The following is a 72089-nucleotide window of genomic DNA, read 5'->3' as shown; positions in this document are numbered from 1 at the left end:
GAGCATGTGTTTGAGCATGTGTCTCTGTGTGCAAATGCCAGACCTTATTTGTGCATCTGTGTGTATGAGCCTGTGTACAAGGGTGTATGTGTGTGTGTGTGTGTGTGTGTGTGTGTGTGTGTGTGTGTGTGTGTGTGTGTGTGTGTGTGTGTGTGTGTGTGTGTGTGTGTGTGTGTGTGTGTGTGTGTGACTAGTTACTTGTCACACACTAGACAAGTAAAAGAGAACATGGGCACTGTAAAGGGAACCTACAGTAGGTCCAGCTGTTATTCAGTCACCTAATTATTTCTTGTTATCAATAGTTTCTATTCATTTGAAAATAGCAGATCTACAAGCTCACAATACGACACTTTAATACATTTTTAACTGAAATGGGACATTCTGCACAATGAGTACTTTTTTTTTGGTACTTTAAGTACATTTTGATACCAATACTTTTGTCCTTTTACTCAAGTAGCCTACATTTTGAATTCCGGACTTTTACTTCTAACATTTCTACATTGCGGTATTGATACTTTTACTTAAGTAAAACATGTGAATACTTTTTATCACCACTGCCAACCATTTCATCCGTTGAACACGCGCTAACGTATACGACCACCGCCACGCGCATGCGGTGTAGGGAATGGCTATCCTATGCCCTCCGGAAAACCCTACAACACACCACCGCGTGTCCGCGTGTGAATGACATCCACAGACTCACATATCCATGTGTAAATATGAGCTGAGCCTGATCAATAATCCAGAGCAAAGAGAGGCTTAGAGCTTCAACACATTAACCCATTGAGACCGGGAACGCATCTTGAGTGTCATTTTCTGATTTATTTGGCTATTCAAAAAATAGCAGATCTACAAGTTCATAGCGCGGCACTACTTGTAGATCTGCTATTTTTTTTAGAAACAAATCGTGAAAATCTGTGCAAATCTTTGAATAAATATATAGATATTTAACTCAAGTCTTTGCTTCTATGGGGGTCCCTGGAACAACATATTTTGAGATGGGGGTCCGCAGCCAAATACATACAATTTTGGGGCTCCTTCACATGAAAAAAAGTTTGAGAACCACTGATACAGAAACATAAGTTTAAAAAAAAAACTGTTAGGATTTAGAAGACATTTGTAGAATCCCCCCAGAAGCAAATATTTGAGTTACAAATGTTCGCTTTAAAAAATATATATGCAAAGATTTGCACAAACTTTCACGATTTCAAAAACAAAAACAGCAGATCTACAAGCTCATAGCGCGGCACTCGGTGCCGCGCTATGAGCTTGTAGATCTGCCGTTTTTGAATAGCCCAAATAAATCTAAAAATGACACAGATGCTTCCACCAGTCTTAATGGGTTAACTCTCACCACACTGGATCCATGGTCCCATCAGCTCGTCCTCCAATGTCTGGCCGTACAGAATGAACTGTGTGTGTGTGTATATACTGTCAACACATTCTCACTCCCAACTAGTCACTTAATGAAGAACCGTCAGTAGCCCCTAAACGTCCGATTATGAAGGTCCTGGTTCCCCTAAAAGTCCGATTTTGCAGTCCTGGTTATTTCTCCCTAACGCCCTAAAAAGTCCAAACGGGACTATGTCGTTTGCGCATGCGCAAATGAACGTTCAACATATTGTGGTGGGTGTGGTGGATTGCTCCATTTACAACGCTAACGTCCAGGTCATAAACGATCAGATTTCAAATATGAAGTGCTTAACTAAAGGCCACGGATGTTATAATTGTGTACGTTCCAGCTTGAGTACCCATATCTTCCGTATTGTTCAATAAAAAGCCTTTTAATCCGATCGACGGCCATTTTCTCCGTCTTTTCATCAGCTTTCAACTATGCGATCCTATCGGTCGGGAGGTGTATTGCACATTATAACTCTATGCGAAAATGGCCGACGATCGGATTAAAATGCTTTTTATCCAACAATACGGAAGATATGGGTACTCATGCTGAAACGTCGGCATGTATAACATCCTGGGCATTTAGGTAAGCACTTCATATTTGAAATCTGAACGTTTGTGTAGACGTTACAGTTGTAAATTGAGCAATTCATCACACCAGGTTGAAGAATGTCCATGACTGTCATCTTTCAGGCCTACCGCTGATAACCATTAGCACATTGGTTCTCAAAGTGGGGTCCGGGGACCCCCAGGGGTACTTGAGGGGGTTCCAGGGGGTCCCCAGCTAAATGATGGACAGGGACCAAATGGACCCTTATGGGTCTGTAACTCTGAGAGTGTACAAATGTAACCAAATGGACCCTAACAGGTCCATTTGGTTCCATTTGTACACTCTCAGAGTTAAATTAACATTGATTTTACAATATGAATGTGGGTCCCAGAGACCTACATGCCATTAAATGGGGGTCCGTAGCCTAATGCATGTCAAACTGGGGGTCCTTGAAATTAAAATGGTTGAAATCACTGCTAGAGAGCCGTAAAAATCTTCTCTTATGGGGGTCCCTGGCTTATCTTTTGAAATGGGGGTCCGCGGTCTAATAAGTGTCTATTTGGGGGTCCTTGGCACGAAAAAGTTTGAGAACCATTGCATTAGCACATGAAGTCAATTCATTGTTTAATTTCAAATAAGTTTAATTTTCCTTATACCACTTCATTCTGTTGATGTTTCTATTTTACTGCTACAGCAATTCATCACAAGGCTTTTTCTTTACTATTTAGCATAAATATAGTCCTGGTTATTTCTCCCTGGTTATTTGCCCCCCCCCCCTCCCCCTTTTTTGTACATACTTTTTATTTTATTTTGATCATGTTTTGTTTTGTATATATTTCATTATTTTCTCATGACCTTTTTTGTACATAATGGTATATTTTTTTTTCCCCTCTGTATTCTTATGTTGATTTTTGAACTGTTTGGTTGCTACTATATATGTCTATGAAATTAATTCAAGGACCCCAATGGAAACAAGCCCGCAAGGACTTTTTTGGCCGGACCTTTTAGACAAAAGCATTATAAATGTAACTGTGTTGTTTTACATTCTTTTGCCTAATAAAAATTTCAATCAATCAATTCAATCAATCAATCCCTAACGCCCTAAAAAGTCCAAACGGGACTATGTGGTTTGCGCATGTGCAAAGGAACGTTCAACATGGTGTGGTGGGTGTGGTGGGGATTGCTCCATTTACAACGCTAACGTCCAGGTCATAAACGATCAGATTTCAAATATGAAGTGCTTAACTAAAGGCCATGGATGTTAAAATGGTGTGCGTTCCAGCTTGAGTACCCATATCTTCAGTATTGTTCAATAAAAAGCCTTTTAATCCGATCGACGGACATTTTCTCCGTCTTTTCATCAGCTTTCAACTATGCGATCCTATCGGTTGGGAGGTGTATTGCACATTATAACTCTATACGAAAATGGCAGCCAATCGGATTAAAATGCTTTTTATTGAACAACACGGAATATACGGGTATTTTTGAGGGATCGTACATAATTTTAACGTCCGTGGCCATGGGGTAAGCACTTTATAGTTGAAATCTAGACGTTTATGTAGATGTACGGGCCGTAAATGGAAAAAGTGCAAACATCAGGTTGAAGTGTCATGATATGAAATCTATCTATCTACATTGGACTGACACAACGTGAGCTAAGAGACGTGGTTTAAATGCAACATAACACACATCACCACCCAAACAAACCTGGAAATATTCTGTGCATTTTCATATTTTGTTGATCATTTTTCGATAAGTGTTTGTTGAGAACGAGAGATTTGTTTAACTTTTCCAACCCCGTGACGTCACGTCAGATTACTTCCGCATTCCGCGTGTTCGTACTCATGTCTCTGTCAGTGTCAATAAAGATCTGACAAAACAAATGTTTTATGATCTATCTAAACGTTCAAATGTTTTAAAAAGGTGCTGACCCTATGGCCACGGATGTTACAATTATGTGCGGGCCCTTAAAAGTACCCGTATCTTCCGTATTGTTTAATAAAAAGCATTTTAATCTGATTGGTGGCCATTTTATCAGAGAGTTGTAATGTTGCGTGAGTGCAGTACACCTTTCAACCCATAGGGTCAGGTGAAAACATATGGAGAAAATGGCCAGCAATTGGATTAAAAGGCTTTTTATTGAACATTACAAAAGATAGAGGTACTTTTGAGAACCCATACATGATTTTAACATCTGTGGCCATGAGTTGATAATTTTATATTTAAAGTGTGAAGATTTATGTTGATGTACAGGCTGTAAATGCAGAAGTGCAAACACCAGGTTAAAGTTTCGCCATGACTGCCATAATGTATTATGGTTTCCAAGTGCTATACTGCCACCGGACATAAACATTAAAACATTAAAACAGATCAAATAATTGCTGTTTGTGGTTCTATAGGGCGTTGGTGTAAAGTAACTAAGTACATTTACTCAAGTACTGTACTTAAGTACAATTTTGAGGTATTTTTACTTTACTGGAGTATTTCCCAATTCTCAGTACTTTAAACGAAATGATGCAACGCTGATATCGCTTTTGTAATTCATTTTATAATATTTAAGGCACCCCGTGTGTATTGTATTCCAATAATAATAATAATAATAATAAGGGTAATAATAATCATAATAATAATAATAATGTAATTATAGAGCAGTAACACACTGAAATAATAAGGGTAATAATAATAATAATAAGGGTAATAATTGAATGTAGAGCAGTAACACACTGAAATAATAATGTAATGTATAGAGCAGTAACACACTGGAATAATAATAATAATAATAATAATAAGGGTATTAATAATAATAAGGGTAATAATAATAATAATAATAATAATAATAATAACATGTGTGAGGAAAGTTATATTGGCGCGTTTGAGCTGAAGAGCTGATAAATAATCCATTGTCCGATTCGGCGCCCCCTAGTGGCCAAGTTATTCTAGAAGGACCGTAACCCTAATTTTCAGAACCACATGTCTGTGTGAGAGGAAATTTATATTGGCGCGTTCGTGCTGAAGAGCTGATAAATAATCCATTGTCCGATCGTGTTCTCGCCCCCTAGTGGCCAAGTTAATCAACAAAGCACGTAACCCTAGCTTTCGCAACCACATGTCCGTGTGAGAGGAAACTTATATTGGCGCGTTCGTGCTGAAGAGCTGATAAATAATCCATTGTCCGATCGTGTTCTCGCCCCCTAGTGGCCAAGTTAATCAACAAAGCACGTAACCCTAGCTTTCGCAACCACATGTCCGTGTGAGAGGAAACTTATATTGGCGCGTTCGCGCTGAAGAGCTGATAAATAATCCATTGTCCGATCGTGTTTTCGCCCCCTATTGGCCAAGTTAATCGAGAAAGCGCGTAACCCTAGCTTTCGCAACCACATGTCCTCGTGTGAGGAAACTTATATTGGCGCGTTTGGGCTGATTAGCAGATACGGAATCCGTTGTCCGATTGTGTTTTCGCCCCCTAGTGGCTGAGATAATAGCGAAAAACTGTTCAAAAATAGTAAAAACAAAATCGGACACCAGTATATGCATCAGCGCGCCACCCCGAACGTGCTCGTATAACTCCTCTCGCACACGGCCTTACCGTTCTCCTTAAATGGCTGGGGACTAATCTCAACTTATTTCGCAAAATAACACGACATATCTCCTTAACGATACGTTTTTAGAATCCGTCGTTCGGATATGTTGTACAGCTCGCCGAGACGCACGTATGGATGTCTTGTTTGTCCCGCTACGACACTTCTAACGTTTGCTTCTGACAATGACATAAGGTACATGGAGTCGTAGAACGTTCACCCATTCTGAGAGCCAAATTCAGAAATTGGTAAAAATGTCGGTTAGGGACAAACAAGATATCCATGCGTGCGTCTTGGCAAGTTGAACAACATGTCCAAACATTGGACTATAAGTCCTTATCGTATTTGAGATATTAAAACAAATGCAATTGTTTCGGCCGCGTCGACCTTTGCAGTCTTTTCGGTGAACTTTTGAACTTATCAGTGTCAGAAAAAATCAGGATTGGTTCCAATAAATCCGGCTTACTCTCAACATGGATGGAGAGAAGTTTCAGATTTTTAAAAAATATTTCCATTGATTTATCACAGATTAGGTGCTCGATACCGCACATACAAATCAATGTTTGACAAAACCACTTTCCCAAAGTTTACAAAAATCGAGACCTATCCCATTCGATTCAGCGTCCTTTTTTGAGTCTGAAATGGTGTTTTTTAATATTAAAAAAAAATATTTTAAAAAAAATGTGAAAAAAGCTAAACCTTGAACTATTTCAAAAATCGATAACTTCTTATTAAGGAATTCTAGACCATTGATGTAACCTACCATTCGACTCGAAATCATCTCAGTAAGCAGTTGGAAGGGTCGAAAAAATAAAAAAATAAAAAAAATATTTTTGTGAAAAAAGCCTCACGTTTATGACAATTTAACGCTTGTTTAAACCACTTTCCCAAAAGTTAAAAAAATCGAGACCTATCCCATTCAATTCAACGTCCTTTTCTGAGTCTGAAAATGTGTTTTTTAATTAAAAAAAAAATATTTTTGAAAAATGTGAGAAAAGCTTAACTTTATATTTCAAAAATCTATAACTTCTAATTGAAAAATTGTAGACTATTGATGTAACCCACGATTCGACTCAGCGTCATCCAATTAGTGAGGGAGGGTGTTAAAAAACAATAAAAAAAGATTTTAATTATTTGATCTGTTTTAATGTTTATGTCCGGTGGCAGTATAGCACTTGGAAACCATAATACATTATGGCAGTCATGGCGAAACTTTAACCTGGTGTTTGCACTTCTGCATTTACAGCCTGTACATCAACATAAATCTTCACACTTTAAATATAAAATTATCAACTCATGGCCACAGATGTTAAAATCATGTATGGGTTCTCAAAAGTACCTCTATCTTTTGTAATGTTCAATAAAAAGCCTTTTAATCCAATTGCTGGCCATTTTCTCCATATGTTTTCACCTGACCCTATGGGTTGAAAGGTGTACTGCACTCACGCAACATTACAACTCTCTGATAAAATGGCCACCAATCAGATTAAAATGCTTTTTATTAAACAATACGGAAGATACGGGTACTTTTAAGGGCCCGCACATAATTGTAACATCCGTGGCCATAGGGTCAGCACCTTTTTAAAACATTTGAACGTTTAGATAGATCATAAAACATTTGTTTTGTCAGATCTTTATTGACACTGACAGAGACATGAGTACGAACACGCGGAATGCGGAAGTAATCTGACGTGACGTCACGGGGTTGGAAAAGTTAAACAAATCTCTCGTTCTCAACAAACACTTATCGAAAAATGATCAACAAAATATGAAAATGCACAGAATATTTCCAGGTTTGTTTGGGTGGTGATGTGTGTTATGTTGCATTTAAACCACGTCTCTTAGCTCACGTTGTGTCAGTCCAATGTAGATAGATAGATTTCATATCATGACACTTCAACCTGATGTTTGCACTTTTTCCATTTACGGCCCGTACATCTACATAAACGTCTAGATTTCAACTATAAAGTGCTTACCCCATGGCCACGGACGTTAAAATTATGTACGATCCCTCAAAAATACCCGTATATTCCGTGTTGTTCAATAAAAAGCATTTTAATCCGATTGGCTGCCATTTTCGTATAGAGTTATAATGTGCAATACACCTCCCAACCGATAGGATCGCATAGTTGAAAGCTGATGAAAAGACGGAGAAAATGGCCGTCGATCGGATTAAAAGGCTTTTTATTGAACAATACTGAAGATATGGGTACTCAAGCTGGAATGCACACCCTTTTAACATCCATGGCCTTTAGTTAAGCACTTCATATTTGAAATCTGATCGTTTATGACCTGGACGTTAGCGTTGTAAATGGAGCAATCCCCACCACACCCACCACACCATGTTGAACGTTCCTTTGCACATGCGCAAACCACATAGTCCCGTTTGGACTTTTTAGGGCGTTAGGGATTGATTGATTGAAATTTTTATTAGGCAAAAGAATGTAAAACAACACAGTTACATGATTTGTCTAAAAGGTCCGGCCAAAAAAGTCCTTGCGGGCTTGTTTCCATTGGGGTCCTTGAATTAATTTCATAGACATATATAGTAGCAACCAAACAGTTCAAAAATCAACATAAGAATACAGAGGGGAAAAAAAATATATACCATTATGTACAAAAAAGGTCATGAGAAAATAATGAAATATATACAAAACAAAACATGATCGATCAAAATAAAATAAAAAGTATGTACAAAAAAGGGGGAGGGGGGGGGCAAATAACCAGGGAGAAATAACCAGGACTATATTAATGCTAAATAGTAAAGAAAAAGCCTTGTGATGAATTGCTGTAGCAGTAAAATAGAAACATCAACAGAATGAAGTGGTATAAGTGAAATTAAACTTATTTGAAATTAAACAATGAATTGACTTCATGTGCTAATGCAATGGTTCTCAAACTTTTTCGTGCCAAGGACCCCCAAATAGACACTTATTAGACCGCGGACCCCCATTTCAAAAGATAAGCCAGGGACCCCCATAAGAGAAGATTTTTACGGCTCTCTAGCAGTGATTTCAACCATTTTAATTTCAAGGACCCCCAGTTTGACATGCATTAGGCTACGGACCCCCATTTAATGGCATGTAGGTCTCTGGGACCCACATTCATATTGTAAAATCAATGTTAATTTAACTCTGAGAGTGTACAAATGGAACCAAATGGACCTGTTAGGGTCCATTTGGTTACATTTGTACACTCTCAGAGTTACAGACCCATAAGGGTCCATTTGGTCCCTGTCCATCATTTAGCTGGGGACCCCCTGGAACCCCCTCAAGTACCCCTGGGGGTCCCCGGACCCCACTTTGAGAACCAATGTGCTAATGGTTATCAGCGGTAGGCCTGAAAGATGACGGTCATGGACATTCTTCAACCTGGTGTGATGAATTGCTCAATTTACAACTGTAACGTCTACACAAACGTTCAGATTTCAAATATGAAGTGCTTACCTAAATGCCCAGGATGTTATACATGCCGACGTTTCAGCATGAGTACCCATATCTTCCGTATTGTTGGATAAAAAGCATTTTAATCCGATCGTCGGCCATTTTCGCATAGAGTTATAATGTGCAATACACCTCCCGACCGATAGGATCGCATAGTTGAAAGCTGATGAAAAGACGGAGAAAATGGCCGTCGATCGGATTAAAAGGCTTTTTATTGAACAATACGGAAGATATGGGTACTCAAGCTGGAACGTACACAATTATAACATCCGTGGCCTTTAGTTAAGCACTTCATATTTGAAATCTGATCGTTTATGACCTGGACGTTAGCGTTGTAAATGGAGCAATCCACCACACCCACCACAATATGTTGAACGTTCATTTGCGCATGCGCAAACGACATAGTCCCGTTTGGACTTTTTAGGGCGTTAGGGAGAAATAACCAGGACTGCAAAATCTGACTTTTAGGGGAACCAGGACCTTCATAATCGGACGTTTAGGGGCTACTGACGGTTCTTCATTAAGTGACTAGTTGGGAGTGAGAATGTGTTGATACTGTACAAGTTAGAGCCATATATCGGTCCTTTATTTGACTTTATTGATGACTTTGGTACCTGCAGTTCTATGCAGCCCCTTTCGGCCTTGTGTCACGATTGAGCATGTCATTTTCACGCCATGCTGGCTTGTGGTGGACATTTTTGTCAAAATTCTATTTTTGCCACGGACACACAAATGAGCGGACGATAATATTACCAGAAACACATAAAGAGCTATGGCCTTAAATGACCTTTACAGGTCTGTAACTCTGAGAGTGTACAATTGGAACCAAATGGACCCGTAGGTCGTTGAAAATAACAAAGTTAGAGAACCACTGTTGTCCTGTTGTCATAGCAAATCAGTGTCGTACATATTCTGAAGAAAACACGGAGACTGACATTCAGCATTTGGGTCTTATGATCAAAATAACATTTTTACATAACATTATGATGTTATGTAAAAAACTAAAAAACTAAATTTTGCCACGGACAAGACACATTGATGACCCCTACACGTGACGCGTCAGGGTTAAGTGCTGAAATCCCACGCGGGCTTAAGTGGTTAACCCATTAAGACCTGAGGCCGATACTATACAAATGTCTCCTAAATCCTAACAGTTTTCTGAAAAACGTATGTTGTCTATTTTATATTTGTATATATATATACACAATAAAGAACAATGGAAGAACGCGGCAAGTTTTCCTGGCAGAAAGCTTTGAGGGCAAACCTCTCCCTTGTGCGTCGAACAAAACAAAACACAGACGGACTCGGGTCCCGTCACCACTCAACCCCATGCAGCGAGGGAGCTGCTCGCTCATTCTACGTACCCGTCCCTTTCTAAGGAGAGTTTCTCCAGACCTCCATTCAGAGTGCAGTGACATTTGGAGGGCTGCTCCCACGGGCTTTGTGCGCTCCAAAATCGGGAACCGCAACGGTCCTGGTTCTAGTGCAACTGTCTGGTTCTAGTGCAGGGGTCTGGTTCTAGTGGAACGGTCTGGTTCTAGTGCAGGGGTCTGGTTCTAGTGGAACGGTCTGGTTCTAGTGCAGGGGTCTGGTTCTAGTGCAGGGGTCTGGTTCTAGTGCAGGGGTCTGGTTCTAGTGGAACGGTCTGGTTCTAGTGCAGGGGTCTGGTTCTAGTGGAACGGTCTGGTTCTAGTGCAGGGGTCTGGTTCTAGTGGAACGGTCTGGTTCTAGTGCAGGGGTCTGGTTCTAGTGCAGGGGTCTGGTTCTAGTGCAGCGGTCTGGTTCTAGTGCAGCGGTCTGGTTCTAGTGCAGGGGTCTGGTTCTAGTCCAGGGGTCTGGTTCTAGTGCAGCGGTCTGGTTCTAGTGCAGGAGTCTGGTTCTAGTGGAACGGTCTGGTTCTAGTGGAACGGTCTGGTTCTAGTGCAGGGGTCTGGTTCTAGTGCAGCGGTCTGGTTCTAGTGCAGGGGTCTGGTTCTAGTGCAGCGGTCTGGTTCTAGTGCAGGGGTCTGGTTCTAGTGGAACGGTCTGGTTCTAGTGCAGGGTTCTGGTTCTAGTCCAGGGGTCTGGTTCTAGTGCAGCGGTCTGGTTCTAGTGCAGGGGTCTGGTTCTAGTGGAACGGTCTGGTTCTAGTGCAGGGGTCTGGTTCTAGTGCAGGGGTCTGGTTCTAGTGCAGGGGTCTGGTTCTAGTGCAGGGGTCTGGTTCTAGTGGAACGGTCTGGTTCTAGTCCAGGGGTCTGGTTCTAGTGCAGGGGTCTGGTTCTAGTGCAGCGGTCTGGTTCTAGTGCAGGGGTCTGGTTCTAGTGGAACGGTCTGGTTCTAGTGGAACGGTCTGGTTCTAGTGCAGGGGTCTGGTTCTAGTGGAACGGTCTGGTTCTAGTGCAGGGGTCTGGTTCTAGTGGAACGGTCTGGTTCTAGTGGAACGGTCTGGTTCTAGTGCAGGGGTCTGGTTCTAGTGCAGGGGTCTGGTTCTAGTGCAGGGGTCTGGTTCTAGTGCAGCGGTCTGGTTCTAGTGCAGGGGTCTGGTTCTAGTGGAACGGTCTGGTTCTAGTGGAACGGTCTGGTTCTAGTGCAGGGGTCTGGTTCTAGTGGAACGGTCTGGTTCTAGTGCAGGGGTCTGGTTCTAGTGGAACGGTCTGGTTCTAGTGCAGGGGTCTGGTTCTAGTGGAACGGTCTGGTTCTAGTGCAGGGGTCTGGTTCTAGTGGAACGGTCTGGTTCTAGTGCAACGGTCTGGTTCTAGTGCAGGGGTCTGGTTCTAGTGCAGGGGTCTGGTTCTAGTGCAGGGGTCTGGTTCTAGTCCAGGGGTCTGGTTCTAGTCCAGGGGTCTGGTTCTAGTGCAGGGGTCTGGTTCTAGTGCAACGGTCTGGTTCTAGTGCAGGGGTCTGGTTCTAGTGCAGGGGTCTGGTTCTAGTGCAGGGGTCTTCAAGGTTTTTCAACCCAAGGACCTCTTAGCTGAGAGACAGATGACACTACTACAGTATATATGTCTATGAAATGAATACCAAGGACCCCAACGGAAACAAGTCCTTAAGGACTATATTGGACGGACCTTTTAGACAAAAGTATTGTAAATGTAACTGTGATGTTTTACATTATTTTTGCCTAATACATTTTTCAATCAATCAATCAATCAAAGGAGCATGAAAATTGTGTTGCAGATGAAACTTTTTCATAGATTACAAAGATCCTTTCATTGACCATCAGTGTTGTGTAAATCATTGGTTCTCAAAGTGGGGTCGGGGACCCCCAGGGGTCCTTGAGGGAGTTCCAGGGGCTAGCCCTAATGCATGTCAAACTGGGGGTCCTTGAAATTAAAATGGTTGAGAATCACTGCTAGAATCTTCTCTTATGGGGGTCCCTGGCATATCTTTTGACATGGGGGTCCACGGGCTAATAAGTGTCAATTTGGGGGTCCTTGACATGAAAAAGTTTGAGAACCACTGGTGTAAATGAATGTTTTCTGTTTATTTTCAGTCATTTGACCACTTAAACCGTCAATACTTAGTAAACTTGACACTTGGCTCTGTACTTGCTTTGCTCCTTTTTCCCTCTACAACAAAGCACTTTGCGCTGCGAGGCATCGTGAGCTTGTACATCTGCTATTTTCAGCTAATGTAACGTGGTTAATTTGAAGTCCCTTTCACACAAAGATTTGGCAGCCCCCCCCTGTAGTAATGGCACCCCCTCCCCTTATACCCGCTGTCGACGGCAGCCATTTACTCGCCGCGTTTTACAGCCTGTTCAAAATGCACGGGAGATAATCCATGCAAATGAACGCTGTTTTCTCAACCGAAAGCGATGTAACGGCCCTTCCGAACAGGGACGTGCACAGATAGACTCTAGGTGGTTCTAGAGCACCTGCCCTTTGCCCTCTTGACCAGAAGTGCCCTTTTTTTTTTTTTTAAGTTTTCCTTTTTTTTTAAGTTTACAGCAGGGGTCTTCAACAGGGGGTCCGGGACCCCTAGGGGGTCCTCAGAGTTACTACAGGGGGTCCGCCAAATCTTTATGTGATATGATTTTTCTCTTTACCATAACCACTCGAAACCTAGCATCCCTTTTCTGAGGAGAACTTTACAACGCCTCGCAGCTTGTAGATCTGCTATTTTTGGCAAAGAGGTATAGGTGTAGAGGGAAAAAAGAGCAGACCAAGTCAACAAAAAAAAGTATAATTTACTTGAGCACCTGCCCCTCAAAATGTCTGTGCACGCCACTGCTTCCATAAGGTCCATTTGGTTCCATTTGAAATCTCTTTGGATTTAAATGAACACTAAAGGATTTTCTCCCCGTCTCACTGAGACCACTCCCACGAGCCAATAATTTGCTGACCAGGTCATGGGTCAGTAGGAGACTCTTTGAGACTCCACTGGTCATCAAATTATTGAATACCCCCCCCCCCCCCATGTGGCTATGCCTCTCCGCAGCCATAACCCCAAAAGTCCCCTAATTTCCGTCACGCTAATTAGAGACGACAGACATGGCTAATTATGTGAATAATCTGCTGCATCTGACTAATTATGATTCCCCCATTAGGCCCACCGATAGTGCTCATTAGATTAACTTTTTCCACCAGGATGAAATGAGGCGTTGTGAGCTTGTAGATCGGCTATTTTTTGGTTAAAGTTCTCTTCAGAAAAAGGGATGCAAGGGTTCAAGTGGTTAAGGTAAAAAAAAAAAAATCACACCCAGTGTGAAGTGGGCTTCAAACAGGACATTCTGCCAAATGAGTACTTTTACTTTTGGCACTTTAAGTACATTTTGATGCCAATACTTTTGTACTTTTAGTCAAGTACATTTTTTATTCCGGACTTTTATTTGTAACAGAGTACTTCCACATCACAGTTTGGTTTAGTTTAAAAGCAGTATTGATACTTTTACTTAAGTAAAACATATGAGTACCTTTTCCACCACTGGATTGGACGCAATCTTTATTATTGTTTGTAGTCTCTTATTGTAGACATTGTTGCAATTACCCATCTCCATCAGCAGAGGGAGACAGTGACCACAACAACACTTTTACTGTAGCTAGAACACAATCAAAAGTAGGCAACTTTTGAGTTATGTCAACACACACACACACACACACACACACACACACACACACACACACACACACACACACACACACACACACACACACACACACACACACACACACACACTCTTTCTCTCCATACAGTAGGCAGCTTGTACATCGTCGTCATGTGACAAATAACTAAAATAGCAGATCTGCAAGCTCACAACGTGTCGGGGTGCAACATGCTGTGAGCTTATAGATCTGCTATTTTTTTGAAAAAAGTAATAATAAATAAAAAAACTTTGAATAATAATTTAGTTTTGGAAGACAGCTGGTTAATAACAGAGGGCCACGCTTAAACACCAGGGAGAGCGAGAACAAGTGTGTGTGTGTGTGTGTGTGTGTGTGTGTGTGTGTGTGTGTGTGTGTGTGTGTGTGTGTGTGTGTTACGTATTACTATACTTGCGAGGACAAAGTATAGTAGAATTTGAAGAAATCTACATTGTGAGGACAGTTTTCCTCACACGACAAATGGTTGTTTTATAGTTAAAAAAAATTTTTTTTAGAGATACGTTTACAATTAGAAAAACATTCAGGTTAGGATTAGACATTTAGTATTAGGGATTGGAATTAGAGTTCAACATGATTTATACTTAGTTGCGCGCCGGTGTCATGCACCGAAAAACAGCCGATCTACAAGCCCACAACGCGTCGCAGCGCGACGCGTTGTGGGCTTGTAGATCGGCTGTTTTTTGGCTTTAGGCTTACGGTTAAAAATGGCTTTTTAAAAAAAAATGGCATTCATAACACGGCTGTCCTAAAGTGTTGATGTCCTCACAAGTATAGTAATACGAACGTGTGTGTGTGTGTGTGTGTGTGTGTGTGTGTGTGTGTGTGTGTGTGTGTGTGTGTGTGTGTGTGTGTGTGTGTGAGAGAGAGTGTTGTCGACTAAAAACTATGACGAAAAATGTTGGTGGACTACCTTATTTCACTGTCGAAAACTAAACAAAAGTTAGATATAAACTAAGCTATGATGACTAAAACTAAGACTAAATATATTGGACAATTTTGTCAAGAAATACAAACTAGACTAAAATGTTAGTGAGGGACTAGAGGAGAAGAGATCCAGTAGAACTAAAAGACAAGTCATTTTATGTTTTATCTCCCAGAAGCAAAGATTTGAGTTAAAATGTTCACTTGAACAAATATATATATATATATTTATATTCAAAGATTTGCACAAATTTTCTTTCTTCAAAAAATAGCAGACCTACACGCTATAGACCCCTAGAACTACAAGCTCATGCCGCGCTATGAGCTTGTAGATCTGCTATTTCTGAATAGCCAAAGAAATCTTAAAATGACACAGATGCGTTCCCGCTCTTAAAGGGTTAAACACGCATTGAGAGAGCGTTTTAACTGACGATCAAAGGAACCGCTGCAGAGCTGATCAAGCAGAATACAAGTGAAGGAGAAGTTCAAGTACACAATCTATTAAGAAACCAGCTCATTAACAAGCAACGGTTGTAGGCCTATACCATGACCGTAGGCTTTCTGTGTCTTTAAGCCTGTTAAAATATTCCATACTGACCAAGGTCAATAACAACATGTGTTAAAAGGAATATCAGTTATAAGTTATAAGTACACAAAATACAACACAAGCTGCCCAGCAGAGAGAGAGAGAGAGAGAGAGAGAGAGAGAGAGAGAGAGAGAGAGAGAGAGAGAGAGAGAGAGGGGGAGGTGGGGAGGACAGAAGAGAAGAGAAGAGAGAGAGAAAGAAAAAGAGGAATAATGAGCATGAGGAATAGGCCTACATAGACAGAGGTTTTGCAGTCATGAACCAATACAGCCATCAGTCACAACTCACAACGTCCACAGAGTGTCCACAACACAACAGACACATCAGTCTGTCAATTAAAATGTACATTTAGAACACATAAATAACATGACTGTCATTTAGAACACATAAATAACATGACTGTCATTTAGAACACATAAATAACATGTGTGTCATTTAGAACACATAAATAACATGTGTGTCATTTAGAACACATAAATAACATGTCTGTCATTTAGAACACATAAATAACATGACTGTCATTTAGAACACATAAATAACATGTGTGTCATTTAGAACACATAAATAACATGACTGTCATTTAGAACACATAAATAACATGACTGTCATTTAGAACACATAAATAACATGACTGTCATTTAGAACACATAAATAACATGACTGTCATTTAGAACACATAAATAACATGTCTGTCATTTAGAACACATAAATAACATGACTGTCATTTAGAACACATAAATAACATGTGTGTCATTTAGAACACATAAATAACATGTCTGTCATTTAGAACACATAAATAACATGTCTGTCATTTAGAACACATAAATAACATGTGTGTCATTTAGAACACATAAATAACATGACTGTCATTTAGAACACATAAATAACATGTCTGTCATTTAGAACACATAAATAACATGACTGTCATTTAGAACACATAAATAACATGTCTGTCATTTAGAACACATAAATAACATGTCTGTCATTTAGAACACATAAATAACATGACTGTCATTTAGAACACATAAATAACATGACTGTCATTTAGAACACATAAATAACATGTGTGTCATTTAGAACACATAAATAACATGTCTGTCATTTAGAACACATAAATAACATGTCTGTCATTTAGAACACATAAATAACATGTGTGTCATTTAGAACACATAAATAACATGACTGTCATTTAGAACACATAAATAACATGTCTGTCATTTAGAACACATAAATAACATGACTGTCATTTAGAACACATAAATAACATGTGTGTCATTTAGAACACATAAATAACATGTCTGTCATTTAGAACACATAAATAACATGACTGTCATTTAGAACACATAAATAACATGTCTGTCATTTAGAACACATAAATAACATGTCTGTCATTTAGAACACAAAAATAACATGACTGTCATTTAGAACACAAAAATAACATGACTGTCATTTAGAACACATAAATAACATGTGTGTCATTTAGAACACATAAATAACATGTCTGTCATTTAGAACACATAAATAACATGTCTGTCATTTAGAACACATAAATAACATGTCTGTCATTTAGAACACATAAATAACATGTGTGTCATTTAGAACACATAAATAACATGACTGTCATTTAGAACACATAAATAACATGTCTGTCATTTAGAACACATAAATAACATGTGTGTCATTTAGAACACATAAATAACATGTGTGTCATTTAGAACACATAAATAACATGACTGTCATTTAGAACACATAAATAACATGTCTGTCATTTAGAACACATAAATAACATGACTGTCATTTAGAACACATAAATAACATGTGTGTCATTTAGAACACATAAATAACATGTGTGTCATTTAGAACACATAAATAACATGTCTGTCATTTAGAACACATAAATAACATGACTGTCATTTAGAACACATAAATAACATGACTGTCATTTAGAACACATAAATAACATGTGTGTCATTTAGAACACATAAATAACATGACTGTCATTTAGAACACATAAATAACATGACTGTCATTTAGAACACATAAATAACATGTGTGTCATTTAGAACACATAAATAACATGACTGTCATTTAGAACACATAAATAACATGACTGTCATTTAGAACACATAAATAACATGTGTGTCATTTAGAACACATAAATAACATGTGTGTCATTTAGAACACATAAATAACATGTGTGTCATTTAGAACACATAAATAACATGACTGTCATTTAGAACACATAAATAACATGTGTGTCATTTAGAACACATAAATAACATGACTGTCATTTAGAACACATAAATAACATGACTGTCATTTAGAACACATAAATAACATGTGTGTCATTTAGAACACATAAATAACATGTCTGTCATTTAGAACACATAAATAACATGTCTGTCATTTAGAACACATAAATAACATGTCTGTCATTTAGAACACATAAATAACATGACTGTCATTTAGAACACATAAATAACATGACTGTCATTTAGAACACATAAATAACATGTCTGTCATTTAGAACACATAAATAACATGACTGTCATTTAGAACACATAAATAACATGACTGTCATTTAGAACACATAAATAACATGTCTGTCATTTAGAACACATAAATAACATGACTGTCATTTAGAACACATAAATAACATGACTGTCATTTAGAACACATAAATAACATGTCTGTCATTTAGAACACATAAATAACATGTGTGTCATTTAGAACACATAAATAACATGACTGTCATTTAGAACACATAAATAACATGTCTGTCATTTAGAACACATAAATAACATGTGTGTCATTTAGAACACATAAATAACATGTCTGTCATTTAGAACACATAAATAACATGTCTGTCATATAGAACACATAAATAACATGTGTGTCATTTAGAACACATAAATAACATGTCTGTCATTTAGAACACATACATAACATGTCTGTCATTTAGAACACATAAATAACATGTGTGTCATTTAGAACACATAAATAACATGTCTGTCATTTAGAACACATAAATAACATGTGTGTCATTTAGAACACATAAATAACATGTGTGTCATTGAGAACACATAAATAACATGTGTGTCATTTAGAACACATAAATAACATGTGTGTCATTTAGAACACATAAATAACATGTCTGTCATTTAGAACACATAAATAACATGTGTGTCATTTAGAACACATAAATAACATGTGTGTCATTTAGAACACATAAATAACATGACTGTCATTTAGAACACATAAATAACATGTCTGTCATTTAGAACACATAAATAACATGTGTGTCATTTAGAACACATAAATAACATGACTGTCATTTAGAACACATAAATAACATGTGTGTCATTTAGAACACATAAATAACATGTGTGTCATTTAGAACACATAAATAACATGTCTGTCATTTAGAACACATAAATAACATGTGTGTCATTTAGAACACATAAATAACATGTGTGTCATTTAGAACACATAAATAACATGACTGTCATTTAGAACACATAAATAACATGACTGTCATTTAGAACACATAAATAACATGACTGTCATTTAGAACACATAAATAACATGTGTGTCATTTAGAACACATAAATAACATGTGTGTCATTTAGAACACATAAATAACATGACTGTCATTTAGAACACATAAATAACATGTGTGTCATTTAGAACACATAAATAACATGACTGTCATTTAGAACACATAAATAACATGTGTGTCATTTAGAACACATAAATAACATGTGTGTCATTTAGAACACATAAATAACATGACTGTCATTTAGAACACATAAATAACATGTCTGTCATTTAGAACACATAAATAACATGTGTGTCATTTAGAACACATAAATAACATGTGTGTCATTTAGAACACAAAAATAACATGACTGTCATTTAGAACACATAAATAACATGTGTGTCATTTAGAACACATAAATAACATGTGTGTCATTTAGAACACATAAATAACATGACTGTCATTTAGAACACATAAATAACATGTCTGTCATTTAGAACACATAAATAACATGTGTGTCATTTAGAACACATAAATAACATGTGTGTCATTTAGAACACATAAATAACATGTGTGTCATTTAGAACACATAAATAACATGTGTGTCATTTAGAACACATAAATAACATGACTGTCATTTAGAACACATAAATAACATGTGTGTCATTTAGAACACATAAATAACATGACTGTCATTTAGAACACATAAATAACATGTCTGTCATTTAGAACACATAAATAACATGTGTGTCATTTAGAACACATAAATAACATGACTGTCATTTAGAACACATAAATAACATGACTGTCATTTAGAACACATAAATAACATGTCTGTCATTTAGAACACATAAATAACATGACTGTCATTTAGAACACATAAATAACATGTGTGTCATTTAGAACACATAAATAACATGACTGTCATTTAGAACACATAAATAACATGTCTGTCATTTAGAACACATAAATAACATGTGAGTCATTTAGAACACATAAATAACATGTGTGTCATTTAGAACACATAAATAACATGTGTGTCATTTAGAACACATAAATAACATGACTGTCATTTAGAACACATAAATAACATGACTGTCATTTAGAACACATAAATAACATGTGTGTCATTTAGAACACATAAATAACATGACTGTCATTTAGAACACATAAATAACATGTGTGTCATTTAGAACACATAAATAACATGTGTGTCATTTAGAACACATAAATAACATGTCTGTCATTTAGAACACATAAATAACATGACTGTCATTTAGAACACATAAATAACATGACTGTCATTTAGAACACATAAATAACATGTGTGTCATTTAGAACACATAAATAACATGACTGTCATTTAGAACACATAAATAACATGTGTGTCATTTAGAACACATAAATAACATGACTGTCATTTAGAACACATAAATAACATGACTGTCATTTAGAACACATAAATAACATGTGTGTCATTTAGAACACATAAATAACATGTGTGTCATTTAGAACACATAAATAACATGACTGTCATTTAGAACACATAAATAACATGTGTGTCATTTAGAACACATAAATAACATGTGTGTCATTTAGAACACATAAATAACATGTCTGTCATTTAGAACACATAAATAACATGTCTGTCATTTAGAACACATAAATAACATGACTGTCATTTAGAACACATAAATAACATGTGTGTCATTTAGAACACATAAATAACATGTGTGTCATTTAGAACACATAAATAACATGACTGTCATTTAGAACACATAAATAACATGTGTGTCATTTAGAACACATAAATAACATGTGTGTCATTTAGAACACATAAATAACATGTGTGTCATTTAGAACACATAAATAACATGTGTGTCATTTAGAACACATAAATAACATGTGTGTCATTTAGAACACATAAATAACATGTGTGTCATTTAGAACACATAAATAACATGACTGTCATTTAGAACACATAAATAACATGTGTGTCATTTAGAACACATAAATAACATGTGTGTCATTTAGAACACATAAATAACATGTGTGTCATTTAGAACACATAAATAACATGTGTGTCATTTAGAACACATAAATAACATGTGTGTCATTTAGAACACATAAATAACATGACTGTCATTTAGAACACATAAATAACATGTGTGTCATTTAGAACACATAAATAACATGTGTGTCATTTAGAACACATAAATAACATGTGTGTCATTTAGAACACATAAATAACATGACTGTCATTTAGAACACATAAATAACATGTGTGTCATTTAGAACACATAAATAACATGACTGTCATTTAGAACACATAAATAACATGTGTGTCATTTAGAACACATAAATAACATGTGTGTCATTTAGAACACATAAATAACATGTGTGTCATTTAGAACACATAAATAACATGACTGTCATTTAGAACACATAAATAACATGTGTGTCATTTAGAACACATAAATAACATGACTGTCATTTAGAACACATAAATAACATGTGTGTCATTTAGAACACATAAATAACATGACTGTCATTTAGAACACATAAATAACATGTGTGTCATTTAGAACACATAAATAACATGTGTGTCATTTAGAACACATAAATAACATGTGTGTCATTTAGAACACATAAATAACATGTGTGTCATTTAGAACACATAAATAACATGACTGTCATTTAGAACACATAAATAACATGTGTGTCATTTAGAACACATAAATAACATGTCTGTCATTTAGAACACATAAATAACATGTCTGTCATTTAGAACACATAAATAACATGACTGTCATTTAGAACACATAAATAACATGACTGTCATTTAGAACACATAAATAACATGTGTGTCATTTAGAACACATAAATAACATGACTGTCATTTAGAACACATAAATAACATGTGTGTCATTTAGAACACATAAATAACATGTGTGTCATTTAGAACACATAAATAACATGTGTGTCATTTAGAACACATAAATAACATGACTGTCATTTAGAACACATAAATAACATGTGTGTCATTTAGAACACATAAATAACATGTGTGTCATTTAGAACACATAAATAACATGACTGTCATTTAGAACACATAAATAACATGTGTGTCATTTAGAACACATAAATAACATGTGTGTCATTTAGAACACATAAATAACATGTCTGTCATTTAGAACACATAAATAACATGTCTGTCATTTAGAACACATAAATAACATGTGTGTCATTTAGAACACATAAATAACATGTCTGTCATTTAGAACACATAAATAACATGACTGTCATTTAGAACACATAAATAACATGACTGTCATTTAGAACACATAAATAACATGTGTGTCATTTAGAACACATAAATAACATGTCTGTCATTTAGAACACATAAATAACATGACTGTCATTTAGAACACATAAATAACATGACTGTCATTTAGAACACATAAATAACATGTGTGTCATTTAGAACACATAAATAACATGTGTGTCATTTAGAACACATAAATAACATGACTGTCATTTAGAACACATAAATAACATGTGTGTCATTTAGAACACATAAATAACATGACTGTCATTTAGAACACATAAATAACATGACTGTCATTTAGAACACATAAATAACATGTGTGTCATTTAGAACACATAAATAACATGTGTGTCATTTAGAACACATAAATAACATGTGTGTCATTTAGAACACATAAATAACATGTGTGTCATTTAGAACACATAAATAACATGTGTGTCATTTAGAACACATAAATAACATGACTGTCATTTAGAACACATAAATAACATGTGTGTCATTTAGAACACATAAATAACATGTCTGTCATTTAGAACACATAAATAACATGTGTGTCATTTAGAACACATAAATAACATGTCTGTCATTTAGAACACATAAATAACATGTGTGTCATTTAGAACACATAAATAACATGTGTGTCATTTAGAACACATAAATAACATGTCTGTCATTTAGAACACATAAATAACATGACTGTCATTTAGAACACATAAATAACATGACTGTCATTTAGAACACATAAATAACATGACTGTCATTTAGAACACATAAATAACATGTGTGTCATTTAGAACACATAAATAACATGTGTGTCATTTAGAACACATAAATAACATGTCTGTCATTTAGAACACATAAATAACATGACTGTCATTTAGAACACATAAATAACATGACTGTCATTTAGAACACATAAATAACATGACTGTCATTTAGAACACATAAATAACATGACTGTCATTTAGAACACATAAATAACATGTGTGTCATTTAGAACACATAAATAACATGTGTGTCATTTAGAACACATAAATAACATGACTGTCATTTAGAACACATAAATAACATGTGTGTCATTTAGAACACATAAATAACATGTGTGTCATTTAGAACACATAAATAACATGTGTGTCATTTAGAACACATAAATAACATGACTGTCATTTAGAACACATAAATAACATGTGTGTCATTTAGAACACATAAATAACATGTGTGTCATTTAGAACACATAAATAACATGACTGTCATTTAGAACACATAAATAACATGTGTGTCATTTAGAACACATAAATAACATGTGTGTCATTTAGAACACATAAATAACATGTCTGTCATTTAGAACACATAAATAACATGTCTGTCATTTAGAACACATAAATAACATGTGTGTCATTTAGAACACATAAATAACATGTGTGTCATTTAGAACACATAAATAACATGTGTGTCATTTAGAACACATAAATAACATGTCTGTCATTTAGAACACATAAATAACATGACTGTCATTTAGAACACATAAATAACATGACTGTCATTTAGAACACATAAATAACATGTGTGTCATTTAGAACACATAAATAACATGTGTGTCATTTAGAACACATAAATAACATGACTGTCATTTAGAACACATAAATAACATGTGTGTCATTTAGAACACATAAATAACATGACTGTCATTTAGAACACATAAATAACATGACTGTCATTTAGAACACATAAATAACATGTGTGTCATTTAGAACACATAAATAACATGTGTGTCATTTAGAACACATAAATAACATGTGTGTCATTTAGAACACATAAATAACATGTGTGTCATTTAGAACACATAAATAACATGTGTGTCATTTAGAACACATAAATAACATGTGTGTCATTTAGAACACATAAATAACATGACTGTCATTTAGAACACATAAATAACATGTGTGTCATTTAGAACACATAAATAACATGTCTGTCATTTAGAACACATAAATAACATGTGTGTCATTTAGAACACATAAATAACATGTCTGTCATTTAGAACACATAAATAACATGTGTGTCATTTAGAACACATAAATAACATGTGTGTCATTTAGAACACATAAATAACATGTCTGTCATTTAGAACACATAAATAACATGACTGTCATTTAGAACACATAAATAACATGACTGTCATTTAGAACACATAAATAACATGACTGTCATTTAGAACACATAAATAACATGTGTGTCATTTAGAACACATAAATAACATGTGTGTCATTTAGAACACATAAATAACATGTCTGTCATTTAGAACACATAAATAACATGACTGTCATTTAGAACACATAAATAACATGACTGTCATTTAGAACACATAAATAACATGACTGTCATTTAGAACACATAAATAACATGACTGTCATTTAGAACACATAAATAACATGTGTGTCATTTAGAACACATAAATAACATGTCTGTCATTTAGAACACATAAATAACATGACTGTCATTTAGAACACATAAATAACATGTGTGTCATTTAGAACACATAAATAACATGTCTGTCATTTAGAACACATAAATAACATGACTGTCATTTAGAACACATAAATAACATGTGTGTCATTTAGAACACATAAATAACATGACTGTCATTTAGAACACATAAATAACATGACTGTCATTTAGAACACATAAATAACATGTGTGTCATTTAGAACACATAAATAACATGTGTGTCATTTAGAACACATAAATAACATGTGTGTCATTTAGAACACATAAATAACATGACTGTCATTTAGAACACATAAATAACATGACTGTCATTTAGAACACATAAATAACATGTGTGTCATTTAGAACACATAAATAACATGTCTGTCATTTAGAACACATAAATAACATGTGTGTCATTTAGAACACATAAATAACATGTGTGTCATTTAGAACACATAAATAACATGTGTGTCATTTAGAACACATAAATAACATGTCTGTCATTTAGAACACATAAATAACATGTCTGTCATTTAGAACACATAAATAACATGTCTGTCATTTAGAACACATAAATAACATGTCTGTCATTTAGAACACATAAATAACATGACTGTCATTTAGAACACATAAATAACATGTGTGTCATTTAGAACACATAAATAACATGACTGTCATTTAGAACACATAAATAACATGTCTGTCATTTAGAACACATAAATAACATGTGTGTCATTTAGAACACATAAATAACATGTGTGTCATTTAGAACACATAAATAACATGTGTGTCATTTAGAACACATAAATAACATGTGTGTCATTTAGAACACATAAATAACATGTCTGTCATTTAGAACACATAAATAACATGACTGTCATTTAGAACACATAAATAACATGTGTGTCATTTAGAACACATAAATAACATGTCTGTCATTTAGAACACATAAATAACATGACTGTCATTTAGAACACATAAATAACATGACTGTCATTTAGAACACATAAATAACATGACTGTCATTTAGAACACATAAATAACATGTGTGTCATTTAGAACACATAAATAACATGACTGTCATTTAGAACACATAAATAACATGTGTGTCATTTAGAACACATAAATAACATGACTGTCATTTAGAACACATAAATAACATGTGTGTCATTTAGAACACATAAATAACATGTCTGTCATTTAGAACACATAAATAACATGACTGTCATTTAGAACACATAAATAACATGACTGTCATTTAGAACACATAAATAACATGACTGTCATTTAGAACACATAAATAACATGACTGTCATTTAGAACACATAAATAACATGACTGTCATTTAGAACACATAAATAACATGACTGTCATTTAGAACACATAAATAACATGTCTGTCATTTAGAACACATAAATAACATGACTGTCATTTAGAACACATAAATAACATGACTGTCATTTAGAACACATAAATAACATGACTGTCATTTAGAACACATAAATAACATGTGTGTCATTTAGAACACATAAATAACATGACTGTCATTTAGAACACATAAATAACATGTGTGTCATTTAGAACACATAAATAACATGACTGTCATTTAGAACACATAAATAACATGTCTGTCATTTAGAACACATAAATAACATGTGTGTCATTTAGAACACATAAATAACATGTCTGTCATTTAGAACACATAAATAACATGTCTGTCATTTAGAACACATAAATAACATGTGTGTCATTTAGAACACATAAATAACATGTCTGTCATTTAGAACACATAAATAACATGTGTGTCATTTAGAACACATAAATAACATGTCTGTCATTTAGAACACATAAATAACATGACTGTCATTTAGAACACATAAATAACATGACTGTCATTTAGAACACATAAATAACATGACTGTCATTTAGAACACATAAATAACATGTGTGTCATTTAGAACACATAAATAACATGACTGTCATTTAGAACACATAAATAACATGTCTGTCATTTAGAACACATAAATAACATGTCTGTCATTTAGAACACATAAATAACATGACTGTCATTTAGAACACATAAATAACATGACTGTCATTTAGAACACATAAATAACATGTGTGTCATTTAGAACACATAAATAACATGACTGTCATTTAGAACACATAAATAACATGTCTGTCATTTAGAACACATAAATAACATGTCTGTCATTTAGAACACATAAATAACATGTCTGTCATTTAGAACACATAAATAACATGACTGTCATTTAGAACACATAAATAACATGACTGTCATTTAGAACACATAAATAACATGTCTGTCATTTAGAACACATAAATAACATGTGTGTCATTTAGAACACATAAATAACATGACTGTCATTTAGAACACATAAATAACATGTCTGTCATTTAGAACACATAAATAACATGTGTGTCATTTAGAACACATAAATAACATGACTGTCATTTAGAACACATAAATAACATGTCTGTCATTTAGAACACATAAATAACATGTCTGTCATTTAGAACACATAAATAACATGACTGTCATTTAGAACACATAAATAACATGTCTGTCATTTAGAACACATAAATAACATGACTGTCATTTAGAACACATAAATAACATGTGTGTCATTTAGAACACATAAATAACATGTGTGTCATTTAGAACACATAAATAACATGACTGTCATTTAGAACACATAAATAACATGTGTGTCATTTAGAACACATAAATAACATGTCTGTCATTTAGAACACATAAATAACATGACTGTCATTTAGAACACATAAATAACATGTCTGTCATTTAGAACACATAAATAACATGTCTGTCATTTAGAACACATAAATAACATGACTGTCATTTAGAACACATAAATAACATGACTGTCATTTAGAACACATAAATAACATGTCTGTCATTTAGAACACATAAATAACATGTGTGTCATTTAGAACACATAAATAACATGACTGTCATTTAGAACACATAAATAACATGTGTGTCATTTAGAACACATAAATAACATGTCTGTCATTTAGAACACATAAATAACATGACTGTCATTTAGAACACATAAATAACATGTGTGTCATTTAGAACACATAAATAACATGACTGTCATTTAGAACACATAAATAACATGTGTGTCATTTAGAACACATAAATAACATGTCTGTCATTTAGAACACATAAATAACATGTGTGTCATTTAGAACACATAAATAACATGACTGTCATTTAGAACACATAAATAACATGTGTGTCATTTAGAACACATAAATAACATGTGTGTCATTTAGAACACATAAATAACATGACTGTCATTTAGAACACATAAATAACATGTGTGTCATTTAGAACACATAAATAACATGTCTGTCATTTAGAACACATAAATAACATGTGTGTCATTTAGAACACATAAATAACATGTGTGTCATTTAGAACACATAAATAACATGTGTGTCATTTAGAACACATAAATAACATGACTGTCATTTAGAACACATAAATAACATGTGTGTCATTTAGAACACATAAATAACATGTGTGTCATTTAGAACACATAAATAACATGTCTGTCATTTCAAAGCGCAACACCTCTACCTTCTACTTTAGAGGAAATAGCAAGCTAATTGAAGTGACCAAGAGCCACACACACACACACACACACACACACACACACACACACACACACACACACACACACACACACACACACACACACACACACACACACACACACACTAGCAGCAAAGACAAAACTAAAACAAGGTTCCTACCCTGAGCTGTTCTGCTACTTGACTTCATCAGTTGTGTGAGTGAGGGCCTGGGTCAAACTTTGAACCCATGCATAGACAGTACGGTTTCCAAAAGGTAATCCAAAAGTAATCCATAAAAACAATTACAGATCTCCTATTTTCCAAAAATTAAGTAAGCCACCAAGTCAGCAAATAGGAGGAGGCAAGACCTGTCCTTGTCTGTAGTAAATGTTACATTTTTACCAGCTTGCAAAGCACGCTGGTCTAAGAAGAGACTGAGTCTAGTCCATTGGTTCTCAAAGTGGGGTCCGGGGACCCCCAGGGGTACTTGAGGGGGTTCCAGGGGGTCCCCAGCTAAATGATGGATAGGAACCAAATGGACCCTTATGGGTCTGTAACTCTGACTCAGGGTCGGTTGCACCAAGAAGGATTAAATAAAGCTTAGTTTAGGGTTAATCAAAGATTTGTTGATCTAGGATTTATTTTAATTCGAGTTGTGTTGCACCACTTAATTTTAAGCAATGCTTAACAAATCTGTGATTTAAATCCTTAACCTGTGATTAAAACTTTAAACAGTGATTAAAACGTTAAACAGTGATTATTTCATGGATTAAACTTTGTTGTGTGTCCGCCATCTTGGATTTGCGCTGTAAATAAAAAGGAATACTTCTTCTCTTGAGCCAAATATCATTAGAATTACTTTTTTATTCACTTTTGAGATAATGTGGGCAGGCGTGGCAGTCTCATTACAGTCTCTTTGCTGAATCTGTACCGCCTTTTAAATTCAGCATTATCATAACATTCGACTGGGTTTAGACGGTCCCTTATTTTTCTTTGAGCTACTCTTTCGTTTTCATGAAGCCATCTGATATATGCTGCCATGTTTACATTTAAACCACCTGTACTGCAAGTTTAGAATTAATCCCTTACTGACATTTAAATTGGAGTTTAAAGTAGTGGTGCAACAGGATTAACATTAATCCAGGTTTACTGTGAAAATAAAAACCAAGATTAAAGGATGGTTTAAAACTAAACCTGGTTAGTGGAAACTAGGTTTAAAGTTTGGTGCAACTGGATTAATAGATAAACCTTGATTTAAACCAGGTTAAAGCTTAATCCCTCTTGGTGCAACCGACCCTGAGAGTGTACAAATGGAACCAAATGGACCCGTTAAGGTCCATATGGTTCCATTTGTACAGTCTCAGAGTTAAGTTAACATTGATTTTACAATATGAATTAGGGTCCCAGAGATAGAAATGCCATTAAATGGGGGTCCGTAGCCTAATGCATGTCAAAATGGGGGTCTTTAAAATTAAAATGGTCGAGAATCACTGCTAGAGCCGTAAAAATCTTCTCTTATGGGGGTCCCTGGCTTATCTTTTCAAATGGGGGTCCGCGGGCTAATAAGTGTCAATTTGGGGGTCCTTGACATGAAAAGGTTTGAGAACCACTGATCTAGTCAACACTTTGTAGACACTTTTTCCATCATTGGCTGCCCTCTAAGCCAATGGGGATACTTTCCCATACTCTGAACTCCTAAGCTATGGTACTAGACCCTCTCGCCTCTATGGTAGTGTTGCCAGATTCTGCGAGAGAAATAAGCAACAGGTCATGTCTGACTGAGTCATATCGTGTTTGTTTTTTACATAACATTATAATGTTCTCATTTTGATCATAAGACCCAATTATTGAACGTCAGTCTCCAGGTCTTCCTCAGAAATTATGTATGACACTGATTTACTTTGACACTATGGCACATTAGGAGTCCACACTAGTACTAGTGGTTCTCTAGACTTTTATTTTCAAGGACCCCCTTAAAAGGTAGGTTAAGTGATTTTCTTTGGTTAAAATAAGTGTTAAATAGCTCTATATTGTGATAGTACTCATTGCTATAGTGTGTTTGTTCAGTAAAAGGAGTCTCCTTGTCTCTCCAGCTCTTTATAAAACAGGAAATGCATTTTCGTTTCAGTTTAATTTCCAATTTTATCCAATCAGGATAGAGAACTCAATCAGGATATAGATTAAACAAGTGAAATTGGAAGTGATGACACTAAGAAATGAGCAGGCAAAGTTGGAACTGGAACACTATAAAAAATGAAGCTTAAAAATGGGTACTTTCTCCTGATCGGCTGAGATTTTGACACCTACCGGAAAATGTATTTTCTGATTATTTAAAGAGCTGGAGAGACGGAGAGACTCCTGTTACTGAACAAACACTCTATAGCAATGATTACTATCAGAATATAGTGCTTTAACCTTTTAACTAAATACTTTTGGTTTTAACCCAAAAAATATCACTTACCCTACCTTTAACTCTGAGAGTGTACACATGGAACCAAATGGACCCGTAGGGTCCATTTGGTTCCATGTGTACACTCTCAGAGTTACAGACCTGTTATGGTCATTCAGGGTTAGCTCTTTATGTGTTTCTGGTAATATTATTGTCCGCTCAATTTGCATGTCCATGGCAAAAATGGAATTTTGAAATAAATGACCCCTGATTCAGATATAAACCCTCAGAAATGGTCCTTGACCAAACTTCTCTCCTTCCAGCTCACAAAGTTCTCCAGCCACACCACTCAGTGGTTTATCAAGTCCTGATTAAGGTTTAGTTTAGGCTTACAAGAGTCTCTCTCTCTCAAACACCACCAAACACTGTTTTTAAATACCTAAAATGGAACCCCCCCCCCCCCCCGGCTGCCTCACTTCCTGTCATTTTATAGCTGTTCCTGATACCTCACTTCCTGTAGAACTCTTGCTACATGTGCTGCTTTTTCCCCACAGCGCCCCCTATGAGTGAACCATGTCAACAGAAAATGAATCATAGTGGCCATAATCACCTTACACAAAACAAAACATGTGTTTTCCGTACACAACATCTAGGTGTTAAATTCAACCATATTTTAACCAATATATTCCCCTTGTTATGTTTCTTGTGTATCTTTTTCTTTCAATACTAATCATACCTGGACAGGATCTACATTATTTCACACATTTATGTGGCAGTGTCACATATGTACATGCACAGGTGGCAAGGGCTGTATAATCATGCTTTTTCCAACTGAGAAACATAGAAAATCAAGACATTTTCATATTTAGCAGACCATGCAAAAGTGTCATCATCAAATACACAGTATAATAGTTTTTCTTCCCTACACAAATTGATGTCTGTTGCCCTCTCTATCCGGTTGGCACTCCTAAATAAATTGAGAGATGAAACAGAAATCTAGATATGCTAATCAGGTTAGCTCGGTTAGTGCTCCAATATCACTTCCAATTAAACCATCACTGGTAAACAATGATGGTTTAATTTACTGAATTTACACCAACCTACTGTAAGCACTGAGTGCCGCGCTATGAGCTTGTAGATCTGCTATTTTAGAAAAAAAATGTGAAAATGTTTGCCAATCTTTGAATACGTATATATATTTATTTATTTTTGAGGAATTTGTTTTTACTCAAATCTTGGCTTCTGGGGGTCCCTGGAATTAACAACATCTTTTGAGCTGGGGGTCCGCGGCCAAATACATATCATTTTGTGGTCCTTGACATGAAAACCACTGATATTATAGCAACAACAAGATTTTTCTGAGGATTTTTGTCCGGATTTAGGAGACATTTGTAGAATCCCCCCAGAAGCAAAGATTTGAGTTAAAATTGTTTGCAACCATTTCACATGATTTTTAAAAAAAAATAGCAGATCTACAAGCTCATAGCGCGGCACTCGGTGCCGCGCTATGAGCTTGTAGATCTGCTATTTTTTTGCCATTTTAAAAACCTCTTAAAATGACATGGATGCGTTCCAGGTCTTAAAGGGTTAACTGCATGAACATTAGCCTCCCTATTCTGGGGCGAACATTGGGTGAAAACATGATTTCACCCAGCTGATAAGATCCCTTCATCACTTTGCTTGTTGATGCCCTTTTATCCAAGGACATGTAGAGGAGAGGGTGCTTCCACATCCCAACAAAACATTGTGTATGTAGGCTACTCTGCCCTGCCAAGCCAACGTGCAGTAACTACGAAAACATAATCACTGAAAAATGGGTTTAAAAGTGATTCAACTGGTCAGTCAAATGAGATATGGGCATATCAGTGATATTACACTATTTGCACATCTGTTCTTGAGGTAATTGTTTATCCCCCAAAATCACAAAGGCTAATTTGACCTTTGGGATACACAAATAAGTCTGTGTGTCCAAAAACGTACTTACTTGCTTGGCAGGGTATCTACTTCATCTATCTACGTATCTATCTATCTATCTATCTATCTATCTATCTGTCTATCTGTCTATCTGTCTATCTGTCTGTCTGTCTGTCTGTCTGTCTGTCTGTCTGTCTGTCTGTCTGTCTGTCTGTCTGTCTATGTATGTATGTATGTATGTATGTATGTATGTATGTATGTATGTATGTATCTATCTATCTATCTATCTATCTATCTATCTATCTATCTATGTATGTATGTATGTATGTATGTATGTATGTATGTATGTATCTATCTATCTATCTATCTATCTATCTATCTATTTATCTATCTATCTATCTATCTATCTATCTATGATATGCACAAAGCACCTCCAAGCTGCTGATAGTCTGTACAATAACCTACAGGTCTGTACATATAGAACCACAACTGAAATAAACAAACATTAACTTTAAATGTAATGCCTTCTAGGGATCCATCTGCCTCACCAACGCCTGTGGCAAACATACAGGCAGGTCATCTGGCAGGTTCATCAAGTCAACGGTTTGAACCAGTGCCGGTTTAGACTCCACAGGGGCCCTACGCAGGATACGGGACACATGCACGTGCGCGCAGTGCGTGTGCATGTGTCCCTCGTGCGCGCGCGAGAGATTTTTTTCGGGTTTCCCGCGGATAAAGTTACTTCTTTTGTTACTTTATTTGGGTTTTAGTGTGCTGCGCAGCCTGCGCTGATGTGAACGCAGTAATGCACGTTATTTTCTGCTGAAGGGAGGGGGTGGAGAGGGGGCCTCTTTGATCGGCGGGTAGGCGGGGCCCTACGCAACCTGCGGAGTGTGCGTGAAGGGTGGACCGGCTCTGGTTTGAACTCCTGCTGCAGGAAAGAGAGACAAACGAAAAACACATGACTGCATGCTAATTTACATCAACTACACTTAAATAATTAATTTACATCAACTACACTTAAATAATTAATTTACATCAACTACATTTAAATAATTTATTTACATCAACTACATTTAAATAATTTATTTACATCAACTACATTTAAATAATTTATTTACATCAACTACATTTAAATTCCTTTGAAGTTGCTTGTTTGTGTTTGTGCTCACCTTGAAGAGAACAGACTATTTCTATGTCTCTCTGTGGTTGGAGGTATACAGCGCATGGCATAAATATGTATTTACCAAGGGGCCACATGCTATTCTGGCCCAATGTTTCTGAACGTGGTGGGTCACTGGAGACTGGGCCTATCGGAGGACCAGAGATGGGGGGGGGGGGCGAGGGGGGGAGAGAGAGACGTGAAAGCGTGAGAAGAGGGATTCGGGGAACAGAGGTGAAGGATAGGAATGGGGTGAAGAGAGGGAGAGAGGGAGAGACAGACAGACAGACAGATAGACAGACAGACAGGCAGACAGACAGGCATGTGAGCCGAAGCTCACGTGCGACGCGTTGTGAGCTTGTAGATCGGCAACTTTTGCAACTTTTCTGACCTTGTGGAATCTGGGGGGGGTGAGGGGACCACAAAACAATACGGTACTTTTACTTTCTTAGAGTATTTCCAGTTTTCAGTACTTTTACTTCTACTCCACTACATCTCAGAGGCAAATATTGTACTTTTACTCCACTACAATTTGTTTTACACTCTAGTTACTAGTCGCATCGCGACGCGTTGTGAATTATTTTTGAATTCTGGACTTTTACTTGTGACAAAGTATTTCTATATTGCAGTATTAGTACTTTTACTTAAGTAAAACAGTTGAGTACTTTTTACACCACTGTAAATAAGTCATTTTTTTTGGGGGTGAACTGCCCCTTTAAGCTAATCATCTGGGGACCCCCCAACATAATTTGAGGACCCCCCTGTGGATACCGAGCCCCAGCTTGGGAACCAGTGCTCTCTAGAGCGTTGGTTCTCAGGGGTCTATAGATCTGTGTTATTCAACGGTCTTTTGTCGCCCCCGTGTGGACACAATGAGTCAATAGTGAATTTCAAAATCAAAGTAAAAGTATTCAAATGTGTGAGAATAGCAGATCTACAAGCTCACAGCTCGTTGTGAGCTTGTAGATCTGCTATTTTCAAATAGCCTATGTATAAAATAGAGCTAAAGTGGTTAATGTATGTTTTATAATGTAATAATTTATATCTGCAAAGTAACTAGTAACTAAAGTTTACAAATAATTGTAGTGGAGTAAAAGTAACATTTTTGCCTCTGAGATGTAGTGGAGTAGAAGTAAAACGTAGACAAATGGAAATACTCCAGTAAAGTAAAAGTACCTCAAAATTGTACTTAAGTACAGTATTTGAGTAAATGTACTTAGTTACTTTACACCACTGGTAATAACACGTATTATATATATGAGTTAACAGTGGTGTAAAGTAACTAAGTATATTTACTCAAGTACTACGTCTTTACGTCCTTCCTTCCGGTTCTGGCGTTGTTGCCAGATTGTTGCGAGAGCAATAAGCGACCAGGGTCTATTATTATTAAACCTATAATATAATGTGTCATCTGTTTGAAAGTAGCAGATCTACAAGCTCACGTTAGGTATTTATAGTAGTAAATATGTGTAATCAAATAGTATTGATTACATTGTATTTGTAATCAAACAGTAATGGATTACTCTATATTTGTAATCAAACAGTAATGGATTACTCTACGTTTGTAATCATGAAATAACAACCATGACCAATGAGCTGAGGCCATGTTGTCATGACAACACTATGAATATTAATACACAAGAACAATATCAGACTTTTAAGAATCCATTTATTAAACAATGAAACATCTACAGATGATCATACAATAACATGTGAAGAATGAGATGAATATGGAATGAATATGCAAATAAAAACAACAATAACATAATGATGTAATAATGAATCAATAGATGAACAATGAATGATTTGAATGTCATTAATGAATGAATGCAGACATTTAGTAGATGTTTGAATCCACACTGATTTACACAGTTCAACATGAGAGCAGTGGTGGAAAGTAACTAAGTACATTTACTCAAGTACTGTACTCAAGTACCAATTTTAGGAATTTTTACTTTAGTGGAGTATTTACATTTTTCAGTACTTTTACTTCTTACATCTCAGAAGCAAATATTGTACTTTTACTCCACTACAATTATATGAAAACTTTAGTTACTAGTTACTTTGTAGATTTAGATTATTATTACAAAACATACATTAACCACTTCAGCTCTATTTAAACTTTTTTTTTTTTAAAGACTTTTACACATTTTAGATGGGACACTCTGCATTTACTTTTGGTACATTTACTCAAATACATTTTTATATTTTGATGCCAATACTTTTATACTTTTACTTAAGTCAATTTTGGATTCTGGACTTTTACTTGTAACAGAGTATTTCTATACTGCAGTATTGATACTTTTACTTAAGTAAAGAATTGGAGTACTTTTTTCCACCACTGCAGTAGTGATACTTTTACTTAAGTAAGCAAATGAAGTACTTTACCCACCACAGCATGAGAGTAAAGTAATCAACCAACAACATGCTCACAGCAGTAGGAGAGGAAAGAGTTAAACATATCAAACCTATAGAGTCACTAACATGTGGAGTAACCATGGAGACCTGATGTCCTCCTCACATAGAGACTCTATCTCTGCTCACACAGACGTACTGAGGAGGAGGAGAATAACCTGAACCCAGCATAGAGCGGTTCAGAGAATGTGTTGGTGAAGGTGAAGGTGAACAGGTGAGTCAGTGTGTCTGAGCAGACCTCATAAAAGGACAGAGTCCCTAAAGGACAGTCCAGATACACTGCTACTCTGTTAGAGCCAGAGGGACGGACAGGGAGGTCAGTCACCTTACTATTGTGTATGACATAGTATCTGTTATCAGTACAGAACAGACTCCAGGACTTATCATTGTGTCCAAGCCAACAGTCATAACCACCTCCTTTCCTACTGATTCCTCCGTAAGTCACTGCTATCTGAACCCTTCCATTCCTCTCTACCTCCCAGTAACAGGGTCCAGTCAGACCCTCTGTACACAGAACCTGTGGATATACATCAAACCTGTCAGGATGATCAGGAGGAGGAGGACCTCTCCCCCGTCTCACCACCATGTTGTTCTCAGACAGAGAGAGGAGTCTGTGTGCTGTGTTTGTGTTCAGTGTGAGATGAGATAAATCTGATGAGAAAATAACACAATAAACATTAAACACATCATTCACTGAGTGACACACACACACACACACACACACACACACACACACACACACACACACACACACACACACACACACACACACACACACACACACACACACACACACACACACACACAGAGAGAGAGAGCCTTCTATCAGCTAGCATGCTAGCTAATGCAACGTAGGTTGCGATGTAAACAGCTCGGGGTAATTCTTTTGCCACAGCACATTTTAATGAAGACACAGTGAGTGAGGTCATTTAGCCTGTGTGTGTGTGTGTGTGTGTGTGTGTGTGTGTGTGTGTGTGTGTGTGTGTGTGTGTGTGTGTGTGTGTGTGTGTGTGAGAGAGAGAGAGACCATATCCCCAGGCCTTCGCTGCAGTCACAGAGAATTCTTTGGTAGTCTGGTAAAGTCAACAAAAAGAAAACGTCAGTGTTTCATTCATCCATTTGTAACTCTGAGAGTGAGTGTACACATGGAACCAAATGTGGTTCCATGTGTAAAATGTAGTGTATATATATATATATATATATATATATATATATATATATATATATATATATATATATATATATATATATATATATATTCCAAAATATAGAAATATGAACAACAGAACAGTCGGGATTGGGATGAGAATTCCCCGCTTCAAAGTCGTAAAGACAGTGATGTCACTGTGTCTGCAGCATAGAGTTAAAAACAATAGAGAGGGCACCCGAAATCTCCTCCCATCCACTTGCATTGAGTTGCTCACCCAGCGCATGGGCCTAAATCACCCCTTCTTCTTCCGGGTTGGATATGTGGTGGGCGCGGCCTATTATGGGCCCCAGTGCGTCACTTCTGTGACGCGTTTTGCGTCACAGAAGCGCGCAGCCCCGTGCGCACGCTCGTGAGTCGAGCCCATAGACCCCTTAACAGACGACGTCACACTGATAAGAACCAGTATGCGTGCAATGAAACCCATTCTATCAGGTCTCGCCAGGACGTGCCACACTAGCCAACACACAAGAGGGGTGAAGGAGCCATTCTACCTGTGTGCCGGTTGATGGGCGTGTTTACCCTGGGGGGAGGGGTGCCACGGCATGAGCCGGCAGTTTTAAGTGTCACAGGTGAAGCAGGAGGGTTGGATGAAGGAAATGGCTTGGGCACACGGGAGACTTTACGGTTTTTACCGTCATTAATATGGGTGTTTGCAAAATATAAAACATGCTGTAAAGCCTACAATCGACAACTGTAATAAACGGGAACCTCACCCAACAGCAGGTTATTGTTTGGACATTCCATTATTATTTGAACGCGTCAAAAACAGGTATCAAGTGCCCAGCCGAGTGGCGAAATGTTTGCTTATAGGATCGCCACTTCACAAGTAAAAACCTTGTCTCAGTCGGACAAAGGAAGACAATAGACCACTTTGGATTCGCTTCGTTTTTGTTTGGTTTCTTTTGTTTGTTTTTGGAACGGTTCTTGGACTTCCAGCGGACTAGTGGAGCACCCCTACCCGGGAAGAAGATTTCACATCGATCCTGGCTGGAATGGACATCTTTATCCGGAGCAGTGCAGTCTCGTAGCAGTGCATCATCAGATCATCATCCATTCGCCTCGGTGAGCGAGCGGCGGCGCCCCCCCTTCCCTTCCCTTCCCTTCCCGAGAAGAGCGGAGCGCTCCAGTCGCCAACACGGGCAGAGCGAACAACACAACTCAACGGCCCCAGCCCTCAGTCTATCTCTGGCTGCTGTTAGTGTTACTGGTCAGTGGTGCACGCACTCACACACACATACTGGCACACACGGCATCGTATGGAACGGCTTTTCGCCGTACAACGGCTTTGATCGCGGCCGCGGGCCGCTTTGAGGAAAGGCTGTTCAGGAATCCTCTGACTTTTGACTGTCCGAAATACATTAGTTTTCCTCACACAGCGTGCGTTCCACATTCAAAGCGCACGGCACGAGTGTTGCGCAATGAACGCAACGGGCCATGAATATACAGAGTTGAAATGAATGAAATATTGCCTAAGGTCTTATTATTGATTGGAAATGATGAATACACTGCATAACGTTTTTATGGTTGGTCACAAATGAATTCACTGTTTACGGTATTTTTGTTGGTTGCAAACTAATACACTGTCCATGGTCTTATTTTTGTTTGCAAACGAGTGTTTCTTTTTGGGGCAAAACAAATACGTGCACTGTTTTATTATTGGTTCACTCTGTGGAAAACAAAATGAGTGAAACAAACAAGCAAGCTGGGATTGCAGAAATGCAAGAGGTTACTAATGTTGAAAAAAGAGTAAGAACGCCATCTCTCAAAGGAATCAGATTCGCAATGGAACGACTTCAAACTGAAAGAAATGGACATTTCACACAAGCAAGTAAATTAAAGGCTCAAGTCACTGCACTTATGGTTTCAAAGGAGAACGGCTCTGTTGTCCAACAAAGGCTGAACAGGATCAAAATGTTGGGTCAAAGGGCCACTGAACTTCACAACACATTGTTTATGGAATTTCCTATACCGGAGGATGAACAAAATAAACAAAATGTATGGTTTCATTCAAAGGTATCCAGCTGTGATGTGTTCATTGAGGAGGTGTTAAAATGGTTACAGGAAATTGGAATTGTGGATGATGGTGGTAAAAATGTACAATCTGAGTGTCAAAATGAGATTAATCCCGAAGACAGTGTGTCTAATATCTCCAAGGGGTCTAAACGGTCTAAAGCCTCCAGTAGAGGCTCAGGTGTGTCAGCTGCCTGCATGAAGGCCAAGGCAGAGAAAGCCGCCCTAATGGAAAAGGCTGCTGCTCTACAAAAAAGACACGAGTTGGAAGCACAGCAGGAAAGAGTCAGACTGGAAGGAGTAAAACTAAGAAAACTAAAGGAGCAAATGGAGCTTGAGGGACAAATATCGGCCGCTGCCGCAAAGGTTTCTGTACTGGAAGGCAGCATTATTGGAGAAAATACTCGTTCTAATGCAATGAACTCCTATGTCAGCAAAGGACTCCAAAGGCGCAGCCTTTCATTTAACCCCAGGGCAGAGGAATTTGTGCCAAAGGCTGATGCCCGGGTCCTAAATCAAGGCCCAATAGCACCTCCCATCGCCTCCACTTCCGATGCACGTCCAAAGGAAAATGCACACTCTTGGGTCCCAGTACCACAGGTTGGAAACTTATATGCAAAGGGTGCCACCAACAGAGGCTATTCTCAGCCAAATACTGGAGTGTTGCATACAGCTGATGTAAGGAACAACACTCAAACTGTCAGTATGCCTCCTACAGCTGCACCTAGTGCATTGGAATCAAAAGTAAACAGATCCCATTCTGAGCAGTTAAATACATCATCGGATGCTTCAATTCAAGGCCCAGTGGATCAGGACACTATTTGTGGAATCATGCAAAAGCAGAACGAAATCACCTCAAGGCTTATACGGCAGCAAATATCAGCCACCTTGCCCCAAAGAGAGATGCCAATATTTGATGGTGACCCATTGCAATGCATATATTTCATCAGGACTTTTGAACACTGTGTTGAAGCCAAGGCAAGCACCTACCAGGATTGTTTGTATTACTTAGAACAATACACAAGGGGACAGCCCAGAGAGTTGGTCAGAAGCTGCCTACATACGACACCACAGCAGGGGTACGAAAGGGCAAAGGAGCTCTTGAAAGAGCATTTTGGCAACGAATATACAATAGCTACAGCCTATATGGATAAAGCCTTTGGATGGCCGGCTATCAAAACCGACGATGTTAAAGCACTGCAGGAGTTTGCTTTATTCCTCAGGGGGTGCTGTAACGCCATGATGGAAATTCAATACATGGAGGAGATGGATATTCCATCAAATATGCGACAAGTTATGATGAAGTGGCCATACAGGCTCCGGGAAAGATGGAGGGCTAAAGCTTTTGGAATACAAGAGCAAGGCTATAGAGCTACCTTCTCAGACATGGTGAGCTTTTTGGAAAACCAAGTCAAAATGTTGTCACATCCCCTGTTTGGTGATATTTCAGAGGCACGACCAAATACCTCATTACAGCCAGCAGCAAGGAGCAGACCACCACCTAGGAGCAATATTAGAGAAAGCAGCTTTGCAACAAACATCGCAGCCACCGACCACACTGTAACTCCTGGGCTCACAACACCATCTGCATCAAAGGAATCATGTGTTTATTGTGGAGAGTTACACCCATTATCCAGGTGTTCGGAGCTGAAAAAGATTTCCCAAATAGAAAAAATTGGATTTCTGAAGGCAAAGGGGGTCTGCTTTGGATGTCTGAAGGCGGGTCACATGAATAAAGAATGTAGAAGTCGGTTGACCTGCGATGAATGTCAACTAAACCATCCGACTGTCCTGCACAATCAGGACAAACTGACAGAGACACCAGTCAGTAGCGCATTCGTCTCTCTCCAGGCATACGGTTGTACTGGGGCCGGAGATCAAGACTGTACACTGTCTATTGTGCCGGTACAGTTAAAGCCCAAGAAGGGAAACAAGGTGCTGCACACTTATGCTTTCTTGGACCCCGGGAGTACAGCAACGTTTTGTACCAATCGCCTCATGAGGAAGCTGAATTTACAGGGTACTAACACCAACATTCTGCTGCGTACTATGGGCCAAGAGAGCGTCGTGAATAGTCAAATTCTCACCGGTCTGGAGGTGTCCAAGTTGGACAGTGATGAATTCGTGGATCTTCCAGAAATATTTACCCAGGACACAATTCCAGTGTCAAGAAGCAATATTCCTACACAACTGGATATTGACAAGTGGGAATATCTTAAGGGTGTAAAAATCCTAGCACTGGACGCCAATGTTGAAATGTTGATTGGGACCAATGCCCCAAAACTCATGGAACCATGGGAAATAATCAATAGCCAAGGCGATGGGCCCTATGCTGTGAGAACCCTGCTGGGATGGGTCATCAATGGCCCTTTAAGGGGAAGTAGCGGTGGCCGAAAGAACTGTTCAACCGTCTATGCTAACAGGATATCCATCACCAAGTTGGAAGAGTTGTTGGTTTCCCAGTATAACCAAGATTTCAGTGAGCTGGTACTGGAGGAAAAGCAGGAGATGTCAAGAGAGGACCTGCGTTTCATGGAAATTATGGAGAGGTCAACCTGCATGCTGGAAGGTCACTACAGTATGGACTTACCTTTTAAGGTGGACAACATCACTATGCCGAATAACCGTTGCATTGTTGAACAACGACTTCAAAGTCTTGAAAGGAAGTTCAAAAGGAATAAGACTTACCAGGATGAGTATACAGCTTTCCTCAATGATATGATCAGCAGTGGCTATGCGGAGGTGGTGCCTCAGGATCAGGTGGAGGGCGAAGACGACAGTCTGTGGTATCTGCCTCATCACGGGGTGTATCACCCTAAGAAGAAAACACTGAGGGTGGTTTTCGATTGTGGAGCAGTGTTCAAAGGAACTTCATTGAACTGCAAGCTTTTACAAGGCCCTGATTTCACCAATTCTCTCTTTGGTGTTTTAACGAGATTCAGACAAGAGAGCGTTGCTCTGATGACCGACGTCAAAGCTATGTTTCACCAAGTAAAGGTGTCAGAAAGGCATGTGAATTTCCTGCGGTTTCTGTGGTGGCCCCAGGGAGATATTTCACAGAGACCAGTGGACCATAGAATGAAAGTTCACATCTTTGGAGCAGTCTCTTCCCCAAGCTGTGCCAATTACGCTTTAAGGAGAACTGCTTTGGACAATAAAGACAACTTCCATGCCGAAGTAATTGATACCATCTGCAACAACTTTTACGTGGATGATTGTCTGAAATCTAAACCCGCAGAGGAACAGGCATTGCAGCTGGTAACAGACCTTACCGACATATGCTCTAAAGGGGGATTTCAGTTGGTAAAGTGGACAAGCAACAGTCGGGCCGTGCTATCCTCTATTCCAGAAGCCAAGCGGTCAAAAACAACAAGACAGCTTCGCTTGGAACAGGAAGACTTACCAGTGGAGATGGCACTTGGTTTGAATTGGTGTGCAGAAACTGACACCTTTGGGTTCAATCCTGCGGTGGAAAATAAACCCCACACACGACGTGGAATACTTTCAATCGTTAGTTCCATCTACGATCCACTGGGATTCTTGGGCCCATTCACTTTGATCCCGAAACTGCTGTTGCAGGAAATGTGTCGGAAAAGCATGTCCTGGGATGATGTTATACCCCAGTCATTCTCTCGGCAGTGGACAGGTTGGCTGCTAGACCTCGAAAGAATAGCAGAATTGAAGGTGGACCGCTGCATTAAGCCAAAGGGCTTCAGAGAACCCATACATATGCAGTTGCATCATTTTGCGGATGCCAGTGATCATGGTTATGGTACGGTGTCCTATCTGCGGTTGGAGAACCAGGATAAAGAGGTGCATATGGCTTTTATGCTGGGCAAAGCCAGGGTTGCTCCCTTGAAACAGACAACAATCCCTCGCCTTGAGCTTACCGCTGCAGTGCTGGCCGTTAAGGTCGACAAGATGTTAAGGAACGAACTACAACTGGACTTGGAGGAGTCGTACTTTTGGACAGACAGTCAAACAAGTACATTAATAATGACACCAAACGGTTCCACACCTTTGTGGCTAACAGAGTGGCTTCTATAAGGGAGACCACAAAGACCAGTCAATGGAGGTACGTCTGTTCAAAGGATAATCCAGCCGATGAAGCTTCCAGAGGTTTGACTGCCGATAACTTCATGGCCTGTAGGAGGTGGATTTCTGGGCCAGACTTTCTGCAAGGGCCAGAGACTGATTGGTCAGTGTCTTTTGACCCACAGCCCATTGCAGCAGACGATCCGGAAGTAAAAAGGGAGCTGATGGTGAATGTTGTCATTACAGAAACCGAGGGTGCAACTTCCAAGCTTATGAGGTACTTTTCTGTGTGGGCTAAGCTCAGAACCTCAGTTGCTTGGTTCCTTAAGCTCAAGGCCATTCTTCTGAAGCTGGGAAAAAGGAGGAGTGAACTTACTGCCTCTTTGACCGTTGACGGTCTATTCACTCAGCCTAAAAGGGTAGAAGAGGATATGAAGCAGTTTCGAGCCTCAGTTGGAATTCAGTCAGTCACTGTAAGTGATCTGTTCAGAGCCGAGTCTGCCATCATTCGCTTCAGCCAGCAAGAAACCTTTGGGGAGGAAATTGCTGCATTGGAAAGTGGAGCATCCGGCGTGAAAGGAACCAGCAAGATCTGTAGATTGGATCCCATGTTGAAGGAGGGTTTACTGCGAGTGGGTGGAAGACTCAGTCGAGTAGCTTTACCTGAGGAGCTGAAGCATCCTGCCATACTGTCCAAGGGCACCCATGTTTCATACCTCATTCTGCAGTATATGCATCGACAGCTTGGGCATGCTGGTAGAAACCACATGCTCTCAACGGTGAGACGCAAGTACTGGATCACTAACGCTAACTCTGCCTGTCGAAAGGTAATCTCTGACTGTGTGGTTTGTCGACGGTATCGAGGACAGCCAAGTGAACAGAAAATGGCTGATATGCCAAAGGAAAGAATTACCCCAGATTTGCCGCCTTTCACAAATGTCGGAGTGGACTACTTCGGACCCATCGAGGTCAAGAGAGGCCGTTCTACGGTCAAGCGCTATGGAGTTATTTTTACCTGCATGACTAGCAGGGCCATGCATTTGGAGATCGCTTATTCGTTGAATACAGACTCCTGTATTAATGCTATAAGGAGGTTCATGTGTCGCAGAGGCCAAGTGTGTCATCTAAGGTCGGATAATGGCACAAACTTCGTTGGAGCAGAGAGAGAGTTGAGGGAAGCCTTGGCTGCTGTAGATCACGGCAAGATCCAAAGTGCTCTCCGGCAAAAGGGTATTGACTGGACCTTCAACACCCCTACTGCATCCCATCATGGTGGTGTATGGGAGAGACTTATCAGGATGGTGAGAAAGGTTTTGTTTTCTGTCCTGCGTCAACAATCATTGGATGATGAGAGCCTTCATACCGTTCTGTGTGAAGTGGAGGCCATTTTAAACGACCGCCCTATAACTAAGGTTTCTGACGATGCTAATGACTTGGAAGCGCTCACTCCAAATCACATTCTTTTGCTTAAAGGGAAACCTCTTCTTGCCCCCGGACTCTTCGAAGAGAACGATCTCTATATCAGGAGACGATGGAGACAGGTTCAGTACCTGTCCGATCTATTTTGGAAGAGGTGGACAAGAGAATACCTGCCATTACTACAGGAACGTCAGAAGTGGATGATGCCTCGGAGAAGTTATCGGATCGGAGACATCGTAGTGATCATGGATCAAACCGCTCCTCGAGGATCATGGATCTTGGGAAAGGTAACAAAGACTTTCCGGGACAAGAAAGGACTAGTACGTGCAGTACAGTTGAAGACAAAGACAGGACAACTGGAGCGGCCTATATCCAAGCTTTTCCTGCTTCAAGAATCAGCGTGAAACTTTATGAAGTATGACTCCTTTTCTTTTGATTTGATGTAATTGTTCAATCACATTGGGGCCGGTGTGAAGGAGCCATTCTACCTGTGTGCCGGTTGATGGGCGTGTTTACCCTGGGGGGAGGGGTGCCACGGCATGAGCCGGCAGTTTTAAGTGTCACAGGTGAAGCAGGAGGGTTGGATGAAGGAAATGGCTTGGGCACACGGGAGACTTTACGGTTTTTACCGTCATTAATATGGGTGTTTGCAAAATATAAAACATGCTGTAAAGCCTACAATCGACAACTGTAATAAACGGGAACCTCACCCAACAGCAGGTTATTGTTTGGACATTCCATTATTATTTGAACGCGTCAAAAACAGGTATCAAGTGCCCAGCCGAGTGGCGAAATGTTTGCATATAGGATCGCCACTTCAAGGGGGTTGGGGTGTGCTGAAACTAGCGCACCCCGAAACAACAGGTTGAGAATTGATTGCGTGAAACAATCACCTGCGCATCCAGTCTCAATGTTAGTAAACAATTAATTGGTCTATTGGTCGAAAACCGGTTTTCGCTCGTTCATGTTGAGGCCCCTAAGCTGTAGTACCATGAACCTGCGGAAAAGCGCCCTCTACTGGCAGTGACGTCAGGACTTCGGTGCTCTATTAAGTACATTTCAATTCATTGCTGTCAAAATGTGTCCAAAGGTTTCATCCAAAGTGACTGTAAAACATCTAGATACTGTCTGTCAACAATCAGAAGTCTATACCAAGCAAGCTAACCTCTCCTGTATGGATCCATTTGGTTGTCAATTTCAGCCAATCAGGAGAGAGTACCCATTCATCAGTTTCAAATGTATAGCGTTCCACTTCCAATGTTGTATTTCCAATTTCACTCCTTTAATCTGTATCCTGACTGAGTTCTCTCTCTCCTGATTGGATGAAATTGGAATCCCCATGTAATTAAAGAGCCGGTGGTTACAAAGATAGCAGTGATAGAGCTATTTAAAGATGTGAAAAAAAATCACGTACTGCACCTTTAAGACAAGGCTTCCAAACTCTCTCACAACACAAGTCCGCGCCTGTCTGTGTGTGCGTGTGCGTGTGCATGTGTGTGTGTGTGTGTGTGTGTGTGTGTGTGTGTGTGTGTGTGTGTGTGTGTGTGTGTGTGTGTGTGTGTGTGTGTGTGTGTGTGTGTGTTTTCAGTAGGGCAACAGTGTCTGATTCCCATCCTGAAAGCCAGCTGGATTTCCCCCTCTCTCACACACACACACACACACACACACACACACACACACACACACACACACACACACACACACACAGAGCAAACTCACACACATCTGTTTGTAAACGTCACACACATGCATAATTATGTAAATGACAGAGGTGTAAAGTAACTAAGTACATTTCCAGGGGGTCCCCAGCTAAATGATGGATAGTTAGGAACCAAATGGACCCTTATGGGTCTGTAACTCTGAGAGTGTACAAATGGAACCAAATGGACCCGTTAGGGTCCATTTGGTTCCATTTGTACACTCTCAGAGTTAAATCTAACATTGATTTTACAATATAAATGGGGGTCCCAGGCATAGAAATGCCATTAAATGGGGGTCCGTAGCCTCTAATGCATGTCAAACTGGGGGTCCTTGAAATTAAAATGGTTGAGAATCACTGCTAGAGAGCCGGGTCTGCGGGCTAATAAGTGTCAATTTGGGGGTCCTTGACATGAAAAACTTTGAGAACCACTGACTTAGGGCCAAAAAAAAGGCCTATTTTGTCCTAAGTCACACTCTAGGGAGATTCTACTAAAAGGGGAGGGGACAGCCAGAGATGCCAGTGTCATGAGGAGCTGACAAAAATATCATTTTCCTCAAAAAATGACTTAAACAATGAGGCCATTGGTTTAGCAAGGTGACGATATGAAACAAAACATAAACATCACAAAATATAGGACCTTACCCTTAAAAGGAGTAGTTCACCCAAAAAATGACTTATTTTCTATCAATTGCACACCCCATAGACGGGTTTCCTGTTAGTAAACATGAGAGGAATATGACCGCGCAGAGGAGGGGGGAAGCCTATGGGTGCGTTTGGAAATTACGCACCGGAGCACACTCGCCTATTAGTTTGTATTGGCCAGTGCGCTCACTGCCGCTCAGGGCTGTATTTTCGAACGCGCCTTTCACCCGGGCATGCGCAGATTGCGCATTCTGCTCTGTGATGACGTCGCGCGGAAATCCGTCTATAGAGACACACGGCCGGAAGCGGAAGGCCTACAAATTCACGCCCACTTTTGACACAGCGCCGCTACTCGAGGTCTGTTAGAACGATGAACTGCAGCTCTCAATGCATTCCCTATGAGAGGCATTGTAAAATACCCTCATTTCACTGGTTAACTACTGAGGCTGTAGCCATTTTTTTGTGTTCTAATAAACTGTCACATTTGTTTAATTTGTCCTTTTTAATGTCCCATATCTGTCATCTCCATATACTGCCCACAATATACTATAATATACTCCATCAGTATGTCAAAACCGCTAGCATCGGAGATCTAGAGTTTAAGTGGTCACATGGTATATACGTCACGGACACATCCCTTGAGGTTTTCAATACCCAGAAAACTGGCGAAAGTGTCCGTTTTCAATATGTTTTGGTCATTATCTCTGGAACAGAAGGTCCAATCTGCTCGGTTCAAAGCTTGTTGGATGCGTGACTTTGAGGACATTAAGCATGCAATGACACGTTTTCGGGTTGTTTGGGGTTTCTAGGGGAGGCGAGGTCTTAGTTGGGCAGGAGACCGCCTGTCCTGTCTCTACAGTGGGTCTGTCGTCTACCCTCTGCTGTGTTAACATGATGGGTAACTGGTTAAATGTGAAACACATCAACTATTAAGAAAACAACAAGATATAAAGACACTCCATACATTTGGAAACATATTTGTATTTAAATCAATATCGTCTCCAGTTAATGTAGGAATATTTTAAAAGTAGGCTAACTCTCATATCCTCTCATAGGGAATCATTAGACATGTAGTAACATTCTGAACACAGGCCTTTTACCTGGAACAGAGTACTTCTACATTGCAGTATTGATACTTTTACTTAAGTAAAACATGCGAGTACTTTTTTGTCAGCTTAGTACCAGAACAGATCTACAAAAAAAACATGAATCACGTGACTGAGATTCATGTTTTTTTTGTAGATCTGTTCTGGTAAGTCAAAAGTTTGCAGCAGAGCACACACACATGCACACGCGCACACACACAAACACACACGCGCACGCGCACACGCACACGCACACGCACACACACGCACACGCACACACTTGTACATGTCCTTTGAGCAGTCAATCATCTGTTTGATGAATATTTCACAAATTTTAAAACATGATTTTTCTACGACTTTAAAGTGTTTGTATTGTGGGACCTCAAGGCTCAACCTCAGAGTGGAGAGCCGGGCAAGGGGAGGGAGGGAGGGCACACACACACACACACACACACACACACACACACACACACACACACACACAAGCTCATATGAGCTTGCAGATCTACATATTTTTTGAAAAGTCATGAAAATGTGTGCAAATCATTGAATATGTTTTTGTTTTTAAAGCAAACATTTTTCAGTCAAATCTTTGTTTCTAGGGGGGTAATAATAAAAAATACATAATAATAATAATAAATATAAAATAATAAATATAAAAGAAATAATCATAATAATAAATAATAATAATAATAAGGGTAATAATAATAATAATCATAATAAATAATAATAATAATAATCATAATCATAATAATAATAATAATAATAATAATAATAATAATAATAATAATAATAATAATAATAATAAATAATAATAATAATAATAATAATCATATCTTACTGTGCTGTAGAGGACGTCATGCTCTCCACACTCAGACAGTTCACTCAGGTTTCTGTCCCAGTGAAGGAAGCTCTCAGTGTTGTCCAGGATCTCCATCCTTTAAAAAGTCCAAAAATAAACTGATCTCCAAGTTCTTCCCAAAAAGAAAAAAAAAATCTTTCACCGGATTATGGCTTTAAGAACAAACAGCAACAAACACAGTTACTCCAGACAGTCAAAACTCGACGAGCGATGCTTTAGTTGCCAAAAAAAAAACCAAACGGATACAAAGTGTCTCTGAGGCAAAAAGATACTTTATGAACTGCCTCCAGGGTTGCCAGATCATGTGCGCATATCCCCCCCACGGCTATGTTCCATGGATACTGTGTATCAGCTTTTATGTGTCAGATATGAGTTATGATCCATAGAGAAGATATGAATATGATCACAATGTGATCCATAGGAACAGTTCTTCTTTTGAACAGAGAGAGAGAGAGAGAGAGAGAGAGAGAGAGAGAGAGAGAGAGAGAGAGAGAGAGAGAGAGAGAGAGAGAGAGAGAGAGAGGTAAACGTTCTGCTCCAAACTTTACTCTGAAGCGACGACGCAGATGTTTCTGTTTTCGACCCTTTTTTCAAAACGCAAAATTACGCCTGTCTGTCTGTCTGTCTGTCTGTCTGTCTGTCTGTCTGTCTGTCTGTCTGCCTGTCTGTCTGTCTGTCTGTCTGTCTGTCTGTCTGTCTGCCTGCCTGCCTGCCTGCCTGCCTGCCTGCCTGCCTGCCTGCCTGCCTGCCTGTCTGTCTGTCTGTCTGTCTGTCTGCCAGTGAGGTCTTGTAGATCTCTCCTCCTCGGTCCAAGGTTCGAGTGGAGAAGAAGTTGTCTTTTCTTTTTTCTTTTTTTCCCCCTGAGAGAAGCTAGACGGCTTGGAATGCAGCGAGTGGGCGGGGCTTGGAATGCATGGCGGGGGCGGAGTCCGGCGTTGTGGTGTTGCCAGACGCTGGGAGAGAAACAGGCAAAAAGCAGGTCTTTTTCTTTTTTTTGTTGATTGAATAATACTTTATTTTAAGTTTGCAGAAGCACATGATGAGAGTACAGTTTAATACGAGGTCAGCTAATAGGAAATACATTTAAAATAAACATTGGCTTATGAAAACTAAGCCCCAACCCTAAACCCCCCCCCCCAAAAAAAGAAAAAGAAAAAGTACTCACATGTTTTACTTTAAGTAAAAGTATCAAGGCTGCAATGTAGACACACTCCGTTACAGGTAATATTGGTATCAAAATGTAGGCTACTTAAGGTACCATAAGTACAAAGTACTCAATATGAGGAAAATGTCCCATTCCACACGTTTTCAAAGGTATAAAATGTGTAAAAAATAGGCTTTAAGGAACAAATCAAAGCAACTACACCTTAGAAACAACCACAATGCCCAGATACCAGCAACCCACAAACTATCAATATTTACAAGTCACTTTACAGAAAAACAAGGCCAAGATCGCTTATAATAAGCAGACATGGCAACGCTGGTGGAGACAAAAACACGGCACGCACGCGCGCGCACACACACACACACACACACACACACACACACACACACACACACACACACACTCATCATATTTCATATTTGAACTGGAGACCCCCCCCCAAAATAATCATATGAACTGGGGACCCCCCACCCTGGCAAGCACTTGGAATTGTTAGAAGTTGAGGCATTACATTTAGTTTGACTCGGTTCCACAGATAAACATTGTGAAAATAGCAGATCTACAAGCTCACAACGCGCGTTGTGAGCTTGTAGATCTGCTATTTTCACAACGTTTGCCTCTTTCTTAGGTCATATTTGACGATTTGGCCCAATGTTTGAATCTCCGTTTGTTGGTTTCTTTTGACGTAGTGATATTCTTATTAGTTTATTTTTGTTTTCATTGTAGAGGAATTAAAAAGGTCTTAAAAGTCATTAAATAGTACCTTTATAAATGTACAGATAATGTATATATACACTTATACTGTATGTTGGTCTGTTTACTGTTGAGTGAGAGAACTATGTTGGACATTAAAGGGATAGTTCACCCAAAAAATGCCTTGTTTTCTATCAAATACACACTCCATGAAACATTGAATTCATGGAGATTTTCTAGTTATTGTGTCATTTCTGAGACACTAATTTGATGAGCGGAGGAAAGCGGTAGGAGACACAAAGGAGTTTCTTTGAGTCTCCTACCGGAAATACAGCCGCTCATCACATTACTGGCCCAGGAATGCATTAAAAAAAAAAAAAAAACGCCTTGAATTCAATGCTTCACGGGGTGTGTGATAAATTCATGGAAAATAAGTCATTTTTTGGGTGAACTACTCCTTTAAGCTAATCATCTGGGGACCAGTGGTGTAAAGTAACTAAGTAAATTTACTTAAGTAATGTACTTAAGTACAATTTTGAGGTATTTGTACTTTACTTGAGTATTTCCAATTTCCATTACTTTCACTTCAACTCCACTACATCTCTGAGGGAAATATAGTACTTTTACTCTACTACTATTATCTGAAAACTTTAGTCACTTTGTAGATTTTGATTGTTATTACAAAACATACATTAACCACTTCAGCCCTACATACATTTAGACCATTTGAAAATATTAGATCTACAAGCTCACACGCGATGCGGCGCGTTGTGAGCTTGTAGATCTGCTATTTTCAAACATTTTAGTACTTTCTACTTTTGGTACTTTAAGTACATTTTGATACCATTACTCTTTAGTATTCTTACTCAAGTATATTTTGAATTCCGGACTTGTAACAGAGTATTTCCACATTGCAGTATTGGTGTTTTTACTTAAGTAAAACATTTGAGTACTTTTTCCACCGGTGAAAATAAGTCATTTTTTTGGGGGTGAACTGCTCCTTTAAGCTAATCATCTGGAGACCCCCCAACATAATTTGAGGACCCCTCTGTGGATACCGAGCCCCAGCTTGGGAACCAGTGCTCTCTAGAGCGTTGGTTCTCAGGGGTCTATAGATCTGTGTTATTCAACGGTCTTTTGTCGCCCCCGTGTGGACACAATGAGTCAATAGTGAACTTCAAAATCAAAGTAAAAGTACTCAAATGTGTGAGAATAGCAGATCTACAAGCTCACAGCTCGTTGTGAGCTTGTAGATCTGCTATTTTCAAATAGCCTATGTATAAAATAGAGCTAAAGTGGTTAATGTATGTTTTATAATGTAATCATTTATATCTGCAAAGTAACTAGTAACTAAAGTTTACAAATAATTGTAGTGGAGTAAAAGTACAGTATTTGCCTCTGAGGTGTAGTGTAGAGTAGAGTAGAGTAGAAGTAAAAAGTAGACAATTGGAAATACTCCTGTAAATGAAAAGTACCTCAAAATTGTACTTAAGTACAGTATTTGAGTAAATGTACTTAGTGACTTTACACCACTGGTAATAACACGTATTATATATATGAGTTAACAGTGGTGTAAAGTAACTAAGTATATTTACTCAAGTACTACGTCTTTACGTCCTTCCTTCCGATTCTGGCATTGTTGCCAGATTGTTGCGAGAGAAATAAGCGACCAGGGTCTATTATTATTAAACCTATAATATAATGTGTCAGCTGTTTGAAAGTAGCAGATCTACAAGCTCACGTTAGGTATTTATAGTAGTAAATATGTGTAATCAAATAGTATTGATTACATTGTATTTGTAATCAAACAGTAATGGATTACTCTATATTTGTAATCAAATAGTATTGATTACATTGTATTTGTAATCAAACAGTAATGGATTACTCTACATTTGTAATCATGAAATAACAACCATGACCAATGAGCTGAGGCCATGTTGTCATGACAACACTATGAATATTAATACACAAGAACAATATCAGACTTTTAAGAATCCATTTATTAAACAATGAAACATCTACAGATGATCATACAATAACATGTGAAGAATGAGATGAATATGGAATGAATATGCAAATAAAAACAACAATAACATAATGATGTAATAATGAATCAATAGATGAACAATGAATGATTTGAATGTCATTAATGAATGAATGCAGACATTTAGTAGATGTTTGAATCCACACTGATTTACACAGTTCAACATGAGAGCAGTGGTGGAAAGTAACTAAGTACATTTACTCAAGTACTGTACTCAAGTACCAATTTTAGGATTTTTTACTTTAGTGGAGTATTTACATTTTTCAGTACTTTTACTTCTTACATCTCAGAAGCAAATATTGTACTTTTACTCCACTACAATTATATGAAAACTTTAGTTACTAGTTACTTTGTAGATTTAGATTATTATTACAAAACATACATTAACCACTTCAGCTCTATTTAAACTTTTTTTTTTTTTAAAGACTTTTACACATTTTAGATGGGACACTCTGCATTTACTTTTGGTACATTTACTCAAATACATTTTTATATTTTGATGCCAATACTTTTATACTTTTACTTAAGTCAATTTTGGATTCTGGACTTTTACTTAACAGAGTATTTCTATACTGCAGTATTGATACTTTTACTTAAGTAAAGAATTGGAGTACTTTTTTCCACCACTGCAGTAGTGATACTTTTACTTAAGTAAACAAATGAAGTACTTTACCCACCACTGCATGAGAGTAAAGTAATCAACCAACAACATGCTCACAGCAGTAGGAGAGGAAAGAGTTAAACATATTAAACCTATAGAGTCACTAACATGTGGAGTAACCATGGAGACCTGATGTCCTCCTCACATAGAGACTCTATCTCTGCTCACACAGACGTACTGAGGAGGAGGAGAATAACCTGAACCCAGCATAGAGCGGTTCAGAGAATGTGTTGGTGAAGGTGAAGGTGAACAGGTGAGTCAGTGTGTCTGAGCAGACCTCATAAAAGGACAGAGTCCCTAAAGGACAGTCCAGATACACTGCTACTCTGTTAGAGCCAGAGGGACGGACAGGGAGGACAGTCACCTTCCTATTGTGTCTGACATAGTAACTGTAATCATCACAGTACAGACTCCAGGACTTATCATTGCCTCCAAGCACACAGTCATTACCACCTCCTTTCCTACTGATTCCTCCGTAAGTCACTGCTATATCAACCACTCCATTCCTCTCTACCTCCCAGTAACAGGGTCCAGTCAGACCCTCTGTACACAGAACCTGTGGCCATACATCAAACCTGTCAGGATGATCAGGATGAGGAGGACCTCTCCCCCGTCTCACCACCATGTTGTTCTCAGACAGAGAGAGGCGTCTGTGTGACCCCCGACCTCTCCTCCTCTCTCTCACCACCATGTTGTTCTCAGACAGGAGGAGATCAGGAGGAGGCTGATCCTCCTCTCTCCTTGTCACCTCCATGTTGTTCTCAGACAGGAGGAGATCAGGAGGAGGCTGATCCTCCTCTCTCCTTGTCACCTCCATGTTGTTCTCAGACAGGAGGAGATCAGGAGGAGGCTGATCCTCCTCTCTCCTTGTCACCTCCATGTTGTTCTCAGACAGAGAGAGGAGTCTGTGTGCTGTGTTTGTGTTCAGTGTGAGATGAGAGAAATCTGATGAGAAAATAACACAATAAACATTAAACACATCATTCACTGAGTGACACACACACACACACACACACACACACACACACACACACACACACACACACACACACACACAGAGAGAGAGGGAGCCTTCTATCAGCTAGCATGCTAGCTAATGCAACGTAGGTTGCGATGTAAACAGCTCGGGGTAATTCTTTTGCCACAGCACATTTTAATGAAGACACAGTGAGTGAGGTCATTTGGCCTGTGTGCGTGCGTGTGCGTGCGTGCGTGCGTGCGTGTGTGTGTGTGTGTGTGTGAGAGAGGGGGGGGGGCATATAACAGAACAGGCATTTTATCATTGCAACTGTAAAATCCTCACAACAAACAGAGAGAAAAAACTACCATGACCCCTCCCCCCTTTTTAATCCTTTTAACCCATTAAAGCCTGGAACGCATATCTGTGTCATTTTAGATGTCTTTGGGCTATTCAAAAATAGCAGATCTACAAGCTCGTAGCGCGGCACCGAGTGCCGCGCTACGAGCTTGTAGATCTGCTATTTTTGAAAAATCTTCAACATTTTGTGCAAATATTTGAAAATATATATATATTTTAAAGGGAACATTTGTAACTCAAATCTTTGCTTCATGGGGGTCCCTGGAACAAAATATTTTGGGATGGGGGGTCCACGGCCAGATATATATAATTTTGGGGATATGAAAAAGTTTGAGAACCACTGATATTATAGCAACATACGTTTTTCAGAAAACTGTTAGGATTTAGAAGACATTTGTAGAATCCCCCAGAAGCAAAGATTTGAGTTACAAATGTTCGCTTTAAAAAAAATATATATATATATTCAAAGATTTATACACATCTTCACGATTTTGAAAATAGCAGATATACAAGAGTGCCGCGCTATGAGCTTGTAGGCCTATATCAGCTATTTTTGAATAGCCCAAATAGATCTTAAAAGTTACACAGTCTTTTTCTTTGAGTGAAAGTAATCAACATATACTTAAAGCAGGGGTCTTCAACGTTTTCAGGCCAGGGACCCCCTAGCTGAGAGAGAGATGAAGCAGGGACCCCCTCTCTATTGTATAAAATTGTGTTTCAGACAAACTTTTGCTGCTCTTTTTTCCCTCTACATATGTAACTCTTTGCCAAAAAATAGCCGATCTGCAAGCTCACAACGCCTCAACAGTGCGAGGCGTTGTGAGCTTGTAGATCTGCTATTTTTTGGCTAAAGTTCTCCTAGAAAAGGGATGCTAGGGTTCAAGTGGTTAATGTAAAATAAATAATCCTATCACACAAAGATTTGGCGGACCCCCTGTAGTAACTCTGAGGACCCCCTAGGGGTCCCGGACCCCCTGTTGAAGACCCCTGACTTAAAGTATTACAAGTAAAAGTACTCAGGGGAGGGGAGGGGAGGGGAGGAGAGGAGAGGACACCCTGGAACCCCTTCATGGACCCCTGGGGGTCCCAAAACCCCACCACCGGTCATCTAGTATCCAAACAATGTCACTGTATGAAGGGTTTGTGTAAAAGCAGTTTACTGATCACTACTCACGTTTTAAATAGTCCTTCCTGTTTGTGCTCTCTGGAGACACTGGTGGTAGTGAGGCAGGAAGTGGAGACACTGATGGTAGTGAGGCAGGAAGTGGAGACACTGATGGTAGTGAGGCAGGTAGTGGAGACACTGATGGTAGTGAGGCAGGTAGTGGAGACACTGATGGTAGTGAGGCAGGTAGTGGAGACACTGATGGTAGTGAGGCAGGTAGTGGAGACACTGATGGTAGGGAGGCAGGTAGTGGAGACACTGATGGTAGTGAGGCAGGTAGTGGAGACACTGATGGTAGGGAGGCAGGTAGTGGAGACACTGATGGTAGTGAGGCAGGTAGTGGAGACACTGATGGTAGTGAGGCAGGTAGTGGAGACACTGTAAACACAAGAAGTCATTTGATATCATGATCTAATCTACAAAGTATGCATAAATAAGTGTGTGCGTTTGGAAATACACACTGAGTATAGGGAATAGCAGTGGCGGCCATTTTCTGGTTCCACTCCAAAATAGTCAATGCATTTTTCCCATTGACATTTCCAAAAATATTTATATCAATTATTTTAAGCCTAGAATCAAGCCATCCAGGGTCCTGGTGAATCATGACCATAACATTCTGATTCTGTGGAAAAAAAACATTTGAAAACGGCAAAACAAAGGGTATTTATTAAATATAGTATATCAGATAATTATTATTATTTATTTTTTTAGTCACAGAACAAATGTTTTATGGTCATGATTCACCAGCAGAATTCATAAGCAGAGTCTTGTTAAAAATGCAACCATCAAGATAAAAGTCTGTCAACTGTTTTTCATCACAATTCCTTGCCAGTCAGTTTAGCCGTGGCCTAGATTCGAACCTGTGACCTTCTGATTCCCAGGCATCCTTTCTACCCATTCAACTACAACATTCAACAGCATGATCCTCTACCATACTGAAAAGTTTCGTAAAAATATGACACTGCATTGATGTAGTTAGGGGTAGAAGAATATTTTTCATAAAACTACATTTTCATTGGCCCCTAGAGGCTTAATTTTTTCACGTACAAACTTTTTTCCAAATGGGTTTGTACATATTGTTTCCAAAGGTGGCCAATGGTGGGTTTCGTGTCTTTGCCATTTGACATGGCCCTCAGAGTTTCGTAAAAAACTACTGCATGGTTAGGCTAATACTACGAAATATGCATGTGTATGAACCACGGCAATACATGCTTGGCCCCCTAATAATAATAATAAGAATACCTCCTCAAGCATTGAACTGCACAAGGACAATAAAAGCTCACCTTTTTCAGCTTTGTAAACAAAACAGGTCCGCCCGGCATAAAGCTCCTGGCGCTGGACCTCCAGATGTTCCATGGTGGGCATGAGCGCCAGGCCCTCGGCCGTGCGCCACAGGAGGGTCACACCACACAGGTCGATCAGCGAGCCGTCCACCAGTTCCTGAGACTCACTGTCCACCTGGACGGAGAACATAAGATTTGGTTGATGTTTTTGTAGACAAGAATGCATACATAATATGATGTACATAGATTTGTACATCATTTGTCAAATAATAATGTTTGGGGGAGAGTAAAGACATACATAGTAATACAAATAAATCAATCGATCAATAATAAATACATTCATACAATTTCTACAATACAACTAAAATGGCAAAACCCAACATGGGTACAAATTGATTGTTAGGCCTAGCTGATGTTAACCCCATGAACTCGAGCATTCCTATTCTGGGAATGTCATAATAGGCGAACATTCGATGAAAATAGGCCAACGGGTTTGGTGTAGAGGGAAAAGGGGGGGGGGGGCACACAGTCACACGATTAATGTCAATTTGCATGTTACGCAAATGAGCGATGCAGAGCAACACTTTTATTATTATGTGATCTTCTACCAGGATCATGTGTGTATTTATGTATGAGAATAAAGTCTGCACACTGGGTCAGACTTTATTGAGAACCTTATTCTCTTTGGATTCTGAACTCAGCCCAGCACCTGGTTATTAGTGAGTGGATGTACGTGATTTATTGTTTGTTTCTTTGTATGAAACAAAGGGAGGCATGTGGGGCACTAAATCGTCAGAACGGAAGTTTGTGTGACCCTCTGATTTCCGTAGCGTATTTCACACTTTGATTTCCCACAATGATGTGCACTGCCAACTATTGTCTACATGTATTCTGTTTTGATCATTATGTCTGTGCACGTTTACTGTTTGTTGTGAACATGCATACTGTATATAGTCCTCACCATCTTCCCCCGTTGCTGATCCCAGGCGGACTCCCGGAGGGTGAAGACGTCGCCGCACACCGACATCTCCCTCCACTGGCCGGGTGTCATGGTGTTCTGAGTGAAGCCATGGAGCGGGTGCATCACCAGCACGCCGTTGGTGGTCAGTCCGTCCATCCGTCCATCGGGCGTCTTCCATTTAACTGCATTCTCCTGCGGGGGGAGGAAGGTGGTGAAAGAATCCAACGATTTTTTACTTAAGTAAAAGCAGCAATACCACAAAATAACATGTTACAAGTAAAAGTCCTGTATTTACAACTTTTTCAAAAGTAGCAGATCTAAAAGCTCACAACACATCGCATTGCAACGCGCTGTGATGCCTATTTCCCAGGTATTCATTTTGAATGCATTTGTTCATAATGGATTCATCAATGAATCAAACAAGTTATAAATCCCTGCACAGTCTCACAGACACTATTGTGTATGAGACATTTCATCTGACATTTCATAACCTACACCCAGGAAGATGTTCTTGGAGGAGTCGAAGCCGGCGGCGTAGATGCGCGCGGCATAGGGCGGGCTCCTCTGGCAGATGATGCGGCAGGCGAAGCGCGAGATGGTGTCCTGAACCGACTGGCTGACGGGCACTGTGTTCGTCACCACAAAGTCAATGGGACTCTGTGTGAAACGTCCGATCTGTTATGGACAAACACACAAGGGGTTGCACATTATTTGCTTGTTTTACATACACAGTATTAACCACTTTCAAGCTAGTGTCCCTATTTTGGCCATGTCATTATAGTTAAAGCGATAGTTCACCCAAACATAACTTTGTTTCTATGGATTAGTCACCCCATGGAGACTCGAATTCATGGATGTTTTTTTTGTTTTTGTCACATTCCTAAGACAGTCATTTGATGACTAGCGGACCGGGTGGCAGCGGTTCCGGTAGGAGACACAAAGGAGACTCTTTGTGTCTCCTACCGGAACCGCCACCGGTCATCAAAATATTGTCTTAGGAATGAGACAAAAACAAAAACAAACATCCATGAATTCAAGTCTCCATGGGGTGACTAATCAATGGGGGAAAAAAACATTTTGGGGGTGAACTATCCCTTTAATCATTATAAGAGGGTGGCGATAGCTGAATGGGTAGAGAGGCCACCTGGGAAACAAAGGTGCCAGGTTCGATTCCTAGCAAAACACTTAAGCCCCCTTATATCCTCCAATCAGGAGAGAAGAGCATTCATCAGCTTGAAATGTTCCAGTTCCAATTATGTCTGCAATTTTGTTGGTGAATATATATGTTGTTTTTACTAAAGAGTTCACAGCCAAGAGGTTGTGAATGGCTGGTTTATATAGTGCAAAACATAATGTATGCATAATGGATCCTACAGACCTGAAACATGTCCGTATTGCTGTCAGGAACATACTCCATCACGCATATGGAGGCCGGGGAGAGGGTGAAGTATATCCTGTGCTCGTCCATGTTGTTGATGGAAGCCTATGGAACACAGAGAAGTTCATTGTTAGAAACATCCACTTCTGGACAAAGAACTCAAGCTCAGTGCTTGAGTCAGAGCATGGATTCTCCTCAAATATGACTCAACTACAGGCAGGCTAAGTTGTTCTGTCAAATGTGTACTTGAGTTAAAGTAATGGAACACTTGCTTTTAAAAATAGCTTAAGTATAATAAAAAAAAGACTTCTATATATATATATATATATATATATATATATATATGAAATAGGGCTCTGGTTAATTCCAGGAATTTGAAATGAACCCTTACGACTCTTATTTCCAGGTCTTATGTCGAAGTCCAGTAATAACGCCACCATCTTATGTGCAGTCGCGCTGAACACTTAAAGGAGTAGTTCACCCAAAAAATCAATTACACACACCAATAAGCATTGAATTCATGAAGATCTTTTTGTTTTTGTCACATTCCTAAGCCAATAATTCGATGACCGGCGGAAAGATGCTACCGTATCCGGTACCAGAGAGACCACCGGTCATCAAATTATTGGTTTAGGAATGTGACAAAAACAAAAAGATCTCCATGAATTCAATGCTTCATGGGGTGTGTAATTGATAGAAAATAAGTTACTTTTTGGGTGAACTACTCCTTTAAGACTTAAGACTCATCAGCATATTTAAGGCCTGGGGGAGTGTTAATTTATGCAAGCTTAAGTAGGCTTAAGTGTTTAATGACCAATAATTATTGTCCTGGTGTATGATTCTGAAGTGGCCATTTCGCATCTTGATACTAAATAAGTATAGTTTTGATGGCAATACTCTTGATCTTTGAAAGTATTTTTTACACTGTGGTTTTGTTACTTTTTCCACCACTGATAGTACCTCAGCTGCCTGTGGATTGCAGTCCATGTGTACAGTGCTTGGTTTCACACCGTTGGCCTGGGGTCTCTGGCACAAAGCAAAGTGGCTTTTGGTCCTGGTCTCGTCCCCGTTGGGCAGGAGGCCATTGTTCCTGTGAAGAGAAGATGAAACCGTGGTGGGAGCGCTGGGGTTAATAAAGCAAAGCTTGTGACACGTTTAGTTTCGGTTCAGATCTTTGGAACAAGCAAGTATGCGTGGGCAGCACTGCTGGAAAAAGGTTTTACTTAAGTAAAAGTATCAATACTGCAATGTAGAAATACTCTGTTACAAGTGAAAGTCCAGAATTAAAAACGTACTTGAGTAAAAGTACAAAAGTATTGGTATCAAAATATACTTTGTACAAAAGTATAAGTACTCATTGTGCATAATGTCCCATTTCACAAGTTCAAAATGTATAAACAATCTTTTGAAAGCAGACGATTTACAAGCTCACAATGCGTCGCGATGAGCTTGTAGATCTGCTATTTTCAAAAGACTTTTGACATTTGAAAACTTGAAACGGGACATTCTGTATAATGAGTACTTTTACTTTTGGTACTTTAAGTACATTTTGAATTGCTGACTTTCATTCGTAACAGAGTATTTCTATATTGCAATGCAGTATTGATACTTTTACTTAAGTAAAACAAAATGTGAGTACTTTTCCCACCACTGCTCTATGCACAGCAACTGTATTGGAAAGACATTGGGCGGCTTCCTTACTTCCTTCACAGGTGTTACCAATGATTCTAATGAATGCTCCGTTCCATTTAGTGTAGCACGGTGGATATCAAACTTTTACATTTCAAAACCCCCCATAACTTTCAGAGTTATCATCACCCTGACACTGTTTGAACAGAATGGAAGTGAAGAAGTAAGGAGGAGGCCCAATTCCTTTCCAATATGGCTGCTGTGCATAAAGCCTATTCAATGAATATCAACAAATGAATGTCTCATACCCCAGGACAATGAGATCCCCATATTTGACTGGGCCATTGATGGAGGCCAGTGAGGAGGACATGTTTTCTTGGTCCAGCGACGTCGGTGCTTCCTTCAGAGGGAGGGCGGTGCAGGGCTCTCTGATAGCCAAACACTCGTCTGTCGTCTGCTTCAAAGTCTAGTGGTTGTTGCTGTCCTTTACGCCCCACTTAACCTGCAGACATCACAGGAAAAACACATGTTAGCTTTCATTCTCTCTTTAACCACTTAAGCCCTGTAAATACTTCAGTGTAGGACAAACCCCCCTCACGCCCACAACGTTTCAAATCCCGAAGCTTGTTAATCTAAATATTTTTCGAACATTTTGGACATTTTTGAATATTATGAAAATGTTTGAAAATGTCCCTCTACAAATACAGGGAGGTCACATTTAAAGTGGTTAAAACACGTGTCACTTTAAAGGAGCTACACCATGAATTTAAAAAATAATAATAATATTTGATATCATATTGTTTATGTCCCTCAAACGTTTTTCAAAAGGTTTGAGCCTAAATCAAGCCTCAGATATACTCGTTCCAACTAACTTCTCTCTGGCTTATAAAGCACTTTCACCTGCAATACCACATTGTCCTGTTTGGCACGGGGCGCTATTGAGCCAGTTTGTATGCATGTCATGTCCTGGTTCTGTGTGGAAAAAGTAAAAAAAAAAAATAAGAAAAAATGTATAAAAAAATAAAAATGAAAAAAAAAAACTTTTTTTTTTTTTGATTTTTTTTTTTGGTTAGAACTGAAAAACGGGAGGAATTGTTCCCAGACGTGACGTAGGGTGGGGGAACAAATCTGACGGACTGTTTTCAGACCAATTTACATGAAAACCACAGATAGCCTATGAAAGCCTGCATGCTCGAAGTCGGGTATTTGTTGGAACAGAAGAGAGGTGGGGGAGACCAAAAACACACAAAAATGAAGAAAAAGTTAAAATTCATGGTGTAGACCCTTTAATACAGTTCTGATGTAGGTCGATCTAAAACCCAACTGTAGATAATATTGCAGTTATTGTGGTTCTTACTTAAATAATAGCAACAGTTTAAATTGCATATACTGCAATTATACAGCAATAAGCATTCGGTAATATCTTCACAATATCTTCATATAATTCATCCTCACAAACATAGTCCATAGTCCTGTAGTCAAAATTGTACTTAGTACAATCTCTCAAAAGTAGCAGATCTACAAGCTCACAATGTGTCACATCACAAGGTGTAGTGGGCTTGAAGATCTGTAATAATACATCTAATTCTCCAAAGTAACTTTTAAATAAAGTTTTCAAATAAATGAGTAAAAAGTACAATATTGCCAAACCGGCATGACAAACAAAGACATGATGATTGTGTGAGCTATTATAGCCTACAGACACACTAGCGACAATGTTTAGTTTGTATTTCAGAGGAAAAAACACTAGTAAAGCCTACAGTGAAGCTCCACATTTACTATAAGAAAACAATCACTTAAATGGCAAAAGGAAAAACCCAGGACAATTCTACTTACTTGACTTATCTTGAGATGGATATCCAACAGCGGCTGGGTAGAAGAAACTAACAGCTTCTCAAAAGTAACTTTTGTAGTAATTCTAACAGCTCACCCGTTCGGTCGAGTCCTCAAGCCTCAATGTATGAACTGAGGTTCATGATGTACTATTTATACTGTATGTGCTGCTCTCTCTGTCTCTTTCATTCAATCATTTACAGTTCTTTGATAAACAGCCTGATCAAAAACCTTTTCAGCTGATTCAGTCATTTACAGTTCTCTGACAATCAGCTTGATCAAAGGGTTACTGTATCTCTCTCTCTCTCTCAGTTCAAATCAATTCAATTCAATTCAAAGGGGCCTCATTGACACAGAAAAGAATACCAGCACTCACTTAAGTCCATTTAGGCTCTTATTTATTTTAGGTCATAGCTCCCCAGCAGCAGCATCAAACGGACGTTTCGGCCCACAGGCCTTCCTCAGCGTATAATGACAAAACACTGTTTTTGTGTCACTTATAAAGAGACCTTGGTGCCACGCAACAACAAAATGAGAACGTCACTTTTTATCAAGAGGGTCACCATAAAAAAGAGAAAATACATATACAGAAAAATACATAGAAAAAACACAATCATGTGTTTAGCAGTATAGTAAACATGTGTTTTTAAACCTCTGTCTGTGCGAGTCCCTCAGCACCCCTTCATAAAGACAGACTCAGATTTCATTAAAGAATTACACATTTGTAAAAAAAGACTGCAAAACATTTTTTTTTTAAATACCGAAGTATACATAGTGTCACTCACAATGAGAGGCATTAACCACTTATTTGTCACATCATCAATTCATTGCTCTGAAAAGATAACCCATTTCACTCTATAGTGGTATACTCTGTCTGTTTTAAACACAATACATTCTACAAGAAACAAGTAAAAGTTCTTCATTTAGACCTTTAGGGTGTTCTGTTTGGAGAGAGTGTATCCACCATGCCTCTCGTTGTAATAGAAGTTTTTCACGATACCCTGAAACCTTAAAGAACAGACTTCATGTCCCACCGCATTAAAATGTCTAGCCACAGGCTAGACATTCATCCTTGTTCCTAATATTACTTTAATGTTCTGAAATTCTATCTTTAAGTTCTCTTTTGGTTTTACCCACATAACAAAGGCCACAAGGGCATTTTAGCAGATAGACCACAAACTTAGTTTTATAGGTAATGATGCTTTTAACATCAATTTGTTTTCCTGAATGTGGATGTAATACATGATTACCTCTGATCATTGCATTGCAATGAACACAGTTAAAACACGGGAAGTTGCCCGTAGGCAAATTGGACATAAAATGTTGAGGTGGAACATGACAGTCATCCCTCACTAAAGAGTCCCTAACATTTTTGGCACGTTTGTGCTCAAAGATGGGGGGCTCCTTGAAAACATGACCCACATTAGGATCACTCGATAACACATACCAATATTTTTTAACAGAATTCTTAATGTCAATGCACAAAGGGGGAATAGGTTGTGGACAAAACTATCTTGGACTCCCCTGCACAAGCAGGCTTAGGAGTTAATAAGCTAGACCTCTCTTTCTCTCCAGCTCTCTGTACATTAACACTCAGCAATTTGTCACTGTAACCTTTAGTTTTGAAACGATCGCACAAGTCCTTCGCTTGTCTTTCGAAAGCACTGTCAGTAAAACAGATTATTTTTGTCCTCAATAGTTGACTGTAGGTAGTAGAAGGTAGTAGATGCCATAATTCAAAATGAAATAATCTTCAGGAAAGGAACACATTTTTTTAGACAAAAATATATGTAAAATGCAATAGTGTGGGTGCCTGTATGCTCAGTATTTTTGCTTTATATTATATCTGTATAGGTGACACGCTGCCCCTCCTTTTCACTGCTAAATTATTACATAATGGTAGTGATTCCTTGTACTGTATGTACACAACAACGTAGTTACAGGGTCAATTTTAAACATTTTAATTTTATTATTATTTTTTTATTTTTTTCTCCTTGGTTTTCTGTTTCATTTTGTTTTTCTAGCTAATTGTTTTCAGCTAATTCATTCTCTGACACACACTTTTGTGAGTGTCAAGAGGAGGAAATATGGTGAATATTTGATTTAAATTTGATTTATAATTTCTAATGTGCTTTGTCTTGTGTGTTTCACTTTAGAGCTTTTAGGTGGTGAATGTGAGCCATTCATGGACCCCCCAATACCTTGTGACATACAGGGCTAAAACTTTAATTTTATATTTTGTTCCAAACTGTTTTAAATTCTGTTTCTAACTGCAGTCAACTGTACCTCCATGTCGAACAGTACATTTGATTTCCATTTAGTTTACAGATTTCAACCAATTTGGAATTTGGAATTCTGGACTTTTACTTGTAACAGAGTGTTTCTACATTGTAGTATTGATACTTTTACTTAAGTAAAAATACTTTGTCCACCACTGTTCATTTCAGTCTGTGGTGAATGGTACTGGGTTATGAGGGTCAACAATGCTCAGACCAGGCTGCTGAATCTCAGTATTTTCATTTAATGACACTTTAGGTAATAAAAAAACGGATTAAAACTGTTTTTTTTATTATTATTTGTTTTTATAATGCTGTACAGAACCCACATGGTAAAAAGAAAATAAGTTGTACAGGAATACAGTGATCAGCTTTAGGCCTAGTTAAGCTTATTTGATAAATACAAGTTTTTTTTAGAGTAAAGTCCATTAATTAGCATTTTAAATGCACATTATCCTGTCAAGCTAAAGCTATCTGTGCTAAAGCTACCTGAAAGCATGCCAACAAAGAAAAAGATAAATGGATCATCTTTGACCACATTCAGACTCTAATGATAATCTGATGGATATTGGCTAACTGTGTGTGTGTGTGTGTGTGTGTGTGTGTGTGTGTGTGTGTGTGTGTGTGCGTGCGTGCGTGCGTGCGTGCGTGCGTGCGTGCCTGCCTGCCTGCCTGCCTGCCTGCCTGCCTGCCTGCCTGCCTGCCTGCATGCCTTCTAAATCCTGACCTAAGTTTTCTAAGTTTTTCTATATTTATTCAAACATTTCAAAACCTGTATTTTGCTATTCTTGAAAAACGCGGGCAAAAATCCTTGATTATGCGGGCTAAAACTCTTGATTATGCGGGCTAAAACTCTTGATTATGCGGGATTGAAAGGTATAGTTACAGTACGTTTAGAGGTTCCCTGTCTAAATGGGTCACAGCAAAAGGAAGGGCTGCCTGGGTTCAATCACAGTGGCTCAAAAAAAAAGTGCTGTAAGACAGATGTCCTCCATGCCGATCTGCAATCAGGAAGTATTTCTTGATTTTAAGACCATATCACGTTTTTCCCCAAATAAAGTGTAAAGTGATGTAAGATGTATATAGGTTCAGAAGTGTACCGTTCCATTCCAATTTGGAATCTGGACTTTTACTTGTAACAGAGTGTTTCTACATTGAAGTATTGATACTTTTACTTAAGTAAAAATACTTTGTCCACCACTGTTCATTTCAGTCTGTGGTGAATGGTATTGTGGTTATGAGGGTCAACAATGCTCAGACCAGGCTGCTGATTGTCATTGTCATATTCAGTGGTAGAAGAAGTAGGCATACTCATATTTAGCCTGTTGAATTGTATGTGCATATCCCATAGAGTTATATATCCTAGCTCTGGTCTATAGGAGTTAGGAGTTCTCCTCAACCGCTATGTAACTGTGAGTGTATTTTACCCCATTTGAACGGGTGTACAATGTTTACAAAAGTGTTGGTATCAAAATGTGCTTAAAGTACCAAAAGTAAAAGTACTAAAATGTTTGAAAATAGCAGATCTACGATGCGACGCGTTGTGAGCTTGTAGATCAGCCATTTTCAAATAGTATGTGACGTTGCAGCCAAACTGACATTGACATGCTGTGGTAATGTAGAGGTGCCTGTATTTTCATTTAATGACACTTTAGGTCATAAAAACACAGTGCTTTTTATTATTATTTGTTTTTATAATGCTGTACAGAACCCACATGGTAAAAGGAAAATAAGAAAATAAGTACAGGAATACAGTGATCAGCTTTAGGCCTACAGTTAAGCTTATTTGATAAATGAAAGGTCTTTGGAGTAAAGTCCATTAATTAGCATTTTAAATGCACATTATCCTGTCAAACTAAAGCTATCTGTGTTTACCTGAAAGCATGCCAACAAAGAAAAAGATAAATGGATCATCTTTGACCACATTCAGACTCTGATGATAATCTGGTGGGTATTGGCTAACTGTGTGTGTGTGTGTGTGTGTGTGTGTGTGCGCGTGCGTGCGTGCGTGCGTGTGTGCGTGCATTATGCAGGCTAAAACTCTTGATTATGCGGGATTGAAAGGCATAGTTACGTATAGAGGTTCCGTGTCTAAATGGGTTACAGCAAAAGGAAGGGCTTCCTGGGTTCAATCACAGTGGCTCAAAAAAAGGTGAACAGGTATACCATGGTGTAAAGTAACTAAGTGCATTTACTCAAGCACTGTACGTAAGTACAGTTTTGAGGTATTTTTACTCTACCAGATTATTTCCAATCTTCAGTACTTTTACTTCTACTCCACTACATCTCAGAGGCTAATATTGTACTTTTACTCCACTACAATTATTTGAAAACTTTAGTTACTAGTTATACTTTGTAGATTTTGATTATTTTTACGAAACATACATGAACCACTTCAGCCCTATATACAGTACATTTGGGCCATTTGAAAATAGCTGATCTACAAGCTCACGCTGCATCACGTTGCGACACATTGTGAGCTTGTAGATCTGCTATTTTCAAAAGATTTCATACCATTTGTAAACTTGTGAAATGGGACATTCTGCATATACTGAGTACTTTCTACTTTTGGTACTTTAAGGAGGACATTTTGATACCATTTGCACTTTTACTCAAGTATATTTTGAATTCCGGACTTTTTACTACTTAATGTGAGTACTTTTTCCACCACTGCATAGAACCAAAGGAACAAAGTGCTGCTTGTGGTGAGGCAGACTGTAGGGAAACAAGTCCTGAGGCAGTCCGTCTTCAGGTGATAAAAACTTAATATAGATTTATTTACAGATGAGTTTTTTCCCTACAGTCTGCCTCACCACAAGCAGAACTTTGGGTTCCTTTGCCACACCTGACTTAACCTTTTGAGGGGAAAAAAATAAGAATTCATTCATTCATAAAATCATAATTACTGAGTCACCCCCAACGGTGGTGGGCCGGTCCGGTCACAAAACGCCCGGGCCACTTTCTGTTCCCAGTCCGCCGCTGACAGCAAAGTTTTATCCATAAACAGTTTTTTCGAGGAGCACCCAGCTGCGGACTGGCAGACGAGACCTGGTGTGTGAGCGCTGATATGTGAGTGCTGCTGTGTGAGGGATCGGAAGTGTTTTTTTGGGGGGGGTTTTCACGCGTGCACAAGCGTTCACACAAAAAAAAATCCCTGTATTTATTTAACCATTTTACTCTCAATAATAATGTTAAAATTGATCGCATTCATGTAAAAAATTCAAATGGTTTTGTAAACTGTACAATGGCTGTACTGATGTACAGTATATAACGGCAGTATATAAAGGGTTTTATTGTTCCAGTTGTATCCCCTGAAATATTTTATTTGCAGACTGAGCTCTGCTGCTCCACATTGTTTTGCTTCGCTATGTCTTTATTTTCTGTCTTTATTCTCGTTTTGTGTGTGCGCGAGCGTGCGTGTGTGTGTGTGTGTCTGTGTATGTGTGCTGCTCTCCCGTTTGCTGCTCTCTCAGCCCTGTCCAATGTTTCTTCTCATGTAATTCATGATGGACATTCCTTTAGCCTTACTTGTTTATGATTAATACCATGAAAGGTCTACATGTTAGACATGTGAACATTAGAAGCGCTCAGGTCCTGGACCTGGTGAGACGAAGGAGGAGCCCGACCAGGAGACAACCCACAGAGCCTAGTCCCTCCACGTGCCAGAGCCTCCCCGAGTCCCGGCAGAGTAGTTCCGGAGAAGCGGACTGAGTGGCCCTGTCTTTCCCTAAGAGGACTGACCGTGGGTAGCTACTGGGACGTAAGTCGGGGCTTGATCAACCCCGGCTGGGTCACCTGGGCGAGGGTGTACGTTGTTGCGAGACCCGAAACACCCGATGACCCCAGGCTACAACCTGGTGTAATTACAGTATCTGAGACATGGTTAATCCAATTCAAACTTTATTCCAGACACTCAGGGGGTCCATAGAGCATATATAAAAGAATAGCATACAAATACAATAGACTACAAATAAAATAAACAAAAACAGCACATAAAACAACCATACCATACAAGGACATATAGGCCGGCTCTCCAGTGTTTCCACAGCCTGGACGAGTACCGGAGACAGCTTTTCCCAGGATTAAATATATCCTCAATAATACTGTTCCGGGACTCATCCAGTCGGGACATGAAACCATACATGGAGTGTCTTAAGAGAGCCTCGTAAGTGTGGATACCACAGGTCACAAATAAGTGACTGGCACTATGCCATTTAGGGACCTTAAGTAAAATCCTCAGGGCATCATTGTATGCCACCTTTTTGATTTGAAAATTTATTGGAGGATAAATCCCTTGAGATGTATCATCTCGTCTTCCAGGGTGTCCTCAGGCACAACATACAAACAATGACAAAAAACAATCACAAAACATTCACTAACGACAAAACATACACATGAGACATACACATAAGGGCTCTCACACCATCCCAGACCATACTACATCAACAACACATGTCATCTAAAAACTGAAAGTAAATAATGAGAAAATAAAAGTAAAAAGTGATCTAAATACAATCAAAAACAAAAATCAGAAGCAAGAACAGTTCGTTTTAAGTGAATCAAATAAGGACATTTTGAAAACAGGAAATGAAATAATTGATCTAATTGCAATTGGTAAATTGTTCCAGTCAGTAGGAGCTTTAAATTTAAAAGAACGTCTCCCAATTTCTTTTTGTATACCAGGTGTAACAAAATAAGGTTGTTGAGTGTGTCTTGATGGATAAATTGAACTGTGTGGATGTAAAAGCTCTTTTAAATAAGATGGATAATTAAAGTAAATACATTTGAAAACAAAAAGCAGCCAATGAAAATGTCTCCTATCACGAGGCAATAGCCAATTTAGCGTATCATACAGTACACAATGATGTGTACTGTAGGGACACCCAAGTACAAATCTACAGATATTATTGTGGACTACATTTAATGCATTAAGATGGGTCTCTGAGGTGTTATGATAGATGATGTCACAATAATCAATGATAGGGAGTAAAAGCTGCTGAACAATGTATTTTCTTATTTGAATAGTAAAACAATTTCTTGATCTATACATTAATCTGAGACTATTATTTACTTTACTCCTAACAGAATCAATATGATGTTTAAAGGATAATTCAGAGTCTAACCAAAGGCCTAAGTATTTGAATGTCTCCACTGTCTTGAGTGGTGATCCATCTGCAAAATAAATAGTAAATTCCGAGGATGTACGTTTGAGAAAGTGCCTAGAACCAAACAACATGCTGTACGACTTCTTCTTATTTAATATGAGACAATTATTTAAAAGCCATTTTTGAACCAAATTAAATTCAGATTGCAAAGAACTTTGAATTATAGATATATCAGTATCGGATGTATAAATAGCCGTGTCATCAGCATATAACTGGATGGAACAATTGGTGCATATTTTAGGAAGATCATTAATGAAAATCGAAAAAAGTAAAGGACCTAATATCGATCCTTGCGGAACACCTTTTTCAACTACCAAGAAATCTGATTTAACTTTATTAAAAGAAACACACTGACGTCGATTATGAAGGTAGGAACTAAACCAAAGTAATGCCTGTCGCGAAAGGCCAAAATCATAAAGTTTATCCAAAAGAAGATAGTGATCAACTAAATCAAAAGCCTTAGTTAAATCAATAAAAATAGAACCTAACAATTTACTATTATCAATAGAGGAGTATATATCATCACAGAATTTCACCAGAGCGGTAGTAGTGGAAAAATTAGAACGAAAACCTGATTGAAATGGGGATAAAATATTGAGATCAGTAATATATTTAGATAATTGATTAAAAATTAGCTTCTCAAATATTTTAGCCGTTGAGCAAATAATAGAAATAGGTCTATAATTATTAACCTCCAATGGATCACCACCTTTAAAAAGTGGCGTAACCTTTGCGCATTTCCAAATAGATGGGAGTTGACAAGTTGATAGGGACAAATTAAATAAATCTGCAAGAGGGAAAATAAGAACTTGGGAAGCTAATTTAATGAACTTGGCCTCTAGTCCGTCTGGACCAGTGGCACATCCAACTTTAAGTTCTGAAATCACTCGTGAAATTTCTATAGGTAGTATACGTCTAAATGAAAACGAGCCATTTATAGGACTACTAACATGATTATTTAAGTAAGGAGAATCAAAAGAGTAAGAATTACCAACAGAGGAAAAGTAACGATTAAAAACATCAGAGATAAGAGCAGGGTCTTGGACAACTTCATTATTTACACGTATCTGAGTAACAGGATTTTTGCTTGGATTAAGAATATTCTTCAACCTATTCCAAAATTGTTTTGGAT

The 72089-nt window shown here is 38.5% G+C and overlaps 1 protein-coding gene across 1 annotated transcript; it reads right to left on the bottom strand.

The window, feature by feature from the left end:
• Nucleotides 1-35661: 35661 nt before the first annotated feature.
• LOC311040053 (uncharacterized protein) lies at nt 35662-62053 on the bottom strand (the record flags this gene model as incomplete). Its single annotated transcript, XM_084050125.1, has 9 exons — nt 35662-37072; nt 56442-56510; nt 56600-56780; nt 57735-57890; nt 58677-58868; nt 59172-59351; nt 60055-60159; nt 61015-61144; nt 61992-62053. The coding sequence occupies 9 exons, from the start codon at nt 62051-62053 to the stop codon at nt 36537-36539; spliced, it is 1611 nt and encodes a 536-aa protein (XP_083906251.1). The 3' UTR covers nt 35662-36536.
• Between the last annotated feature and the right edge of the window lie 10036 nt (nt 62054-72089).

This window comes from Gymnoscopelus microlampas (genome assembly GCF_963454915.1).
Source record: "Gymnoscopelus microlampas genome assembly, chromosome: 23".
Taxonomy (NCBI): domain Eukaryota; kingdom Metazoa; phylum Chordata; class Actinopteri; order Myctophiformes; family Myctophidae; genus Gymnoscopelus; species Gymnoscopelus microlampas.
The sequence above is the reverse complement of the archived record's forward strand: the minus strand, read 5'-3'. Positions and strand labels throughout refer to the sequence as shown.